Source organism: Miscanthus floridulus, chromosome 3, assembly GCF_019320115.1.
Source record: "Miscanthus floridulus cultivar M001 chromosome 3, ASM1932011v1, whole genome shotgun sequence".
Classification (NCBI taxonomy): Eukaryota; Viridiplantae; Streptophyta; class Magnoliopsida; order Poales; family Poaceae; genus Miscanthus; species Miscanthus floridulus.
In genome coordinates, this window is record NC_089582.1 from 82,374,717 (window position 1) to 82,446,805 (window position 72,089).

The window sequence follows — 72,089 nt, forward strand, 5'->3', positions numbered from 1 at the left end:
TGCTTTGGATGAGAGAACATTTGAGCAAATCAAGAACATTGAGAGAGCTCATGAGTCATGGAAGAAATTGGAGGAATCATTTGAGGGCACTGAAGCCGTGAAGGGTGCAAAGGCATACATTCTCAAAAAAAAAGTTTGCAAGCTTCAAGATGAAGGAGGATGAGAGTGTACCAAAGTTTCATAGGCTTCAAGTGCTTGTCAATGATCTCAAAGCACTTGGAGAAGAGGTGAAGGACATGGACTTCTCCCACAAGTTCTTGAGATGCTTACCTTCAAGATTTAGCATATTGGTCACTATTCTAGTGAGGAGTGGTTTAGACACCATGACACCAAACCAAAGTGTTTGGAGATATAATGACTGATGATACCTATAGAGACGATAATGAGAAGGAAGAAAAGAAGGAGAAGAAAGATGAGAAGAAGGATGACAAGAAGAAGAGTGTGGCATTCAAGGCCACATCATCCAAGGGCAAGGCAAAGCAAGAAACATCAAGTGAAGATGATAGTTCATGGGATGATAATGATGATGAAAAGATGGCTCTCTTTGTTAAAAGATATGGCAAGTTCATGATGAAGAAGGGCTACCATGCTAGAAGAAAGAAGTCTTCATCTAAGAACAAGGAAGAGTCAAGAAGGTGCTTAAATTGTGGAAGCAAAGATCATCTTGTTGCTCAATGTCCATACAATAGTGACAAAGATGATGACAAGAAGAACAAGAAGAAGGACAAGAAGGAAAAGAAAGAGAAGAAGGACAAGATGACCTTCAAGAAGAAGAAGGGTGGTTCATATATGGTCACTTGGGATAGTGATGCTTCTTCAAGTGATGATGATGATAGTGATGATGACAAGACCACCAAGAAGAAGGCACTTGCAAGCATTGCTATCAATGAGAAGCCTTCTCTCTTCGACACTCCATCATGCTTCATGGCTAAGGCCACTAAGGTACAAATTTATGATGATGGAAGTGATGAGGAACATGCAAATGAAAATAAAAATGATAGTGATAGTGATGATGATGAACCTACTAAGGATGAACTATCTGACATGCTAGAAGATGCTAAAGAACACTTTGGCATTAAGAGAAGGGAATGTAAAAGCTTGCATAAGGAACTAAAAGCCCTTAAGCAAGCCTTTGATGAGCTCAATGCATCTCATGAGAGGCTAGAGGAAGCCCATGAGAAGCTTGGCAAGGCTCCCAAAAAGCTTGAAAAGGCTCATTCCTCTTTGCTTGATGAGCAAAATAAAAAGAAGCATGTTGAAACTTGTGATGTAGGCTTAACTTGTAATATAATTGATGAATCATTATCTATGCCTATCACTATTGCTCCCACTAATCCTTCTTGTAGCACTTCTACTTCCACCTCATCTAGTAGTGATGGTTTCAATTGTGATGCCTCACTAATGGTTGAGAATGAGACCCTCAACAAGGAGGTCAATAAGCTCACTCACACCTTGGCTAAGGCCTATGGTGGTGAGGACCGCTTGCTTATGTGCTTGGGGTAGCCAAAGAGCTTCTCTCTATAAAGAGGGATTGGGCTATATCCCCAAGAAAGGCAAGTTGGCCTTTGCTCCTCATAAGACTAGTTTTGTGAAGAACAATGGTCGGTTTTGCACTAGTTACAAGCAAGTTGGCCATAAAGAGCATGAGTACAAGGATAAGAGCAAAAATGCTAATGTATCCTCTATTAAGCTTGATTCTTTCTATATGCTTACCAAGGGTGCAAATGGTGTAAAGGCTAAGTTCATTGGTAAACTATGGATGGGCTCAAAGAAGAAAGTCATTTGGGTGTCAAAGAGCTTAGTCACTAACCTTCAAGGACCAAAGTAAGTTTGAGTACCTAAAAAGAATTGATCTTCTTTTGTAGGTCAATTACAAAGCCAGAGGAAGGCATTGGGTTCTTGATAGTGGGTGCACTCAACACATAACCGGTGATACAAGAATGTTCAACTCAATAACACCAATGGCAATGATAGTTATGATAGTATCATATTTGGTGACAATGGCAAAGGTAAGGTCAAAGGGCTTGGTAAGATTGTAATATCCAATGACATAAGCATTTCCAATGTGTTGCTAGTAGAGAGCTTGAACTTTAATTTGCTATCCGTGGCTCAATTGTGTGATCTTGGATTCAAATGCATATTTGAGGTAGATGATGTAGAGATCATAAGTGTAGATGGATCTAATTTGATCTTCAAAGGCTTTAGATATGAGAATCTATACTTGGTTGATTTCAATGCTAGTAAAGCTAAATTATCTACATGTTTGTTCACTAAGTCTAGCATGGGTTGGTTATGGCATAGAAGGCTTGGTCATGTTGGAATAAAATAATTGAATAGATTGGTTAAGCATGACTTGGTTAGAGGCTTGAAAGATGTTGTGTTTGAGAAGGATAAGCTTTGTAGCTCTTGTTAAGCTGGCAAACAAGTTAGAAACACCCATCCTAAGAAAAACATGATGAGCATTAGTAAAGCATTTGAGTTATTGACATGGATTTATTTGGGCCAACTCAATACACTAGCATTGGTGGTAACAAATATGGCTTTGTGATAGTGGATGATTATACTAGATACACTTGGGTATTCTTTCTAGTAGACAAAAGTGATTTGTTTGCAATATTCAAATCATTTGTCAAGGGCATTCACAATGAGTTTGAAACAACCATTAAGAGAGTTAGAAGTGACAATGGTAGTGAGTTCAAGAATACTAGAATTGATGAGTTGTGTGATGAATTTGGAATTAGACATCAATTCTCGGCCAAGTACACTCCACAATCAAATGGCCTTATTGAGAGGAAGAATAGAACACTCATTGATATGGCAAGGTCTATGCTTAGTGAGTACAATGTGAGTCAATCTTTTTGGGCCGAAGCTATCAACACGGCTTGCTATTGTAGCAACCGTTTCTATTGTCACCCATTGAAAGAGAAGACACCATATGAGCTCTTGAATGGTAGAAAGCCCAACATTGCATATTTTCGGGTCTTTGGTTGCAAATGCTATAGTTTAAAGAAAGACACTAGATTGGGCAAGTTTGATAAGAAATGTGATGAAAGATTCCTACTTGGTTATTCCACTACAAGCAAAGCATATAGAGTTTGAAATTTGGGTAGTGGTACTCTTGAGGAAGTTCATGATATTGAATTTGATGAAACCAAGGGTTCATAAGAAGAGAATGAGAACTTGGAAGATGTTAGAGGCATTCAACTTTCAAATGCCATGAAGAACATGGATGTTGGTGAATTGAGGCCTAGGCAAATGAATGATGATGAAGATGATTAAGTACAAGTGCTCGCTAACTCAAATGTGCAAGATGATAAAAATCAAGCTAGCACAAGTGGATTTTATGATAATGAACAAGATCAAGTGGCTAGTACATCATCTCAACCCAATGATCAAGCAAGTACAAGCAATCAAGTTCTAATGCTCCAACCAACCAATATTGCAAGGGGTCATCCATTGGACACTATAATTGGTGATATTTCTAGAGGTGTACAAACTAGATCAAGATTGGCTTCATTTTGTGAGCATTTCTCATTTGTGTCATCCATTGAATCAAAGAAGATAGATGAAGCATTGAAGGATGTTGATTGGGTGAATGCTATGCATGAAGAATTGAACAACTTTATAAGAAATCAAGTATGAAAATTAGTAGAGAGACCAAAAGGACACAATGTAATTGGAACCAAATAGGTCTTTAGAAACAAGCAAGATCAAGATGGGATAGTAGTAAGGAACAAAGCAAGATTGGAAGCACAAGGCTATACATAAGTTGAAGGTCTTGACTTTGGAGAAATATATGCACCAGTTGCTAAATTGGAAGCAATTAGAATCTTGCTAGCCTATGCTTGTGCCCACAACATCAAGCTCTATCAAATGGATGTTAAGAGTGCATTTCTCAATAGTTACATCAATGAAGAAGTATATGTTGAGCAATCTTTTGGTTTTGAAGATGATAAGAAGCCCGACCATGTGTACAAGTTGAAGAAGGCATTGTATGGCTTGAAGCAAGCACCTAGAGCATGGTATGAGAGATTAAGGGACTTCCTACTCTCTAAAGGATTCATGATGGGCAAGGTTGACACCACTCTCTTCATCAAGAAGATTAGAAAAGATTTGTTTATGTTGTAAATCTATGTTGATGACATCATATTTGGATCAACCAATCAAGAGTTTTGTGATGAGTTTGGAAAGATGATGGCCAATGAGTTTGAGATGTCCATGATTGGAGAGTTGAGTTACTTCCTTGGTCTTCAAATCAAGCAATTGAAGAATGATACTTTTGTGAGTTAAGGCAAGTATATCAAGGACATGATCAAGAAGTTTGGCATGAGTGATAGCAAAGTTATTAGCACACCAATAGGAACAAATGGTAACTTGGATAGTGATGCAAGTGGCAACATGGTGGATCAAAAATTATATCGGTCTATGATTAGAAGCCTACTCTATGTGACCGCATCAAGGCCGGATGTCATGTTTAGTGTATGCATGTGTGCAAGATTTCAAGCCTCACCAAGAGAAAGTCATTTGAAGGCTACAAAGAGAATATTGAGGTACTTAAAGCATACACAAAATGTTGGTTTGTGGTATCCCAAAGGAGCAAAGTTTGAGCTAGTTGGTTACTTTGACTCGGATTATGTAGGATGCAAGGTTGAAAGGAAGAGCACCTCGGGCACATGTTAATTGTTGGGAAGATCACTTGTTTTATGGTCATCAAAGAAACAAAATAGTGTTGCATTATCAACCACCGAAGCCGAATACATATCCAATGGTAGTTGTTGTGCACAAATACTTTGGATGAAGGCCACCTTAAATGACTTTGGAATCAAGTTCAAGAAAGTACCATTGCTATGTGATAATGAGAGTGCAATCAAGTTAAACAACAATTCGGTTCAACATGCAAGAACAAAGCACATTGATGTTCGCCACCATTTCATAAGAGATCACCAACAAAAAGGGGACATTTGCATTGAGAGTGTAGGCACCGAAGATCAACTTGCTGATATATTCACCAAGCCATTGGATGAGAAAAGGTTTTTTAAGCTAAGGAATGAGTTGAACATATTGGATTTCTCAAATATGTGTTTGTGCACCTTCCACTTATTTGGCATGCCTCTCCTTCGAGCAATCCAAGGTAAAAGTTGATTGGCATGGCATACATACTTGCTAAGGACATGTTTAGTGCATCTAGACACCTTTTACATTTAATAGACTTATTCATGAAAATCAAATGAATTTAATGATTGTATGGTACCACTATTGCTTCTATGCTTGATTTGGTCTAGTGGTAGCATATGACATGTTTGTGGGCTTGTAAACCTAGTATTTGATCTAGAAAATGAGCTCTAAGTGTTTAACTCAACATGGTACAAGATAACCCTTATTTGGAGGTGTGAAGAAGCTTGTCCTTGGATCAAACCGAGTTAAATGTCTTTGTCAAGTATTCTAGATTGAATCAAATTTGGGAAAATGATCCTCACCCCCATTGATTGACATTGATACTCTCAACCTATCTATATTTTAAACATTTGTGGCCATTGATGACAAAGGGGAGAAAAACAAAGATAGTGAAAAAGATAATAAAGGGGGAGAATTTGATATAGGGGGAGAGATATAACAAAGGAAGGGGATCAATTAAAATTTTGAGCACACAAGTAGGGGGAGCAAGCTCATGAACTTGTATGGTGCATTTGAATGTGCATTTCATATGTTTGCTTGCATGGCACAAGTTTTAAATTTCAATATCCATGCTTGTGTGGTGTATGCTAGTTGTAGGTTTGAATGATGAAATGAACAACTAGCATGCATAGGTTATCTAGTGATTTCATTTTCAAGTGGTATCAAGCTAACCATGGTGCTAAGGATGCTATATTAGTGCACTCCAATTGGTATCACGCTTCAAAGGTCCATCTTTTATGCCTTAGCATCATTTGATAGACATTGTCTCCTATATTTCCTATCTAAGCATAAGTGCAAGCTACAATCCAAACTCTTAGCACATATGTAGGGGGGCAATTGCTACCATATGAGATTCATGAAACTTGTCCATATCTTTTTACACATGGTAAATATGCTTAGGCAAGCAACATGGATTCAAATAAATTTTAATTCATATCTTTGTGAAAGGGTTGTCATCAATTACCAATAAGGGGAGATTGAAAGCTCTAGTTTGGTTTTGGTAACTTGATGAAACCCTAAGTGCTAACCTAGTTTATCAAAGTGATTATGAGATAGGTAGCACATTCCAAGTGGTGAAGCAAATAAAGATCATAACATGATGATAGTGATGCCATGGTGATGATCAAGTGCTTGGACTTGAAACGAAGAAAGAGAAAAACAAAAGGCTCAAGGCAAAGGTATAAGTGGTAGGAGTCATTTTGTTTCGGTGATCAAGATACTTAGCGAGTGTCATCACATTTAGGTTCGATAACCATACTATTAAGAGGGGTGAAACTCGTATCGAAATACGGTTATCAAAGTGCCACTAGATGCTCTAACTCATTGCATAAGCATTTAGGATCTAGCGGAGTGCTAACACCCTTGAAAATGTTTGTGAATATATGCTAACACATGTGCACAAGGTGATACACTTGGTGGTTGGCTCATTTGAGCAAGGGTTAGAAACTTCACCAGTGGAGTGTCCGCCCATAGAGTACGGATAGTCCAACGGTGCCACCGGCACCCTATACAGAAAAGATAGGGTCTCACAGAGTGGACCGGACGCTGGCCTAAACTGGACTGATGCGTCCGATTAGTAGAAGAAGTGAATACGCTGGCGTCGGTCTTTGACCGAATGTTGGGTCACTACGTGACCGGACGCTGAGTGGGTGCGTACGGTCCGGCTAACGTGGCAATGCATAGAGAAGAGGGCGACTGACAGGACGCTGGGTGAGTCTGGTCAGGGGTGATCGGACACGTCCGGTCATGAATTTCCACCTCTCGAGGCTTACTAGAAATGACCAGATGCTGGGGTCCTATGTCCGGTCACTTTGAGCAGCACGTTCGGTCACTACTTAAATGTACTGATGACCATTGAGATTGGGTGATTAGCGTTTGAAGTCGATGACACATGGCAAGCATCGGGCGACCGGACGCTAGGGTCCAACATCCGGTCGATCTAACCAGAGCATCCAGTCACCTTGAGTAGTGCCTAGTGAAGGGGTACAACGGCTCTATTTTATGGGAGCTCCTATTTAAGCCTCGTGGATGACTCTAGCTCACTCTCTTGGCCATTTGCATTGACATAGGAACCTTGTGAGCTTAGCCAAAGCCCTCCCACTCATCTCCATCATAGATTCAACATCTTTGTGAGATTGGGAGTGAATCCAAGTGCATTGCTTGAGTGTTTGCATCTAGAGGCACTTGGTGTTCGTGTTTCACTGTGGGATTCGCTTGTTACTCTTAGTGGTTGCCGCCACCTAGATGACTTAGAGTAGTGAGGATCGTCGAGCGAAGGTTGGTGATTGTCTCCAGCTCTAATCGTGGTGATTGTGAGGGGTTCTTGACCTTTCCCCGGTGGAGAGCCAAAAGGTACTCTAGTGGATTGCTCGTGGCTTGTGTAATCCTCATCTTGTGTTGGTTGTGCGGCATCCTATTGAGGGTTTGGCGTGTGATGCCAATTTGCGCGTGAACCTCCAAGTGAGTGAATCGCCACAACGAGGACAAGCTTGTCGGTAAGTAAGTGAACCTTGGTAAAAAATCATTGTGTTATCATTTGATTCTGAGGTGATTGGTCTTCATTGGTATTCATTCTTGTGATTGATTGGCTCCTTCTTCGACACGGTGGTATAACCATCTTGCTCACTCTCTTTACATTACCACAAACTAGTTGTCAAGCTCTTTAGTGTAGCTAGTTGTGAGAGCTTGTTAGTTTGATTAGTGTGGCTCTTTAGTTAGCATTTGAGAGTGCACTAACTTAGTGTAGTGATATAGCTATTGTGTGGATAGAAACTAGAATTATAGTAGGTGGCTTGCAATTTTAGTAGGCTAGTGCAATACTTGCTTCGCCTCATAATTATCTAACTGGTTTGCTAAGTGTTGTTGTAGAAATTTTTAATAAGCTATTCATCCCTCCTCTGACCATTAGGACCTTTCACCTACCCACCAGAGACATATCTCATGTTTCATACGGAGACATTACCCATATCCCATACGGAGACATAACCATGTCCTACCTCCGTCTAAATTTAGACATTAACATTATCAGGGTATTCTCATGAGACATCAGCAGAGCTGAGATGCACAAGGTAAAACCTATTTCTTGCGAACGATGAAACCATCATTCGACTTCTACCGAAGTCTAAGCATTACTAAGCATTAGAGGTATCGACATATTCACACAGTATGGTATAACTAAGGATACCTGATTATCAAGGTAATCATGCAGCAACGGTATTCAACCAACTTCTATTTACTTAATGTAAGTGTAATAAAGTTTTGTAAATGCTAGAGAAGGGTGGTATGCATCGGGGCTTGCATGTGTTACAGAGAAGGTTGGTTCCACAGGCGGATCACAAAAGTTAGGCTTGGCACCAACACCACGGTGGATGGACCTTCTCACTCTCGTACACTACACGTAATGAATGATGTATGCTTTAATATGATGGGGTACATGCCATGATGCATGAGGAATGACATACATGTGCATAACAAAACTTTAACAACTTAAGAAAGTTAAGTATAACTTTCCTTCACCAAAGAACTAGGGTTGTTATCATAAAAATATTTAAGTTAACTAATAATTAGAGTAATTACACTAACATGGACCAACAATAGATTAACATTTTCATAACTCATAAACATTATAAAGACTTATAAAACTAAACATCTTATTTAACCCATTTTATTTATTATAAAGACAAGTGGATTACATGCACATCAAGAAAAGAATTAAGTTGCTAAGGAACAATAGGGGTTTGGGTGTTCCAAGGTCCGCAATCAAAGAATAAAACACACCAAAGTTATTTAAGCATTTTCCTAATTTATTTTAGCATTTATTAATTATGGAAAAGGCATTTAAACAAGCTTAAATTAGTTAACCAAGTTAGGATTATCAAAAGAGTACCAAACTTTTTGTGAAGGAAGGAATTAACATGTTAAGCATACAAAAAAGTTTTATGATTAAAGGATAATTATTTTAGCCTATAAAAATCATGGAAGGTTCATTTATTAATTAAAAGAGGTAATTTTGCAACATAACAAAACTACTGAAAATGCCCATATCATACTGTAGATCATATGATAATAAAGCTACATAAAAATTTTCATAATTTTATCAGCTCATATTATTTAGTTATGAATTAAACAAGAATCAGCACATTTAAACATTTTTGAAAAAGATAAAACCGAAATAAACTTTTCTCACTCGTCTGCGACCTACCCACTCTCACTGACCAGCAGGGCCCGGTCAACAGCGCAGCGCGCCCGCGCTGACCGTGGTGGCGCCGCCTTTGACCGGCGGGTACCCGCCGACGGCGAGGTCCCCGGCGACGAGGGATACACTGGCGAACGCCTCTCTCTTCCCCGCATCTCCTCACAGCCTTAGACGAGCATCTAGGGCACCGCGATGAGCACAGCGACGGCCACGGCGGATCGACGGCGCTCCGGTGTGGCGGAACATGCCGTCGGCGAGGTCTCTGACTACGAGAACGGCACCAACAGCTTCAATACGACCTAGAAACTCTAAACGAGGTATCTTCTGGACGAATTATAGCTCGCAACGAGCTCTGCTACATCCATGGCGGCACGGCGGTTCACGACATGACGGCGCGACGGCGAAATCGTTTCTCTGGCTCGCGGATAACCTAATTAGGACGCGGGGTAACTTCAGGGTGCTCACCGTGACTCTAATACGCTCACGGGTAGAGATGGAGACGAGGCGGAGCTCTGTGGTTGGCGTCGGGGACGAAAGCGGCGGCGCGAACCGGCGGCGCGACGTCGTTCCGGCGTGTCCTGTATGCCAAACAAGAAGCTACCGAGCCTATGAGCATCAAGGCATTAAGGTGAAGCCAAAACGAAAGACATGAGGAAGATAGATGCTTCAGAGAAGCCTGGCCACGATGGAAGCGCTCCCGGCGGTCATGGCGAACTGCGTGACAGAAAACAGACGCACAGCGTATTCTGATGGCTAAAGACGATGCAAGCGGGTCAGCGAGGAGTGCAAGGGTGAGGTGGAGCTGCTAGCAAAAGGAATTGGGCGCTGGCAGTTCGATGGCGATGAAGGCGGACCGGGCTCACCGGCGGTGAGCAGAGAAGGGAAAGGGAGAGCGCGACCGGTGGCTTCGCATTTTAACGGCGAGGGGGTCTCCAGGCGTTTCCAGCTCCTGCTCGCACGCGCCACCGAAACAGCTGCATGGCTGCGCACGCGAAAGCGGCAAAGGAGGGCGGCGGCCACCGGCGGCGAAGCAGCTGCGTGGCACTGCTTGCCGACCTACTGTTCATGGCTGATAGACCAACTTCTCCTCTCTTTTTCTCCATGAACCAAACAGAAATTCGATCGATGACCAGAACAAAAGTTGTTCGTCTACACATGCTCTCCAACATCTCTTCAAGGATCGACACAAAAAACTAAATGGTTTTGAAGATTTTGAATCTAGAAAGAGGGAACTTGGAACTGAAACACTGGGTTTAGATTAGGGTTTTAAAAACAGAGTTGATTAGCTATCTTAGGTAAATTAATTAGTGGTCAAACATGGATCAAACATCACAAGCAATTGCATATCATCAGAGTCCACACTTCACACCAATTCATAGTACAAAAGTTGCACAAGTTTTATCCATGAAAATTAGCTTAATAAATCTCCAAAGATTGAGCTTAAGAACTGTTTTTCAGGGACATTCAAATGGCAGTGTGAAATCCAGCACCAAATCCAATCTTTGAGCTCAAATTTAAACATGTTTGACTTAGAAATATTATCATATTTTGATTCCACATCCAAGAGTATACTTTAAACAACAAACCTTACTTTAACAAAATTTTATTTGTTTAAGCAAATTCACATATATAAAATTCACAAAGAACCTTAAATATTATTATTGCTAACATTTCATGTACCATATAAAACACCATATAAGCAACATAGGAATGCTATAATTGAAACTTGAAATGCATAAATGACATGATAATTGGTGATTATGCTCAATGATGCTCATGATCAAAATTTTAGTTGTTTTTTAACATCTAGGATGTTACATCTAGAAGTTGATTTGTTCTAGGATAGAGGGAGTAGTCTGCTGCCTGTTGCTGGCTAGGCGTGTTCTTTTTTTGGAAAACAATTTTTTCTGACGAATCAAACCCATACAAGTCATAACAAAAAAATAAATAAAAGGGTGCGACTCTAACTACTGAACCGCACCACAGTTGTAATAGAGCTGTTCGGCTAATGATTTTTGCGGCTGATAAACCGGCTGAAGCTGATTTGTTGTGAGGAAAAAACACTGTACCATGACTGATAAAGTTCAAGCGAACGGGGTGTAATCTACCAGGAAGATATATGAGATGGATGAAGGAAGGATAACAGAGTGAATTATTAAGATTTTGGTCAGCTAAAGACTACAATATTGACATAACAAAGATTTGCAAATACTTGAAAAACGCATTTGAGCTAACCAACCGTATATAAATATCTATATATATATAAATATCTATATAAATATATAAACGATCAACTAGTAGTTTGTTAGCAGGATTGGTGGGAGAAAATAGGAATAAAAAAGCAGCGGATGGGTCACATCCACGGTGGACGGTGTGGTGTCCAGGACAAGTCAAGCAGCCACACGATCAGGATGTGCAGCCTGTTCGTTTATTGGTTTTAGCTAGAGCTTATCTGTTATGGTATAGTATTTTTCTTTCATAACAAATCAGTCTCTACTATAATTGAAAACTTGAGACTTATCACGGAGGCTTCAATGCTCCCGTCCGTATAAAAGGAAACAAACGCCGTCCGTATCGACGAAAAAAAGAAAACAAAAATTCCCTTCCACGTGAGCACGCCCGACGCCCGCTCGTCCGTCATCGACGAAAAAAAAGGAAGCCCGACGCCTGCCCGTCCATCACGGCAACCAGCAACGGCGATTCCGCAACGTGCCCGTGCTAGCAGTCCACGACGGAGGACGACCGGGATCCTGATCACGGCAACCAGCAACGGCGATTCCGCGACGTACGATCAGCGGCGGCGACACGTCCCTCCATCGTGATCTACATCGAGTGACATCCGCGACGTCAACTCCGAAAGCTCCATGGAGATCATGCGCGTGGCCAGTGCCCCCACCTCCACGGACAAAGCCTGAGACCTCACGCACTTGAAGGTTTGCCTTGCCTTTCTTTTTTTATTTCCGTCCACGACGGAGGACGACCGGGATCCTAATCACGGCAACCAACAACGGCGATTCCACGACGTACGATCAGCGGCGGCGACACGTTCCTCCATCGTCATCTACATTGAGTGTCGTCCGCGACGTCGACTCCGAAAGCTCCACGGAGTCATGCGCGTGGCCAGTGCCCCCACCTCCACGGACAAAGCCTGAGACCTCACGCATTTGAAGGTTTGCCTTGCCTTCCTTTTTTTTATTTTCGTCCACGACGGAGGACGACCGGGATCCTGATCACGGCAACCAGCAACGGCGATTCCGCGACGTACGATCAGTGGCGGCGACACGTCCCTCCATCGTGATCTACATCGAGTGTCGTCCACGACGTCGACTCCGAAAGCTCCGCAGAGATCATGCGCGTGGCCAGTGCCCCCACCTCCACGGACAAAGCCTGAGACCTCACGCACTTGAAGGTTTGCCTTGCCTTCCTTTTTTTTATTTCCGTGAAGGCTAGGGTTTATTTGAATGCCTGCATGCCTGGGCTTAGGTTTGCCTTGCCTTTCTTCAAATCTAGAGCCAGTGACAATGAATTGATTAATGCTTTGCGTAAACTTTGGCACTACATAGTTTCAAAACTTAAAACTTGATGCACCTGTGAAGCCAAGCCATTGTGAAAACATGATTCTGTTTCATGGGTGTACACTAGGAAGCTAAAGCTATAGCTCCAATATGTTTATCTGCACTATCATGTCATCTCATGACTATTGTGTTTGTTTGGTGTGATTGAGCCTCCCAAATCTAATGAATCATAACATCGAATGATTGCTATACCTATATGTGACATTTTATCCTTAACATTGTAGCTTCTGGTTGACAACACCTAATCCTACTTGTCGCCAGAGGTTGTACCTAATCTTGCTTGTCTCCAGGTTCTGGATGCTCGGTGGTGATTGGTTTCACATATGCTAATTTTATACCCTTTCAAATGTAAGGAAATAGTTTAGATAAATGTCTATTACTGCAGGTCTTCCTTCCTATCAACATTACAAATTTTCACTGGTACCTGGCGGCCGTGAATGCAAATGAAGGTGAAATATATGTTTTGGATTCCTTCGGACAAAATATGACAGATTGGAAAGATCTCAGATATACGGTATGGCTTAACAATTGATATACAAACTTCTTTAAAATTCTTCATTATCTCTTTCTTAGTTAACCTTGGTGTTTTGGTCATTCCAGTTAATAGGAATGGAAAGACTAATAAAGCATGCACTGAAATCTAAACTACTAAACCAAACTAAATGGCTACACGGTATCGAAGTGTCATCTTGGTAGATTAAACATAAGATTACTGAACAAATGCAAAAAGATGGGTAAACTATCTTTCCATTTCGTGTATATACAATTGCACAACCAACAACAGTACCTCTAAAACTCATATTTCATTCATTTTTTGGAATATATGCTCAGTTGTAGTTGTGGATTATGGCTGATTAATTATATGGAATATTGGACTGGAACTGCTTTATCTAACCATGTCACCCAGGTAATTCTATAAGAGTTTATTTCTAAACATAATCATTTCTTTTGGATTGGTTAATATATATCAGAACTTGCTCAAATTTTCTAGGAGATATAAGTAACTTCAGGTTCAAACTACCTGCGATCTTGTATAACTCCCCGTTAAATGAAGCAAGAGGGTTACCGGATCATGGGCAACAGTTAGAGACCCACAATGAGCTAGATGGTGATGTCACAGAGCTCGATGAGCTGGATATAATAATGTCGGGTGAAATTAAGTTGACACGTGCAATAAAGTGGAAAAGTAGGGAACAAATATTGGCTGCAATATGCACAAACATCCAATTCATTGCCAGCGACAAAACTTTACTTCAGTAAGTCATTCTATAGTAAACTGTTTTGTTCTAATTTTGATATTTCAGTTATCCGTTCTAGAATTCATACAAAAAGTAATTTGTGGATTAACCTTGTTTTATAGCAAAGAGTGGGTACGAAGTACACGACCGTACCTAATTTCTTTGAATCTTGTCAAGATTAAAAATATTTTAGATGATGATCTAGAGATGGATCATGAATGCTTAAATATGGCTATTCGGATGGCTGCGTGCAACCAACATATGGTTGGTAAGAAACAAAAATTCCACTTCATGGACCTCAAGTTTGCTGTAAGTTGATATATAAATTTATTGTTTATCAAAGACTTACAATAATTGTATAATTAATTAAAATATATTTTTGCACAATCCTCAGGAAATAACTGGGTTTGGACGAGATCCACGATGTTGTGGCAGAATTGACAACGAATACCGTGGGAAATTGAGAAAAGTACTTGAGTGTTGGCCGGACATGGATTACAAAATTAAAGATTGTAACAACGTAAGTTATGTTATGTGTACTACTGTACAAAATTAATTTATTTTGTTTAGCACTTATATTCTCTATGTTTGTTTTTAGATTCTACTATCATATTATCAAAGCGGACTGTACATTTTATTCATAATGGATATGGAAAACAAAACCGTGCACATTATGGACCCCCTTTAAGATGGTCCATGTTTCAAGGGTTATGATCAAGCAATGGCTTATATACCTACGTTCCACACAATGGCTAGAATGTTCAGTCTTGCCATGGGGCTATCAAATTCTAAGTGAAACGGCAATATTTATGACCGGAAGAAAGAATATCCTACATGTGTAACAAAGGTTACACATAATAAATACTGGTAACCAGTTGTAATATATTTCACCTGTTATATCACAAAAAATTTATTTCATTAATTTACATCAAATAAACAACTGATCTTATCCTGGAAACTGGGAGGCTTTCTTGTATACAATTTCATGAAGTTCTGGGACGGCGAAAGATTGCCACCGATCAACAATGTAAGCATATATAGTCTCTAGCTATATATTGTACACTACATAGAAAAACAGTAACTTATTGTTAATCTATATACCATGCACAGCTCTCAACTTCACTGAGGATGGAATTCTTAGCAGACGTTTTGGTGAGTCGTGCAAACGAATGTTCCGACAACATCCCTGAATATCTTCGAGAGATGATTAAGGAGTTAGGCAAAATATAACTTAGATGGTCATAATATTAGAAAATTATACATAGACTCAAGTACAATTGTTTTTACATTAGACTATGCAAAAATAATTTTATTATTTTAAGAGACATTCTCAAGAAAAATCCGTAGCGTTAGCACGGGTATTATACTAGTACTAGTCGAGCTTTCAGTCCATAAACCAACCAGCGAACATGCTGGTGAAACGTCCAATGAACCAGAAGACCACGTGGGAGGCGGTGGTTTAATTTGAGTCCTGTTTCACGTAAGTAAAGGTTTGCTACTGCTGGAAAAACGTGTGGCCCTGAAATTATCGCTTTTGTGTTCAAAACTTCCATGAATATGATTGTTGGACCGGCCGCCCGGATAAATTGGTTTGCCAAACAAAAGATATGAGATATTTCAAATACAATTTTATTTATATAAATATTTATTAATCTGAAACGGATACCAGTAGTTTTAGAGGAGTATGAAGACCGTCGTAGACTAGCACAGTCCATGCGTACTTTTGAACCCGTTCTCTTGTACGTACTCTCTTATAGTTCAAAAATAAATGTATATATATTGTTTTTAGAGAAGTTAAATTCCTTTTAAATCTGATTGCACTTACAGAAATATTATTATTTTTTATCTTGAATATGCTTATTATGCTATTAATCTATTAATACTTATTAAATTTCATAAATATTAGTATATTTGTATGCATATTTTAGTCCGATCAAACTTATAAAAACACAGTTTTTTTAGAACAAGACTAATTATTTTTAGGACGCAGGGAGTATATATAAATAGAAATACTATACAACACACATGTGTTTTAGTGGAAAAAAACACATGGATTTTTTGTGATTGTCTGTGTACGTATGTCTGTACCGGCCCACTTGAAGCTCACATGCCTTCCCAGGGACAGGCGCTGAAAACGCGACGCTCAGGCGCAGCTTCTACTTGTTCTTCCATCCAGCTACTATACGCTCACGGATCTTCTTGCTTTGCGTGTTGGTATGCGAGTGTACACATGCACGTACATAGACGATGCATGTATGTATCGATTTGTCCTCTTAACCTTGCATAGAAAAAAATTGTTTCTTATGATCTGTGGATCTGTGATCTTATAATTTATGATTGTCTGAAGGTAGAAGAAGGCTGGAGATAGAAGGAGAATAGAGGTTGTTGGATTTTAATTCTATAATGCAAAAAAATTCATGTGTTGAAACTACATAAATACATGATTGTTGGGTAGACAGACTCTATATAAATACTATAAGTTGCTCTTTATTAGGCATCCAACAACAATATTATAGGGGCATTAGTGTGCGTGATTCCAATCCAACCCCAAATAAATACTGGTTGCCAGCTGCAACAACACACACGACAGCTCCTTGCGTTGCGAGCATTGACTAAAATTCTGTGTAATCCAATCCAATGGTCGAGTAATTAAATCAATTAATTATAAAATATTAGTACTACTACTAGTAATAGTAAGAGTAAAATACACCGGAGGTTTATTAACTTTTGTTGAGATGTCATCTAGGTCCATCAATTTTAAAACTACATTTTTGAAGAATGAACTTTTAAAATGGTTCACTGCATGTCCATGTCATTTATTTAACCTTAAATCCAACGTACATTTGTAAAAAAACCCTATATTTCTTTATCTTCTAACGTGGTCGCCGTCCGCGCACCTCATCAAGCGGCTGCGCCAGCACGAGCCGCTGCAGCCCCAGTGTGGCCCGGGCACCGAGGCGTACAGGGCCGTGGCCGCGCGGTTCAGATCCTGGCGCCGCAACGGCACTAAGGATGGCGTCTGCAGGTACCTCGTGCTAGTGCCGTACAGGGGCCTCGGGAACAGGATCCTGGCCGCGGCGTCGGCGTTCCTATACGCCGTGCTCACCGACCGCGTCCAGCTCCTCGACGGGAACACGTCGATGGGCGAAATCTTCTCCTGCGAGCCGTTCCCGGGGACCTCGTGGTTGCTGCCGCAGCACTTCCCGATCAGTAAACTCCATAACCTGACGGGCGACGTGCGGGAGAGCTATAGGAACCTGGTGCAGAACGATAGCGCGGCGTCGCTCGTGTCCAGGCTCCCGTACGTGTTCGTGGATCTCGACCATTCCTGCACGTACCACGACAAGCTCTTCTGCTGCGACGACGAGCGGCAGTTCCTCCGCCGCGCACCGTGGCTGTTGATGAGGACGGACGGCTACTTCGTGCCGGCGCTGTTCCTGAACCCGGCGCACCAGGACGAGCTCGACAGGATGTTCCCTCGGAAAGACTCGGTGTTCTACCTGCTGGCGCACTACCTGTTCCACCCGACGAACAAAGTGTGGGGACTGATCACGAGATTCCACAGCTCGTACCTGAGGGACTCAGACGAAAGGCTGGGCATCCAGGTCAGGGTGTTCGACGGGGACACTCCGTTCCAGCACATCTTGGATCAGATCCTCGCCTGCACGTCGCAAGAACATCTGCTCCCCGACGTGGTGACGCAGGAACCGCTCCGTCGGTCGATGGCCGGTGCACGGTCGAAGGCTGTCCTGACGACTTGCCTGAGCTCGTGGTCCTACGAGAACATCCGGTGGAAGTACTGGCAGTCGGCGACGGCCACCGTCGAGGTCGTGAGCGTGTACCAGCAGAGCCACGAGGAGCACCAGCTCTCCGGCTACACGACGCATGACATGAAGGCGGTGGCGGAGATGTACCTCCTGGGCATGACCGACAAGATCGTCACCAGCGGCTGGTCGACGTTCGGCTACGTCGGCCACGGCCTCGGCGGGCTCACGCCGTGGATCATGTTCAGGCCCGAGAACCACACCACGCCGTACCCGCCGTGCCGGCGCGCCAAGTCGATGGAGCCGTGCATGCACGGGCCGCCGTTCTACGACTGCAGGGCGAAGCACGGCGCTGATACGGGAAAGCTGGTGCCGCATGTCCAACACTGTGAAGACATGAGCTTGAGGCTCAAACTTGTTCACCCCGAGTGAAACAGCAATAATGAAAAGGATATTTTTTATGACTCGAATTCGTGTGCTATTTCTGCGGATTTGTTCATTTCCACTAATGTACAGATAGATAGCACCATTGCGTAGAAGCAAGCATCTATGCAGGAGCAAAATCAATCGAACAGTTTGAGGCCACCGCCAGAGTCCACATCTTCGCAGTGTCGCATGAAGGGCAGATGCACCACCGGGTCAAGATCCTGTTTCGCCCCGCAGACGAGCGACGGCGGCGAGTGCAGGCATGGCTCCACCGACGCTGGCCTAACGCAAACCACGGCAACCCTCTGCATAGCGAGGTCCGGCAGCATCAGCAGCCAGGGTCACAGCCCAGCCAGCGAGTGCGCGACGTAGCCGAATGTCAAGAACCCCGTGGTCACCAACCTGTCGCAGTAGCTGAGCAAGAAGATCTCGCCCAAGGCGCACTCGTGCTCCCGCGCCTTTGAGTGCTGGTCCTGGTCGTGGCTCGGCTGGTACACCGTGACAACCTCGCCGGTCGCCGTCGCGTGGCTTGGCTGGTACACCGTGACAACCTCGCCGGTCGCCGTCGCGTTGGTGTAGTACACGCTGTGCAGCTTGTCGTAGTACTCCGGCTTCAGGGAGACCACCAGCACGGCCTTCACCTTGGCCGCCGTGCCGTTGGACGACCGGGCACGAGGTACCTGCAGACGCCGTCCATGGTGCCGTTGCAGCGCCAGGACTTGAGTCGCGCGGCCGCGACCCTGTACGCCTTGGTGCCCAGGCCGCACCGGCGCTGCAGCGCCTTGTGCTGGCGCAGCCGCTTGATGAAGTGCGCGGACGGTGACCGTGTCAGAAGATAAAGAAAGTTAGGAAGATTTCTGTAAATGTACTTTGGATTTAAGGTTAAATAAATAGTATGGACCTGCAGTGAACCATTTTAAAAGTTTATGTACCTAAAAATACAGTTTCAAAATTGATGGATCTAGATGACACCTCAATAAAAGTTAATGAACCTCCGATACATTTTACTTTAGTAATAATAATAATGAATGTGTAGGGGAGAAAGGTAACGTACGTTGCACCACTGGACTGCGGCGCTGATGATGGTGACGGAGATGTTGGCTCTTCGATCGGTCTTGGCTTGTGTACCTATCCCAATCCAGCCAGGGACAGACGCGGGGTAGGCATATAACACCTAAAATACAAGACTCATTTATCCTTAGATAGCGCTACAGATAAAAGATTTAATACCTGTTCAGCATCTTCTCCAGCAGCAAGACCTAAAAGAGAATCATTTCTGAAAATATGTTTTCAGGAGAGAGGATGCTCATATTTAGGTTGTGCCTATCAGACAACCCAAAATAGGTCTCCCATATAGGTACTCTGTTGGAGACTAATTTTGGGTTCCTTGCTATCCATTTTGGGTTTGGGTGTCCATATGGGTTCCTTATTGGAGACAGACTATCTCCGATAGGTGACCTATATGGGCAAACAAACCCAAAATGGGTAGCAGAAAATCTAAAATCAGTTTTCAACAGAATACCTATACGGGAGACCTATTTTGGGTCGTCTGACAGGCACAACTCAAATATGAGTATCCTACCTATTTACAGAAAGGATTCTCTTTTGAGTTCTGTTGTTGGAGATGATGTCGAATGGGTATTGAACCCTTTGACTGTAGCGCTACCCAAACGTTGAATGTGTCTTATATTTTTGGTGTTGTTGTTGCAGATAGTCTAAGACACGCTGCTGCACCATGTGGCAGCACCGCATTAGGTACACCCATTTCTCTCTCTTTTTCTTCTTCTAATGAACACCTTTGGCCACCGGTGGGTCGCTGCTGCTGCTGCGGGTGCGGCAACGGAGGGTCGGCGTCGACGGGTCGCTGCTGCTGCCACCGGTGGCCGCGCTCTTGACGGCGGAGAAGAAGCCGCCGCCGCTGGTGCAACGTGGGCTAGGCGCATCGTGCTACGGTAGGCGCTTCTTGTTCTTGGCGTCGTGGTCGCGGCGTTCCGTCGAGGCCGGCGACAGACGCACGCGCAAAGAGGAGGAAGGTGGCGAAAGAGGTACCTTCGCATGGCGCCGCGCCGGTGGAGGCGGCCGCGGCCGCGGCCGCGGGGGAAGGGACGGGCGCGGGCGCGACACCAGAGCTCGTCGGGGATTGTTTCATGGTCGCGTCGCGTGGCCACGCGGAGCTTCACTGGTGGCCCACGACCATGAAGTAGGGGCGGCGCGGCGTCGCTGCCAGACAGACAGCGCGCGCCGCCGGATGGCCAGGTCATTCTTGGCTGAAACAACCTATAGTACTACTATTACCTGCCTAGGAGTAGTTGCTCCGGACGCGGCGCTAGGCGAGCGGCGTGGCGGTGCCTCCCCGACAACACGATCAGCACCTCACGAAGACCAATGTCGTCCCCTAGAGAGAGAGAGAGGAGGTGCTGAGTTGCTGGCTAGTTGGGGCATGTTTAGTTCCCCTCCAAAACGTCAAAATTTTCAAGATTCCCCGTTACATCGAATCTTTGGACGCATGCATGAAGCATTAAATATAAATAAAAAATAAAACTAATTACACAGTTTAGACGAAATCCACGAGACGAATCTTTTAAGCCTAGTTAGACTATGATTGGACACTAATTGCCAAATAACAACGAAAATGCTACAGTATCGTTTTGCCAAAATTTTCGGCAACTAAACTGGGCCTTGGTGCGTTGCCTCGGGAGTTAAAAACGAAATGCTCCTTGCTTCTCTCTTTTTCCTCGTCTTCTTGCGAGACCGGAGAGAGAGAAAGAGGAGGTGAAAGACAACAAGTGGATGTCCTCTGCAGCTCTCTCAGCCCAGCCCAGCCTAGCTGCGTCCGTTGTCTCAGACGACGGATGCAGGCGGTGGCAGCGTGGATACGTGCGGTGATGAAGAGGTTCGCGTGGAAAAAAAGAAGACCGCAGAAAAAGTCAAATGAGACCAGCATTTGATTTTTTAGAAGTCAAATATTAGAAACTATTGAAGATGAACTTCTTTTTCTCTCCTAAAACCTTTTTAGGAATGAGTAAATATAGACTTTTTATGAGAAATATTTAGGAAACTCTTGAAAATGCTCTGAGAGAAAAACACTATATCATAACAAATAAGCATGACTGATACGCTCAACCAAACAGGATGTAAGCTAGCGGCCCAACTGCTGAACGATGATGATCTTTCTCCATCCAATTCCCATGCATGCATGTGACTAGCGGCATCACTGCCTTTACTCGTATAAACTAGAAAACTAAAGATCACCGGTGGTTATTTTAGTGTTGCGCATATTATGATGTTATCCAGGTAGTTTTTTTTTTAGTTTTTGGTTTAGCTTAGGAATAGGATATATATTAATAGATAATAGATGGCACCCGTGCATTTGTACAGGAGAAATCAAGAGTCACGATTATCATATTCTGTGAAGCGAAAATATTTTCACAAGATATTTGCAGATAACAAACTAATCAGAAGTAACACTAAAACCAAAGCTGTACTCTCATGATTCCATCATATTGATATGTTTATTACCATACCAATACAGCAACACACAGGCGAGTAGCAAGCAAAGTCAGCAGGTGGTTTGATGCGGACTTTGACCAATCATTTGATGCATTTAGCAGCTACTAGCCAACGTACGAAGCTACCTGCAGCTTAGCACAAGTATAGCCTCACTGTAGAAATGTTGTTGATAGCATGAGAACCACATCCAGGGGGCAGGGACTCACCTACATTACGAAAGCCTTTCTTTTTCCGTTAATACAAATAAAAAGAATTCTGGTCCAATTTTGAAAGACGTGAAAGCTTGTTTAGGGTAAGGTAGTGCTAGTGGGAAATCTTATATTGTAATGGCACAACACACATGTTCCTCTCACTTACGTTAATTCCAGGAAAGAAATATTGCATGCTCTAGCAGTTACAGATAATAAGTAAATATATTCTCTATGCAATCATCAAACACTTGCGACGTCTAGATAAAATCAGTTGATTCCCATTACAGTCAATTTGAATCAGATGCTATCTGGGGTCTACACAATCATAATAGTTGTGAATGAAACTAACTCTGTTTTCTACAAACTATCCGTGCCCACCGTTGAGTTGGCCAGTCTAGGATGACCCACATAGATTACTAGCCCAGTATACAATGATTGATATCTAATTCTCTAAAATTAACCACATATTTTAAATGTTGATATACCTATTAGAAAGAAAAGAACAGGTTACGGTATAAGCTTCATAGGGTTCAAATTCATGTTAGAATTGCTCAAGGTGAGCTCTAGAACACACAGGGATACAAGTAGTGTAGTGCTTCTAGGATATTTTGCTGCTGGCCTTACCTTTACATATATATATGAGAATAAAGTTAGTACAAGATGAGCAAGTAGTGTAGTGCTTCTAGGATATTTTGCTGCTGGCCTTACCTTTACATATATATATGAGAATAAAGTTAGTACAAGATGAGCTTGCCATATGGGCTACGGTGAAGACCATGTATTCCAAATTCTACGCCTACAACAGGGCAAGGTACAACATTGCTGTGCATGCTATCTACTCACCACAACAGTTACAAATAGAATAGGTATATGTCAATAACTAATAACTGTATGTAGGTTCTATACACATTCCTAAAAATAAATTGAACGTGGTGTAGTATATCACATATGCACACTCTATTACCTCTGATTTGACAGTACAGTCAACTCCATCAGTGAGGCAGGTGAAAAGTGAAGATGCATCAGACGGGCCTATGCATCGTATAAAAGGTATAATATCAGACAGGCTGCAGATGCCATTTTTTCCCCCTAAACTTAGTTTATTTAGCAGTTTTTTTAAAAGATTTTTGTTATGAACACATTTTTTTATTAATTATATTATAGATAAAAGAGGATAAATACAATCAAAGCATGTCCTTACTCCTGGCAAGGATGCGTCCTGCATAACCTGGCAATTTACTTAACCAAATGTCAAAATATTTGTTTCTCTCAGCTCTTTAGCTTTCTTACTATGGTTAAGTGGCCGAAGCTAAGCTTCCTACTCTTCACATACTCGTGGAAGCTTTCTTCCCTTTGTAGTATGAATGTGTCCTTGCTGGCTGCTTAGGCACGCAGGAGGTCGAAAGTGGTGAATCGGTATCAGAAGCTAGGAGCTTGTGAGCCGGCGTTGCGTCTCCATCTCCAAGCAATGCGGCTCTTCACAAGGCTCGGTGGCCACGACATTCTGTTGAGCAAGGTGCTGCTCCGGTGCTCCCCAGGGCTCAGAACCAAAATTTTATGATATTTGATGAGAGATAAGCTTCAAACCTGATGAAGAACAACAAACTTTGGAACTCTGATGAACCTGCATAGGCCATCTCTTGCCGGGCGTATCCCATCCGAGAGGCCTTGTGCTGCCCACATCGCCACTGTATCGGATCTGCGGCATGCTGCCTCGCCGCCCGCGTTGCGCGGCTATCTCTCCTCTTGCCAGCATTCCATCGAACACATGGTGACCATCATCCATCTTGAGCTCAAAGTCAAAATCTGGTTCGATGTCGCTACCGGCGGCTGATGAGCGCCGTAGGCAGATCCTAGGGAGACGCTGCCATGAGTCGATCCTGCCCCTAGATGCTGCGCGCATGGAGCCTGCTGCCTCGCCAGCTCGCCGGTGGCCTGCTGCGCCAAGGGACTCGCGCCGGTGGGTTGAGCGGCACCGGTCGCGCCGGTGGTTGAGCGCCGAGGGCCTGCCACCAGATCGCCGCCACGCCAGCGCCTCACGCGGTGGCCGGAAGGCTGCCGCACCGAGGGCCAGTCGCCAGCGCTAGCTCGCCATCGTGCCAGTGTGCCGCCGGCTCGCTGGTGTCCGCAATTCCAGCCCGCTTAGGTGGCGCGGCAAGCAGAGGGTGGAGTGGAGAGCGGAGGCCGCAGAGCATGCGAAGAAGCGGAGGGGACGAGCGTCAGCCCTGAAGCTTCGTGAAGGCTCGGGTAGATGAGCAAGCGGGTAGAGGACCCGCACCGATCCACATCGGACGGACTAGATCATGTGATGGTCCGATCCAACGGTTATCGAATTAACGGGCGACGTGGTCCGATCCGCTGCCCGTCTTTTGAAAGCAAGATTCCTGTATAGAGATGGGAGTATTCTACTTGTACTCATATATATACATATCACGGATCTCCCTATGAATAATCATGCCTTGTGTTGTGCAAATCCAGATCCAAAGGTCAAGAATATATATATATATATATATATATATATATATATATATATATATATATATATATATATATATATATATATATATATATATATATATATATATATATAGGGAGAGTATATTCAGTAGCCAGCTACAAAATAAGTTATTTTGTAGTTACCTCCATTTACGATAATTTTATATATTAATTTATGATAATATAAATACATATTTATGATAGTTGGATTACTATAACATATATGGATATTTAACATAACGTTATAGTAAACCACTTAGTAAAGAGTTACTATAATCTCGTAAATTAACATAGTAATTATCGTAACTCAAAGTGCCTACAGAATAAGTTATTTTTTAGCCAGCTACATTGTAGCAGTTTTATATATATATATACACTCTCTCTCTCGAGCAAGGCATCCACTGATGATGGATTATATCTCTACAACAAAAAAAGGTCACTTGTTATCATCAGATTAGACTAATCGGACCGCTTACCCCTAATTACCTCGACCCGCGTGCGGCTTCCCCGCGGGAAAAGAATCTGCCACGCCCACCCACCCCACCACATGCCTCGAACGGCCGCCTCCCCCCATCTCCCACATCGACGATGCCGCCAGCCTCTGCCTCATCGAGCACGGAGCACCCACACGCCTCCCACATCGCCGCCCGCCCCTGCCCCAGACGTCGCGCGACACTCGGCCTCAGGACACCATCGTCGTCGCGCTGCCCCCGCCCGCCCCTGTTGTAGCCATCTCCAGAGCTCCGCACCTCCGCCGGACCATGGCCGGCCGCGGTCCGCTCAGCCTCTGTTACAGCTACGGGGTGATGGCATAAAGAGGAGAAGTCGTCTTATCTACTTGAAGGCGTAATCGGCCATATTATGTAATAGACTCTATGACATGTGGGTCCCGCGGACCTGTTATATACTGTACTGTGGCTTGTAAGACCTTTTCATCGAATATTCAGAAATAGAAAACGTGAAGTAGAGAGGTTCCTCTCGGCTCCGTATCAACTCCGACGATCCATCCTTGTGCGCTCATGTCGTCGGCGATCGCCGTCGGTTACGGGTGTTACAGGTGGTATCAGAGACAGTAGTTCCTCGGATCGCTACCCTACCCTACCCATCCCCAATCCACTAGCCAAATACGCAAGGCGGCGGCGTGACGGGAGCTCGACTTCGTACCGAGCACAAGCGCACGGCGGCGGCGTAAGGCGGCGGCGGTACGGATCTGCTTCACCAGCAGATCTAGGCGCACGGCGGAGGCGCGACGGGGTTGGACGTGTACTCGACGTCCACATCTGCGGCTCATCTTCGACTGGGGTTCGGCATCGACATGGGGTTCGGTGGTGGAACCATAGTGAGCACACCCCTTCTCGCTCACTCTCTCTCTAGCTAGCATCGATTTACGACGGAGGGTTGTAGAGCGCCGGTCTCTGTGTAAAATTCCGTACGCTGTGGTTGATTGCGGAGCGGTGGTGAACGGCGAGGAAGTGTCCTTCGATTTGGGTTGCGGAACAGCGTTTCCGTGTAAAATTCCTCGGTCGAGCCTCACTTCCAGGCGGCGGTGATCGTGTTCGGTGTTGCACGCGGTAGGGGAGGACAGTGGCCGAACCTATTGCTTCACCAATTTTTCAAGTTTTGGTCTCTGTCAGTGATCCACCATGGCACCCTCTAAGCCAGCGCAGCCGTCAGCACAGACGCAGATCTTGCTAGGTCACATGGCGACTCATGCTAGTGAAGAGCAGAGCCGGTGGAAGGACGTGTTGGACCATCTGGATTTGTTGTCCGAGAGAATGAATTCAATGGGGGTCACTCAGCAGGAGGTGAAGAAGCAAATCACTGAAACTAATTTGAAAGTGGATCTCTATACTAATGAACAACGCGAGTTGGCTAAGCAGGTCAAGGCCAATGGGCAGGCGGTGGCCCATCTAACCCTCAGGCAATTTGACACTGAAGCAGCGTACCTCAGTGAAGGATCAGTGCTAGCTGAAGAAGAGGAAGTCATGTTTGAGAATGTATTCGCTAGAGGAAAGAAGACAGCTGAACCATCCAAGCATTTCAAACAGCAAAAGCATCATCCCAGGGAGAGTTTGCCTCATCATACATTGCCTAAGATGCATTTCCCTGCTTTTGATGGATCCCAACCAAAAATTTGGGTGGACAAGTGTCTTAATTATTTTTCTATCTATGCCATCCCTAAAGAATTGTGGGTGGAGGCAGCTACTATGCTCTTGCAAGAGAATGCAACTAAGTGGTGGCAGGCTTACAAGAAGACCCATACCAATGTTTCTTGGAAACAGTTCATCAGAGACATGCAGGAGACATTTGGCATTGATGATCATAGGTCTGCACTGAATGATTTGTTGGACTTAAAACAAACAGCAACTGTGGAGGAATACACCTCTCAATTCAAGTCTCTGCAGTTTGATGTCTCAATGCATGATGGCCACTACAGTCATTATTCTTTACAACTCAGTATGTCAGAGGACTGAGAGATGATATTTGAGCTATGGTGGAACCTCAGGTGCCAGCCACTGTTGAAACAGCTGTCGTAATTGCAAAGATCCAACAAAAGGTTGCAGACAGGCAAAAGCAGAAGTTTTAGAATAGGAATGTTCCGAACAAGCATCCTCAGGTTAGGACAGACAATAAACTAGCAAATCACTATGGGAATCTTTGGAGAGACAAACAACTCAGAGATTATAGGAAGGCTAACAACTTATGTTATGCCTGTGGAGAAAAGTATGAGCCAAGACATGCGGAAATTTGTGGCAAGAGAAACAAACCATAGATCAATGCCTTAGTAGTGAATGACTTGGATAGGCACATTAATGAAGATTTACTAAATGAAATGGCCATTGATGAAGCTCTCACTGAGACTTTTGGATAGCTTTCACTCAATGCATTAGCAGGAACTGAATCGACAGATTCTATCCAATTGAAAGCCACTATGAAAAACAAGACCATGCTTATTTTGGTAGACACAGGGAGCAGTCACTGCTTTGTTAGCTCTCATTTTGTCCAATTAAACAATCTGCCAACTACACCAATCCAGCCACAGCGGATCAAGTTGGCTAATGGGCACTGGATGACCACAACAGCACAAGTGCAAGGATTAGAATGGTATGTGTAGGGCCATACATTTCATACTGATATGATAGTCCTAGATCTGCTACCATATGATGCTATCCTAGGGTATGACTGGCTCAAGGCTCACAGTCTAATGCAATGTGACTGGAACCTGAAAACTATGCAGTTTCAGCACAGGAACAAAGACATTCTTCTTAAAGATATACAGCCTCCACCATTGGCACTTAACACCATTTCAGCTAAGCAAGTGTATAAGTCTACACAAGGCAATGACATTTGGGTATATGTCATGGTGGAACCTGCACCACCTCACTCTGAGTCCTCCAAACAACATGGTACCACGGATGTAGAGTTGCAATTGCTATTACATCAGTATGCGGATGTGTTCCAGGAACCTACTGACTTACCCCCGCATAGAAGCTATGATCATGCTATCTCCTTGTTTCCTGATGCGGTACCAGTGAACTCAAGACCATACCATTATTCTCCTTAGCACAAAAATGAGATAGAGAAGCAAGTGCAGCAACTATTGCAAGCTGGTTTGATCACCCACAGCCATAGTCCCTTTGCCCCCCTATGCTACTAGTGAAGAAAAAGGATGGGACCTGGCGCTTTTGTGTAGATTACAGAAAGTTAAATGCACTAACAATCAAAAATAGGTTTCCCCTGCCCATAGTGGAAGAGATTTTGGATGAGTTGACAGGTGCTAAGTACTTTACCAAATTGGATATGAGATCTAGGTATCACCAGATTAGAATGCTGCCAATTGATGAGTACAAAACTGCTTTCAAGACCCATCAGGGTCACTACCAGTTCAAGGTCATGCCATTTGGCCTGACAAATGCACCTACTACATTTCAATGCATAATGAATCAGCTTCTGCAACCATTCTTAAGACAGTTTGTCTTAGTATTTCTTGATGACATCTTAATCTATAGTGCCACCAAACAAGACCATCTTCTTCACATCCAGCAAGTCTTGGAAACACTGAGAGCTCATAAGTTCTATTTGAAAGCCTCCAAGTGTTCCTTTGCTCAAAGCATTTTAGAGTATTTGGGCCACATCATCTCTGACAAAGGTGTTGCTACTGATCCATCTAAGACAGCTGATATGATGAATTGGCCAACCCCAAGAACTGCAACAGAACTCAGGGCTTTTCTAGGCTTAATAGGCTATTATAGGAAATTTGTGCAAAAGTATGGTCTGATTGCAAAACCATTGACTCAAGTGTTGAGGCACAAAACCTTTCAGTGGACATCTCAAGCTCAGGAAGCTTTTGACAATTTGAAAGTAGCCATGGCAAATACCCCAGTACTTGCATTACCCAATTTCCAAGAGCAGTTTACTGTTGAGACAGATGCATATAGTGATGGAATTGGGGTTGTGTTAATGCAGAAGGGCCAGCCCATAGCTTATTTAAGCAAGGCCTTGGGTGACAAGCACAACAGATTGTCCATCTATGAGAAAGAATTTCTAGCATTGATCATGACAGTTGAGAAATGGAGACCTTATCTTCAAAGGCAGGAATTCCTCATTCTCACTGACCGCAAGTCTCTTTCCTACTTGAATGAGCAGAATCTGCACTCAGATATGCAAAGGAAAGCCATGACTAGATTGATGGGAATGCAATTCAAAATCATATATCGCCAGGGCAAGGAAAATCATGCAGCTGATGCTCTTTCTAGAGTTGCTCATCTCATGGCAGTTCAAGCAGTCTCTACCTTACAACCTCAATGGGTACAAGAGGTATGTAACACTTATGCTACTAATGCCAAGTCCCAACAGCTGTTAGCACAGTTGGCTATAACCAGCCCTGATGAAAATGGATTCAGTTTGGAAAATGGGGTGATCAAGAAACATAACTTGATTTGGGTGGGTCAAAACTTTGCTATGCAAACCAAGTTAATTGCAGCCTTCCACTCTAGTGCCCTAGGAGGCCACTCTGGGGTCAATGCACATATCACAGATTGAAGAAGTTGTTCATTTGGCCTGGTATGAAATGTGATGTGGACAGCTTTGTTAAACAGTGCCAAATCTGTCAACAATCTAAGTATTCACATACACACCCATCAGGCCTATTGCAACCACTTCCTATTCCAGCTGGGGTATGGCAAGATTTGTCAATGGACTTTATAGAGGGGTTACCCAAATCTGAAGGATATTCTGTAATCTTGGTAGTGGTCGATAGGTTGACAAAATTTGCCCATTTTCTTCCTGTCAAGCACCCATACACTGCTGCTACCATTGCACAGCTGTTTCTGGAAAATATTGTGAAGTTGTATGGCCGAGCATTGTGACTGATAGAGACACCATTTTTGTTAGTCACTTCTGGAAGCAACTGTTTAAGCTGTACAAAGTGGATCTGTCACTTTCTACTGCCTACCATCCTCAAAGTGATGGTCAAACTGAAAGAGTAAACCAATGCTTGGAGATGTATCTCAGATGCTCAGTTCAGGATTCCCCTAGCACATGGAAGAGCTGGTTGTCACTGGCCCAACTATGGTACAATTCTTGCTTTCATAGTTCCTTGGGCTGTTCTCCATTCAAAGCATTATATGGATTTGATCCCAACTTGGGCTTGGCTGTATCCACATCTGAGACTGCACCCACAGAGGTATCTGAAGTGGTGGAGGCAAGGGAAGCTCATCTCCAACTCTTGAAGCAAAGACTTGAGCAGGCCCAGAACAGAATGAAAATGCAGGCTGATAGAAACAGGACTGGCAGAGAATTCAGTGTTGGGGATCAAGTACTGCTAAAACTTCAGCCCTACACACAGTCCTCCGTAGCTAGTAGACCTTATCCCAAGCTTGCTTACAAGTTCTTTGGCCCATATAAAGTCACAACAAGGTTTAGTAAGGTGGCTTATAGACTGGAATTGCCTGATTCTAGCAACATTCACCCAGTCCTCCACATATCCCAACTGAAACCATACACCCCCAACTATACACCTGTCTTTTCTACATTGCCCATGCTAACTGATCTGCAGGCTGCTGAAACTGAACCTGAGATGATCTGAGATCGCCGGTTGGTGAAAAAGGGGAACAATGCAATCCCCCAAGTCCTGGTGACATGGTCCGGTCTGCCCAAGTCGACAGCCACCTGGGAAGACTACCATGTGCTGCGAGCAAGGTTTCCACATGCGCCTGCTTGGGGACAAGCAAGATCTCCAGGCGGGGGAGGTGTTACAGCTACGGGGTGATGGCGTAAAGAGGAGAAGTCGTCTTATCTACTTGAAGGCGTAATCGGCCATATTATGTAATAGACTCTATGACATGTGGGTCCCGCGGACCTGTTATATACTGTACTATGGCTTGTAAGACCTTCTCATCGAATATTCAGAAATAGAAAACGTGAAGGAGAGAGGTTCCTCTCGGCTCCTCTCGGCTCCGTATCAACTCCGGCGATCCATCCTGCTCACGTCGTCGGCGATCGCCGTCGGTTACGGGTGTTACAGCCTCAGGGGCCTCGGCGGCCGCCGACGCTCGTCGCCGTCTCTCACGCCAACGCCGCCGTCGCCATCACACCGCTGCGCCAGTGGCACAGGTCTCCGCCGACGCTGCTTGGCGCTGCTGCTGTCGCACGCCACGAGCTCGTGCCTTCGTCGATCCCTTCGCCAGATCTTCATCGGGCCCTTCACCGGCGACGAGCACCCAGCAGGTATGCTCACCGTTCCGCGGCTGGCACCGTGACGTCCCGGCTCCTCCTCCCTGTCTTCTGTCTCAACGCTCAGCTCCTTGCCCCAATCCCCGTGCGAACGGTGTCTCTCTCCTGATACACCTGTCTTCTCTGCCTCAACGCTCAGCTCCTTGCCCCAATCCCAGTGCTAACGGCGTCTCTCTCCTGATAGTCCTGGGCCTGCGACCTGTGACCTTCGGACGTGCTCATTGCTGTAGTTGTGTGAGAGGTGTGGATCGGACGAACTCTGCAATAGGGGAACCGCCATTCTGTTTTTTTTTCCTATAAGGAGCCATCCGGTTGAGAGCCTATATACAGACCATTTTCTTCTCGTGTATTGACTTTATGGCTATACTTTTCATCTTCAGACTGAATCAATATCTCCTTTCAACCTTTGTTGTGTTAGATATATAATTCTGCGGCTGTGAGAACCTACCCAGTGAGTTGTCATAATTTCTGCAGCTTATATGTTTGGAAATCATACTCTATCAGATTAATAATGGTCATCTCTATCATAGCTAGCCATCCAACATTTGAAAATCATACTCTATCAGATTAATAATGGTCATCTCTATCATAGCTATTTAGTCCCTGCAAACACTGGCACTACTACTGGTATGTACTCTGTAGTCCTAACACCTGCACTTGCTGAAACTGTAACAATCCGACAATGGTAAAAACTGAAAGCAGATGCTACTTGTTCTCATTTCTCAAGCAAAACTGAAAACGGATGCTACTGCTATCTCTATTTTTTCTACAGTACAATTGAAAATAGATGCTACTGCTACACTTATTTTTTTTTATCCCTGAGCCAGTATATTTTTGAGTTATGTATAGGGTCAGTGGAGCAGGTTACCATGTGCCTTTGTGCTGTCAGAGTTAGTTGCTTGTTTTCTTAATCTGGATCAGTTCTCATAGTAGAAAAAAATTAATGCTTACGAGTTTGATTTGGCATGCTAGAACCCTGCTTAGGAGTCTGATGTTGACATGCTAGAACCCTCCTGGTTTTAACAGTAGTAGAGATTTTTAGAATGCTCAATCGTTTTGAGTTTCATAATGCATTTCTTGTAGATTTACATTTTGTGAAGCACCAACCTATGCTTACGTACCTTTGAAGCCACTACTCAATAGCAGATAAGTTTGATATATTAGTTGCAGACTATATAAGAAATAATGCCTTAGATAACCTCTCCAGTATTCGTCCTGTCATTCAGAAATTTGGTATATTAGTTGCAGACTATAAGAAATAATGCCTTAGATAAGCTGAGAGTTGTTTAGCCAATTCAATTAATATGTGAATTAGTGAACTTTATATTTATCTGCTTTATTTTTTTGAACGCAATGGCAGGAGCTCTGCCTTTCAATTAAGATAGAGGAAAGAAAGTTTATGTACAATCAACGACTAGCGAGATTAAAGTTTCATCCCCATCTTCCCCCCATACACCTGTGAGCTAAACGTACTCAAGAGCTCTCTTCCTTTGGTGTATGTCTTCCTTTATCCTTGCTGCTACCTGCGTTCCCGTTTGAATCTTCCATTTATCTGCTTTATGAAATCTTCCATTTGTTGCAGCAAGCTGACAACTCTCACATGTATTTCATCATCGGTCAGTTATTTCAGTTGCTCCACCATCTCTCCAGTTACCTAAAACAAATTGTCATTGTCATCATTACACAGTTTAATACACCTCTGATAAGCATCAAGGCTGTCGTGTGCCATCAAGGCGTTTGTTGCCAGCTACAGTCCTACAGATATTGGCACTCCATTTGCAGGTAAATTCTATGACTGCTGGATAATTGGCATGAATTTTTTTTACTTTTGACTTCCTGATATATGCCCAATGATACATACAGCCGAGAAGAGCTTATTTCAGGGACATGATAAAATCTGTGAACTAAATTTTAGAAAAAAAAAAACTTTCCAGATGATTCTTAAATCGAAGCTGATAACTGAACTTCTTTCTGAATCATGTTTGTATGGACAGAGGAGTAGTGCATTCGCAAACATATAAATTGCTCATGAAGCTAAGAAATTAATAAACCAACCTCCACTTAATCATGGTCCACTGAATGCTTAATCCATGGAATGGTAAGCAATTAATTGACAGCAATTTGACTGTGAGCTGTATGTTGATATGAGAAATGGCAGCCATGGCCTTTGATCCGGCAGCTTTGCAATCTTTTTTGTTACTGCAAAATATCAATATCTCTGAATTGCGAGTCAACATAATCTTGTCTTGTGATAATATTGACTTGCTCCTGCTCTGGTACACTATTTTTTTACCCCAAATATATGTGCATTAGTTATTACCATGCATGAAGCTGAGAAGTACTATTCTGGTTCAGAAAAGCAGTAGGTCTAAACTCTATAAAAAAAATCTGATTTTCAGTAGTGGATTCAGAAGTCCATTTACTGGCAGATATAAAACTTGATCTAGAGGACTTCGACTTGTGTGATCTATAGTTTCCTCGAGTTACTTCATTTGCTTTCGCTGCTTCCTGAAAATAGGGTGTAGACATTAATTGAAAACAATACCTACAATTAAAGATAAAATTGCTATTGTGGATTAAGGGCACGTTTGCCTACACAAAAACCAATACTGCTCCGAGAGTTCCTCCCGGCAAGCATATATCAATGGAATTCTGATGCAAACAACTGTGCATAATATTCCCATCGGTCTCTGACTAGCAAAGTGGGGCTCAGGTTAGGTGTGGTGAGTGATTGTATGGCTCCTTATTTACTTGCAGGTCGTGGCATGATTCAGGTCTTTCAGCTCAGGTTTTGAAAAAACTTCTTATTGCAAGGGCCTGGAGATATTCAGAGTGATACTCTGTCAAATCAGAAAATATAACAGTATGCATCTTCTCTCTTGTTACCTTCAAGTTGCTCATGCTATGCTTGTTGTTTTCAGAAGTGGTAGGATGGTAGCTCCTGGCGCATGATCCAGTTTCTTAATTTGTCCCCAGTTGTTGCAGCATTTATTTGAGCAAAATGAGTCATTCTGAGATCTCAGTGTCTCCTTATTGATTTCACTGTGCTCAGCCATTTTAGCATGGTCTAGAGCATTAGTTTTTTTTTCTTTTCCTGCATTTTGCAAAACTTCGTAATTTTGTGTTGTAAACTCAAATATTTTATTCCACAGTGAGCCACTTCCAGATCCTTGCCGTCCCACCCAGTGATAACAAGGATAGAAAAAAAGACGAAAATAAATAGTATATACATGAAAAATATTGTCTACAAGGAGGTCCTCACTCTATGAAAAGGTATTGTCTTCTGTTTTATATAAGTGTTATATTTTCTTCCATTTGTGTCCTTTGTTACTGACATTTGTCGTATCCATCTACATTTCAGGTAATAGAAGTGTGAACAATAGAAGACAAATAGCGTATGATGATCTCGTGGACATGTTACTGATTGGATGTACTCATTATATTATAATATATTTTCAGTAACTATACGTGAATTTATGTTTAATTTGTAACGTGATGGTTATTATTTCTAACATGCCTCTTTTCTTCTATGGTTGATATTTAGGTTTATGTCAAATAAATTGTTAATGAATGGATGAGATTTTACATATGTTCTACACGTGTGGCTATCTGTCATGAGATTCTATCAGCCTGTTCGCTTGCTCGTAAACGATCGTAAATTTCCAGCCAGGAACAGTGTTTTTCTCTCACACCAAACCAGCCAGCAGTAAATAATCCACGATACGATACGGCCTCCCGAACAGGCTGTATGTACACCCGTAGCAACGCACTGGCACTTAACTTGTACAAATCTAAATTATTAAAGCGCAGCAAAGTTTTTGATATAGGAAGAAGGTTCAAACTAGCTAGCGTTCTCTCTTCCAGTTTGTTGGAGGCATGCAAACCGCTACCGTTTTAGGGGGTGTTTTAGGGGGTGTTTAGGACTGCTCCGCTGCCGTTTTTTTTACAGCTCTGCTCCAGCTCTGCGTTGCCAAACACTTTCAGCTACACGAACTCTGCTCCAATAAAAAGGTAGAGTTGAGTGCCAACTCCATGTTTTCTTAAGTTTTATACTCCCACGTGGAGTTGAAAGATAATTACCCACTTGCCACTCGTTAATCACAGGTTCACTCTCGTGTTGACTACTTGACTCCCCTCCGCCATGTGTACTCGCGACTCCTCCCTCTCCCGTGCGTGCTCCAACAAACGGGAAAAGGCAAGATCGTTGACAAGCTAGGCTGCTCATCCTTTTGGCCGTTGAATGGCCTAGCACTGTCAACATTCTTATCTTTTTTAATTACTAGGTAGCGTGTCCGTGTGTTTCTACGGGATAACTAATAATTTATACTAAAGACACACGGATCGCACGATAAGATAACAATACTGTCAGAATTAAACACCAACGTTAAAGTGACATTTAATCCAAAAAACAAAGTTTATGAATTTAACATAGTCACGGAGTGCGCGGCGTCGCAGGCTCACAAACTCTACTTTATAGATCTTTCCATGATGTGGCTAAGATAATATTTTATATTGACAGGAAGAAATCTCCGATATCCAATTCTTTCATTGTAACCCATTTATCTGGACAATGTTTGAGGTGAGGACACGGTTACAGTTTTTACTAGCTTTGCGATATTGTCCGAAGCTATGAGATGATTGATGCCTTGCAATGATCCTTTCATTAATTTAGTTTTCTATCTATGTTTAATTGTTTATTCAATTTATTTTATAGGCACGCCGATAGATAATAGATGACAAAATTCAAGCATCCATAATTTATCTCGTTGACTTTGAGCATGAGTTTTGTTTTTATTTTTTAATTCATATATAGTCCTTTTATTTTTACCGTAGCATTAGTACGGGCATGCATGAAAAACAAAATGTCTTTACACTGCAGAAATCTTTCAATAATATCATGCATAGATTATTCTTGTATTGAATATTATATATATACAATCACCTAAATATTCTAATTAAACTACAAAATTTTAAATTAGGATACGAGGTAAGACATGCAAACAGATATTTTAAAACTACCTATAGAATCCAAAGAACTTAATAAATAAATCCTTCTGGGCCTCGTTTAGATTGCCTCAAAATTCCAAGTTTTTTCACTCTCTCCATCACATTAATTTTTGGACGCATGCATGGAGCATTAAATATAGGTAAAAAAAAACTAATTGCACAGTTTGGTTGTAAATCACGAGACGAATCTTTTGAGCCTAGTTAGTCCATGATCGGACAAAGTTTGTCAAATACAAACGAAACGTGCTACAGTGTCCAGATTACAAAAATTTGCAATCTAAACAAGGCCCTAGAGACAATGCAAATTCTCTCTAATCTTTTATTTGGTGTAGTTAGTGTTATCATAGTACCCACATGTATTCATGGGAAATAAATCGTGGACAAAACGTGAACACTTTTTGGTGCGACATTCCAACATGGGTCCATCGTCCTGCCAATATCCTTAAGGCAGATCACATAAAGGATGAGAGTCCATCTATGAGATTGCTCACAAGAGACCACTTATATCTGATCATGGTAATGTTAAATTGCTTTGTATCAAAAGCATCGGCAATGATAAACGGGGATATAGGTTTTAATATGCATAATAGAGAAAAACTTAACCTTGGCCTTCTCAGTAGCTTTTCTAAACATTTGCAGTGCTAACTTGTTCTTACTCAGATAGTCAAGAGGTGCACCATAAAATTATGCACCACTAAGAAAAGTGTCACCATTGGTTGCCTTGACCTAAAAAATATATCGAAATTAAGAATTACAATACCTAATTCAACATCTTGGAATAGACACTCACGTGGATACCTTATTCTACAATATATGTCTATGTGAAATAGTCCTAAAGCCACACATATTTATACGATGAGTATAACATACTTTGTTTTAAAATTTTATGAGAGATTTTTTAAGACTATATTATCCATGTGACAGGCACTAATATTTACATATATACTCGAACATGTGTGTACATGATTATATAGTGTGCACATGATTATATGGAGATGCAACAGAACTTATTTATGGATTTATTGGCGCATGAAAGAAATGGATATCAGAGAATTCTTTCTGACGATATAAAATATTATCTTAGCCATATCACGAAAAAGTCTATACAGTAGAGTTTGCGAGCCTGCGATGTCGCGCTCTCCGTGACTGTGTTAATTTCATGAATTTTGCTTTTTGAATTAAATGTCACTTTAACGTCGGTATTTAATTTAACAGTATTGTTATCTTATCGTGCAATCCGTGTGTTTTTAGTACAAAAGATTTAGTTGTCCCGTAGAACGCACAGGCACGCTACCTAGTTGAATATAAAAGGAGAGAACTGGCTGCATTCGCACACATAATGTACGTCAGTTAAGGTTTTGTTTGAATTAACTCAGTTCGTGAACTAATAGTAATAACTAAATGTGGCATATATCGAATTCTTTTAGCCACTACTTGTGTGCAGAAGCGAAAACATCCCAACCACGCTTGCCCTAATATGAGTATTTGAAGTAATAAACATTTGAAGAACATCAACGTACCTCCCTTCCAGAGATTAGGTCGAATCCAACCAAGTGTCTCGGAACCCTGCATCTTTTCCTAGACGGGCTTCACTTCGGATGCGTCGATACCAATATCAACGATCTCCAATCAATGGACCAAGTCGTATGGATCCCCATACAATGGCTCAGACATGTAGATTTTGTTCTCCTTGTACTTGAATACACTTGTTCCACTGAAGCTTTAATTGAAATGTTTAGACATGAACAGTGTCTGATCACCGATGTCCCTCACCCTAGACCACTCCGGCGTACGGTCGTGGAGGTTGCACTTGTAGATCACGCTGTTGTAGGTGAAGCTCTGTGTCTCGTGGAACGTGCTCACCATGGCACCCACAATGTGCAGCTCACCGTTTGATTCTAGGTAGCTGCGGTGGCAGAGCCCCGTAGGTGGCGACAGTGATGGCAGCAGCGTCGCGGTTGGAGTAGCATCGATGGTGTTGTTGCTGCAGACGGAGATTTCTCCAGTGCAGTCGATCGCCAAGAACTTATCTTGGCAGTGGACAATGGACCCCACGGAGAACTCTAGTTTAGTGTCGAGCAGCGTCCATGCGTTGTCGACTCCAATCCGGCAGAACACGACCTCCATGGAGCACCCAAGCATGGCCACGGGCACGCACTCGTGGCCGACGACGTCAGGCGGCACCGAGAGCACGATCTCATGGAAGAACACGTCCCTCATGTCTTCTAGCTTGATGGCTCTGCCTACGGAGGACCCAGGCAGTGGACCCTAGATACGCGTTCCGATGAGGACGCCGCCGCGACGTGTTCGCTTGCTGGCGGGAGCTCAATGCGGGGGGGGGGGGGCACAGGCATCGGCGAATGAATTCAGCAGCGTCACGGACGCCGCCTCGTCCATAAGCGCCAGCCACCCACACGAGAAGCCACATGCCACCTTGTCGTGCACGTCGGGCAGCGTTTTGGACAAGACCTTCTCCGGAGCGCAGTAGAAGCCGACGCGGTCCGAGTCGGGGTCAAACGGGAGCAGTAGGAGCGGCCCGAAGGTCACGAACAGGACAACGGCACGCCATGGGGAGCAAGCGGATCGGAAGGACGCTGCGTCGTGGCCTGACGCGAGACGCTGCCCAATGGACTCGAGGAGATCCTCTGTCAGGCCGAATCTCCAGTCAGGGAGAGGTAGGGACCTTCTCTTGGGATTGGGAGGCTAAGCCATGGAAGACAGATGACATCAACTATGGTTCACCTAAAAAATGGTGTCTGGTGTCTACTGTCGCAATGGATCATGGATTGAGGAACGGGGATATGGGTAAAGGATTCAAAATGAACAGACCCAAGGACAATTTCAGCAAGAAACAACAAGTGAGGGCGATGGAACACATGAGCATGAAACCAAATGAAAGGAGGAAAAAACTGTCCATTTTGCAAATGCAAAGAGGAGAAGTAATTAAATGTAGACAGATTTGGCAAGGTTCTCATAAATGCAAAGATGTTCCTTTTGTATTAATTCTCTTTCCTTCTGTATTAGTTCTCTTTCCTTTTGCTCGTTGCTATATATGCTGATGCATGCAAACATGCAATGTGTATATGGATAGCACAATAATTTTCTACTTCCTATTTTGTCGTGATTTCTCTATCACATGACAGGCAATATTCAATCAAGGAGAATGACAAGCGGGAGATGTCGTGGGATCGCAAGCGTGGGCAGACGAACGAATCAAAATAAATATCGCACCAAAAAATATCCACACTTTGTTCTTTTTAGTTGTAGGAGATTCAATTCTTTATTTCCAACAAGAAAATAAAAGAGAAAACCTCTTAAATGAACAATAGTGAACACTAGCGCATGCGTGCTGAGTACTACTTGAATAAACAAACATAAATCGGGGACATAATAGACTATTTGCATAGAAACAACTCATTCCTGCAGCTAGAGCAAGGCTGTGTGCCAAACATTGCCACCTGCTCCACGAACTCCACGGTGTACTCCATGGTGGAGTTGGAGCGCAGTTGCAAAAACGGGAGCAGAGCAGTCCCAAACACCCCCTTATAGTGACCAACGCTATCGGTTCATTGCAGTCACTACATCTATTGCCATTTCAATTGTAGGCCAGACAGAATCGAAAAGAAAGAGAAGCTACAATCAGAACTAAAATCTTGTATTGCAACCCGACAAATAAATTATTGAGTAGAAATCCTAGAATAGAAGGATAGACAAAGATGAGAAAGATACCTTGTCTAAAGAAAACTAAGATGAACTCTGCAGAGCTCCGGATAAAACCTTTTTTATAAATGCAATGCATCAGATCCAAACCAACTAACCTATGCAAACTTGGAAACTACCGATCAGGACCACTAGATGCTGATCCAATGAATAGGGTGAGATGTGAGATTTTTTTGCGCTCAAGCCCCCCACCCGCCATCCTTTTTTTTTTTGCGCTTAAGCCTCCTCACCCTATCCATTAGATCAGCATCCAGTGGTCCTGATTGGTAGTTTCCAAGTTTGCACAGGTTGGTTGGTTTGCACATGATATGTTGCCTTTTATAAAATATGAGATGTAACAGGTCTCTAATTCTAAATCTTGCCGCTAGCAAGTACTTTAGTGCTCAATGTTTCTCTTGTTGCAGACCCGAGAAATACGAGAATAACAAATTGATCTCAAATATGTATTAGACAGAAAAGAAAAGCTAAAGAAGTCATATGTAGAACTGAGAAAAAAAAAAGACAGATGAATTCCGATTGTCCTGTATAAATGAGCATGATGCTAGCAAGTTGAGCTACATTGTATTGTTTTTTAAAAAAATAAAATTTAGGACCCATAAACAAAAAGAAACCATAACAGTAGCTTACCTGTGATTAAAACTAAATACTAGGATACTACTGAAAAGGGTAGTCTGTACCAAGTAAGCTGTGTCGTGAGGCCATGTGCTACTATAACCGTAACTGTGTAATTTGTGGCACAACTTTTTGATACACAAGAAGAATGACAGCTTGACTGTTCATGAAAAAGAATATAAATGTTACTATGATAATTTTCAACTATGGAACAGAAGTATTATAATTATATTGTGAGGGTAGGACACATGTAATTTGTGAGAGTTGGCACAAATCATACTAACCTTGTCCATAATGAAGACGTAGATCTGAACCATAAACTGCTATAGAATAAAGAATGAAGTGAGGAGATTAAGGACAATATAGGATACGGATTAGAAGGTAGAAAATAATCATTACAAAAATAGAAATATTTTGTGAACGATAGGTTAACAACAGTTTTGTCAACAATATAATTTGTCAAAGATGATTTTTTGTGTGGCTATATTTTAACAAATAGAAACAGTGTTGGAACAATAATTCCACGTGGTTTTGACCCTCAATAATTCTATTCTGTACCTATTGATGTAGATCGTAGAATAAAAACGTCATGTCGCAATAGCCGAGTCATCCAAGCTGCTCAATGAAAATTTTAATCCTGATTTCTTGAAAAGTGACATTGGGAACTAAGTAAACTTTTAGGTACAATACATAGATGCCTTTTTTATAAGCATGCTATAAATTCCATTGCTTTCCCTGGGTCCGAACAAAACTATACCATCACATAATACCATTTTATTAAGAAACAATGAGTAGGCAAAGATATATACTGTACAAATGGCGAAAAGACAAATCACAACATGTTCAGGAATAGCTCTGTAGGTTTGGAACTTCAGATCAGGGATGGGTAAGCAAGTTCAGAAGTCAAACAGCAGCGAGGAAAATAATGTGTGTACCTCCATCTCAATGGGTGCTATTATACTTTCTACTGGCTGAAGCCCATCCCACAAAAACTTCCTAATTACTTCATTCATGCTTCTGCGGAGTATATTAAACTGCTGCAGCTCTATTGCAAGGCAGCAATGGCAATATTGAACAGTATGGCCGTATGTTAGATGACGACGTACATAAAGTGAACAAACAAGCACAGATTTCAGCTCCCAACAATTAACAGCTGGCGTGGCCCATTATTGGGGAATTTCCACGCCTTCTAGATACATTAAGAAATGATAGTGTATAAGTTCGGTACCCCAAAATAGACCAACAAACTGCCCGAAAAAAGACGTGGAAATAATGGAGATGAGTATATACCTTTACCAATTCATCATATATGAACTGTGCACACTTAAGACTTGAATCAAGCAATCTGCTAATCTGCCTACGTACAAGGACCTCAAAGTTACCTTAAGTGATTGATTTAAAAAAATTGTTAGCTACATGGTTTAAATGCCAATTGCTATTCCTCAATATTGCACATAAAAAGAGGCAGGCAGATCTTACTTCATGTACAAACACAACACTTCTAGGACCAGTTGCATTTTGGATAGGCATGCAGATATCTTCATCAGTAACAATGTAACATCCTTGCAAGGATCAACCTCCTGTGAAGACATATTTTATAGATTCATGTAACACTTACAGCACATATAATGAAAACCACAATGCAAAATGATGAAAGAGAAAGCAAGCCAGCACATCAAGTGAAAGTACGCGCCTCAAAGCTTTTGAAGATAGACTGAAAATGTAATGGATCCTCACTCCACCAGAAAGTTCAATTGTTGATATGTCTTTATTTTTTCCTTCCACGATTGAGGAGAAAGCTACATCATACAAAAGTTTTCAACAATTTAATGTTTAAAAATAAAAACATGACCCAGGAAAGTAATAGGTAACTCCAGATATTATAGGGGCCTACATATAGTTTCCTTATCAAAAGTGGCCATGGTTCAGTATTTACCTTCAGACTCCCTCCGTTCCAAATTATAAGCCGTTTTAACTTTTTTGGTTCATTCATTTTGCTATGTATCTAGATATATTATTATATTTAGATGCATAGTAAAATAGATGTACTAAAAAAGTCAAAGCGACTTATAATTTGGAACGGAGAGAGTAGTATTTAGCAATAATGTTGAAAAGCTTAGCACTTGACCAGCCTAGAGCCTACAACCATGAAACATATAGATATAGACGGGCCATCAAAAAGAAAGAAAAAGAATAAGAATACTGATGAACTAGACTGGCTTTAACACGCATCAAACACGTTCCCTAGAAAACATGCATCAAACAAGTTCCCTAAAAACACGGACCAAACAAGGGTCAGGTTATACAGTTTATCGCTTTTGTCCAAAAGAAAATAAGAAAATTAATGTGAAACAGACCTTTGAGTCAACAGGAACACAACAACTCCTAAGCGACAACAGTGAGTAGACTGCTTATGCGTGACTTAAGCAAACTGTTTTTATATGTCGGACCACAATCTGAAACCATATAAATGAATTTAGTTTGAAATCATAATACTTATAACCTAGATTACAAAGGACATCTCGATTCAAATCAAAAGGCTAAAAGACAGATCTGTGCACTAGTGGATTAATCATTAGTCGTGGATTAATCCACCAATGACAGGAGAAGACTTGTATGCAGAATACTACATCTTTATTCTTCAATACAAACTAAACCATCTCATTCTTCTCCATCAACTAGCTCACTGGCAGTTGCAGTGGATAGGATCAACCTAACCACAACCACTACATACAGCCGTACAGGAAGCAGACATCCAAGCTATAAATTTCTAGTAGGATTTGCTGAAAAATTGTGTAGATTACAAGAAACCTTTTGCCACTACATGTTCTTAAGGATATCTGACAGAAATTTTGGCCCTAATAAGATTAGATGAAATATTAATGCATATTTGGTAATTCCAGATTCAAGTTTGGAGTATACGGACTGAAACGCAGAAATTCCATGAGGACAAACGTTAGAGCTTCCTATTTGAATGCAGCACAGTCATCAACAGCTACTATTTGCTTACTGGGCCGAATGAGTATAAAGAGAATTGTCATTTGCACAATTCAATTTGACCAAACACAGCTTCAGAAGAGCGAAATTGATTGGTCAATTTGACTGACTACCGCAGCAGTCTGCCTATGCGACGGTTTCACGCTTCCATGAAGTGAAAAGAAAAGGTAAGGTACGGATCGCAACAGGGTTTCGCCTCAGGGAGAAGCGAAAGAGTGGAACCTACCAGCCGAGGATCCGACGAGGAGGATGCCACGCGGCTTGATGTTGTCTGCGACCCATCGGCAGACGGCGACGACGTCCCCGACCTCGGTGGAGCCCGTGAGCGACGCCCGCCCCGTGGACTGGCCGGCGCCGCGCATGTCGAAGGTGACGGCGGTGTACCCCCGCCGCGCGACGCCCTCCGCCATCCCCCGCAGCAGGCCCTGCACGCCGCCGAGGATGGTGTAGGGGTGCACCAGCACCACCGCCATGCCCTACCCCGGCTCCGACTCCGCCCCGAATGGGGGGTGGGGGTGGGGGTGGGGGTGGGGGCTTGAACATGTTATGTTTTTTCCCACGTTGCTAAGGCGGGGGCAGTCCTCCCCTGTCCATTTTTGGGTTGAGCCAGGCACAGTGCCTGGTACGTCGTGGGCTTCGGTGGATCTCGGCCCGAGGGGTGTCGGTTTGTGAGTATAATGAGTCACGTTAAATTCTGCTGCGCACTCTAACAAATAGTATCCGAGATTATGGTGGGGCAGCACAACATATAAGGCGGGGCAATCCTCACATATCAGACTAGTTTTTTGAATTTTTTTGGGTTGAGTTAGGCCCAATGCCTGGGTATGTTATGGGCTCCGGTGGATCTGGACCCGAGGGGCGCCAGCTCGTGGGGGAACACAACATATAAAGTAGGGGCAGTCCTTACCTATTAGACTAGTCTTTTGGGTTGAGTTAGGCTCAATGCCTGGGTATGTTGTGGACTTCGGTGGACCTGAACTCGAGGGACACACTACTAGAAATATCCACTTCTATAACAAAAATATTAATGACAAATCCAAAACCATCATAGAAGAGCACTTTTTATGACGAATATTTCCGTTTCGTCATAGATCGGTGGTGATGACCCTGCAATCCTCCCTTTCTATAATGAAATCAGGCATCGTCACAAAAAACATCATAAAAGAGCACAGGGTTTCATCACAGATCACTCGTGTGACTCATCTGTGACGATCTCCTTTAAAACTGTGGTGAACAGGGTTTCGTCATTGAACTAATTACACATATGTGACGAACAATATTCAATCTATAACGAACGCCTTTGTCATAGATCTCCACACAGTACTTTCTCCATCTGATGTGTACCTATGGGACCTGTAGTTACTCATCCGTGACGCTTGCAATTCGTCATAAAAGTCTCCACTTGATCATATCTCCATGTGATATGTATCTGTGGGACTCTTCTTCATCCGACGTGTACTTGTGGGACCTATAGTTACTCATCCGTGACGCTTACAATTCGTCATAAAAGTCTCCGCTCGGTCCTTTCTCTGTCCGACGTGTACCTGCGGGACCCTTCAGCATCCGACCTATGGGACCCAACGGCTTACGTGTCACGTGTACCTGTGGAACCGTTCTCTATCTCTATCCGACGTATGGGATCCGACGGTTTGCGTGTCACTTGACGCTTGCAATTCATCATAAAAGTCTCCGCTCGGTCCTTCTATGTTCGACCTTGGGACCCGACGGCTTATATGTCACGTGTACCTGTGGGACATTTTTCCATCTCCATCCGACCTGTGGGACCCGATGGTTTACGTGTCACTTGTACCATGTGTGCCGTCGAGGTTTAATTTCTCAATAAAAGATATGATACTTGGGAGTCGAACACAACATCTGGACCAAGGATTGGAGCGTCTTTACCATTACGCTAGACGCCTGGCTGTGTTGACATTTCTTTAGAGTTGATATAGTATCCTATTGGCTGTGTAACAGGTTGACCTAAATTAGATATATCCCTGCAAGTGGAAACAAATCTGTGCCCGCTGGACTTGTGGCAGCGGCGGAGGTGGAGGATCCCCGGTCTGCTGTAGTGGCTCATGCGTCCTTTTGGTGGCATGGTGGGGCTCTCCCAGTGGAGCATGGTGGCATTAGTGTCCGCATGATCAGGTGTGTGCCGCGGTAGAGGCGGCTTCCAGTCGAGCCATGCCAGTTCGTAGAACAAAGGTATGAGTACCTCCTTGTGTGATTATAGGACTCCATTTTCTGTACATGATAAAGTAAAGAACACATAAAGAAAGACTATTTTGTATGAATTTTAATTGAAATCAATGTTTTTATCAAATAAAAATAGAAAACCGGGCTGTCTGATAGTATGATATGAGCAAATGCATAGATTAGTGCTCTCGAACACTGTATGCTTTGTTCTAATGCTAGTTTTGTCATTGTCCACCCAATGGTCGAAACTCTAACGGACTTTGCATACTTTTGTTGTAACAGATGGATAGATCCTAGATTCCTAATGGGATGTAACACCCTAAAATTTGCTCCTTTTGAAATAGATGTAAATTGAGGTAATTTTGAATTTTTGTGCATGAAAACAAAGGGAAATAATAATTTTTCATTAAATTAAAATTCATCATAAGGAGTAGCAACATGGACATATATACATGCTGGTGCATTTGATCTATTGTTATGAGTGGTTAAATCCAAAATTCAAAATGAATTTAAAATGCTTTTGAAATTGGCTTTGAAGTAAAAGAAAATTAGAAAATAAAAGCATTTAAAAAATTGTAAAATTTATTTTTGAAAACTTACCAAAATTTCACATTTTTATTTGAATTGAAAAGTATATTTGAAATAATATTTAAATTTAATTTTGATTCAAGGTTCAAATGAATTCAAAAACCATTTGAAAAAGTATTAGGAAAAACAATTTAGAAAAAAAATTATCAAGACTTGCCTTCTGGCCCACGGATTGCTCCAGCCTCGCCCCTCTCCTTCCCGCCCGAAGGCCTACTCTTCTCCCTCTTCACAGCCCAGCAGCCGCACGGCCCGCTTCCCACTCCCCGTTTCTCCGCTTCGCCGCGCGCCAGCTCTTGGGCCGGCCCAGCAAAACCGCGCTACCGAGCGCCCCGCTCTCTCTCGCTGACGATGCGGCCCCTCCTGTCAGCCATTTCCTCTTCCTTGTGCCATCGCTGAACCGGACTCCACCACCGCCGCCCGACTCCGCTGCGGCCACGCCTTCTGTTGCCTTGCTGTCCAAGCCGCCCCCACCTCATAAATACCTAGCCCCGTGTCTGCCGCCTCCATCCCACACTTCGAAACTACAGCTGCCCTCGCCGAGACGCTGAGTCGCTGCCTAGCCCTAGCCACTGCCATTGCCATCCGCCTCGCCAAGCACCACGCTGCCCTCCATCGCTTCACGCCGAGGTAAACCATCTTGCCGAGTTTGTCGTCGTCTCCTCTAACTTCTCGTGCTCTTGCTTCGTTCAATGGTGGTCCGTAGACCGAGTTCGCCGAGCACCGCTTACATCCGACCATGGCACCACCGTGGACCTCACCGCCGGCCGGCCGGCTCTCTCTCCCTTCCGTTTGATCATAGCCGTCCGATCTGGATCAGACGATCCCAAATAGAAGATACCCCTTCATTAGCATTTTTGCAAAAACCACCTTACAACTATTTAGATCTCAACCCGCAGTCCTTGTATATTTTCTAAAGAGCCCTCGGGTTTTTGTTTATAGAACCTGTAGTCCACTGTGCAAATTCAGAATACATTTTCTTCTTTGGAAAGTGTAGTTTCTTCGGTTTAGATTCAAAATACATTTTCACCTATTTACAGTTTTGCCACTGATCTTGTTTTAGCCATAAAATCTCTGTTTTAACTCTGATTTGATCCGTTCAACTTGCGTTAGGTTCGTAATTCCATAATCTACATGTTCATACTACTATTAAGTAGGTTTTCAACTTTTAAAATTCGAGATTAGATTTAATATATTATTTTAGTAAAGGAAATCTTGTTTAATTCATATATTCTACGTTTTAGCTCTGATTTGACCTGTTCAAGTTGCGCTAGATTCATTACAACGAGATCTATGCGTTAGTAGCAATGTTTATCATGTCACTACCTCTAGAATTTCATGGTTTAAACTCTAACTTGAATAATAATTATGCAACTAGATTTTATAAATAAAATATGATTTGCTTTACTTTAGTTTTATAAATCAAATCTGAATTTGACTTAATTCAATTTATAATATTTATAAAATATCTTATATATATGAGTTTATATAGTTAAAATAAATGGAGCTATAGTTTTCGTCTTCACATATGAAGCAAATCTATCGGTAGTTGTATCTTTTCAACTGTAGCTCCGATTAGAGTGATTTTCGTGTCTGTGTGATTGTAGCGAGACGTAGATTCATTTTATAAACTTTTCATCTTGATTTTATGTTTGGTGTACTATTCTAATTTAGATCTATTGTTTGCTTCGTGTATGATTGCCTAGATGCTTGTGTGGTGCTTTATGATCATGTCCAGTCGATGAGCTTTACGTATTGATCAAGAAGGAGTTCCATTGAAGGTTTAGACTAGAAGAAGGATCTAAGTTTAAGGCAAGTATAGCATGTGATGTTCCTTGTTATCCTATACACCTTTAATTATTTAATTCATACTGTATGTGTCTACCTTGACTACCACTAAGGATTTTCTAGTACTTTGTACCTTGTGCCTTGATACCTATGGGATATTGCATTGGGTAGTATGATGCTAGTGCTCAACTACAACCATGATCTTGTAACTTGACTAATGGTATATGCAATAAACAATAAAAGATGCTTTTTAGCAATATGGAACAAGGGGCTAGAGCATTGGACTATTTTATGGTGCTCTAAATTCTTCTCCCTAAGGACTTATCTATAAGTAATCATCCAAAACTTACAGTACAATTATGAGGGCTACATGGATCTGGCTTTAGCTTAGTATGAGGACCTTTTTAGCTTGTTAGTGGTTACCTTCATTGATGTAAAAATGGCTTGATGAATTGGGTATGGGACAGCCTCTACTCTTATGTGTATAGCCACGATGGAATTGTGCCATTCGACAGGAGGTTCCTATATCTATTTGCCAAGTGAATCTAATGGCCCTAACTTGTTAGACGAACCTTTGAAAGGCTTCATAGTGAACCCTGCCAACCTTCCTTGGTAGTGGGTCAAGAGGCTAATCACCTCGGGCGAAAGGGTAAATCACGACTCATATTGAAAGCGTACAACCTCTACAGAGTGTAAAATTGGTATATCAGCCGTGCTCACGGTCACGAGCGGCCTTGGAACATTTACGGAATAGATGATGAGCACTGATAATAAAGATGTTCACTAATAATTACTGTTTATGCTATTCATTATTCATGTTTACCGGATCATGTGTTTATGGGCTTGTGATAAACTTATGGCTACTCCTATGCTAAAATTGTGACAATTAAAAGCTAATCACAGTTGAATCAATGTCAGCCTTTTGAGCCTCATGAACCCATGTTATATTTGTTGAGTACGACATGTACTTACACTTGCTTTATTTTTTAATTATTTGGATAAAAATCCTGGATGAGTACCAGATTGCTAGAGTTTGGAGAAATTAGGCTTGTGATCAACTAGTCAGTTGTCCCTGTGGAATTAGAATCTTTATCCGAAGATCAGAGTTGTCTTTCCGCTGTTTGCTGTCTAAGGTTATATCCTTTATACTAAGTACGTTATATTTCGAGCATTGTCTATTGATATTACCCTTATTTGTAGCTATATATGAGATTTGACTTCCTAGGCTCACATATGGTGCGTATCTGGTTTTGTTCTTAAAACCGAGTGCTACATGGGAGACCATTCTCGCCGACGTTCATCATAGGAGTTGAAGAGTTCATGGATATGGTTAAACAAAAATACTCAGAGCAAAACATCCCTTGCCCATGTACACATTGTCTTAACCAGGTGGTTAAAACTTAGCAGGAGGTGAAGGACGACTTACTTATAAACATAATGTCACCCACATACACCACATGGATTTATCATGGGGAGAGGGAAGAGGTACTGACATTATACAGCCATAAGATGTGCATGGATCTCATCATGATGGTTGGATTACGGAGGAGGAGGAGCAGGAGGACAGTGACAATAACATATTACCAGATTTTGATGATTTAGTTCAAAACCTATTAACATCTAAAGAGTGAGCTGGAAGAGTCCCAAAGTTTAAAAAAGTGTTGGATGAGTTGAAGCAACCAGTTTCTTCTAGATCTACCTTCTCAAGATTCTCCTTCCTTGTCAGGTTGCTCTATGTCAAGTCCCACTATTGAGTTAGCAACAACTATTTTGATGCACTATTGGTATTGCTGTCAGATGCATTCTCTAGTAGCAACGTACCAAAATCATGTGAGGAGGCCCACAAATATATTTGAGAATTGGGACAAGGTTATGAAAGTATCCATGTGTGCAAGAACAACTATGTGTTATTTTGGGGTGATCATGAGGAATTGCAAGCATGCCCAAAATGCAAAGAGTCTAGATGGGAGGATGCAGATGGTAGCAGGCGGGTTCCTCATAAGGTTTTGAGGCATTTTCCTCTAATACCAAGGTTGTAGAGGATCTTTGCTGCTCGAGGAACAACAGCGGACACCGAATGGCACGAGACTAAGCGAGAGAAGAATTCTGGTGAAATGAGCCATCCAGCAGACGAGGAGGCATGGCATGACTTTAATAGAAAGCACCCAACTTTTGCAATGATCCAAGGAACTTGAGGCTTGCCATCGCCACAGATGGTTTCAATCCATTTGGCAACTTTAGCTTGACATATAGTATGTGGCCTGTTCTTGTAACGCCTCTAAACCTACCACCATGGGAATATGTGAACCCATCTGATTGCTTTATGTCTCTACTAATCCTGGGCCCAACCTCTCTAGGAAAGGATTTTGATGTATTCTTGGAGCCTCTTATAGAAGAACTGAAAGAACTATGGAAGGGTGTCAACACTTTTCATGTACTACATCATGATAATAAGAAAGGCTTCACTCTACGTGCTGTCGTGCTTTGTTGCATACATGATTTTCCAGCATTGAGCGCCTTGTCAGGCTAAACTACAAAAGGTTATTATGCTTGTATTTATTGTGACAAAAATCTATTGTTAAGGAGCCTAAGAAAGAAGCTAGGCTACCTTAGACACCGTCGTTACCTTCCTAGGGATCACCCTTGGAGGAAGAGCTTGGATTTTGATAAAAAAACTAAGGACCGAGATGCGCCAGAAAAGTTCACCTTACAAGAGGTCCTTGAGGAACTTGAGAAGGTGAAAATGTCTGCCCAAGTAAGCACGGTGGAAAAAGGAAATGAAATCATGGAGAACATCCAGTGATTTATAATAAAAAATCTGCTTGGTGGGGGCTGCCGTATTGGAAGGACCTGTCGTTGCCACACAATCTTGATGTCATGCACATTGAGAAGAACATATGTGAAAATATTCTTTGGACATTGCTGAAAGTGGAGAGCAAGACAAAGGACACAACGAACACTAGGCTAGATTTGTATGATATGAAGATAAGGCCTCAATATCACGACATGCAACAAGGCACCTCGCTTAAATTCCTGGAAGGTCACTATGTCATGACGGAAAAACATAGAGCAGAATTTTGCAAGTTCCTTAAAGGTGTCAAGTTTACAATTAGTTATGCAACCAACCTAGCAAAATCCATAAGTGCAGATGGTACCAAGGAGTTGGCAAGCTAAAAATGCATACTTGCCATGTCCTTCTTCAGAGGATCATACCTGTAGGCTTAAGAGGTTTTGTTCCCAAAGATGTATATGATGCTATTTTAGAACTTGGGAACTTCTTTAGGAAACTATGCAGTAGAACTCTGAGGAAAGAAGTCATGGAAAAGCTGAAACGGGACATCCCACTCATCTGATGCAAGCTTGAGAAGATTTTTCCATCGGCCTTTTTCGATGTTATGGTGCACTTGGCTGTCCATCTACCTGACGAGGCACTTCTTAGAGGGCCCATACAGTATGGATGGATGTACCCAATAGAATGGTGACTGGGCACGTTGAAGAATTTATTAAGTAATAGGGCCAGGTTTGAAGGATCAATTGCGGAGGCTTACTTAGAAAGTGAGACGTTGGCATTTTGGGAGAGGTTCATGGATGATGTGAAAACAGGATATAACCGAGATGACAATATGTCACATGATGGGTCAGCACTTGGTGAGACCTCTGTTTTCATGCATGGTGTCAAGCCCATTGGCCAGATTAGGGTAAAGGACATCAAGGATAAAGCCAAAATCAATAAGCTAGCTTGGTATGTGCTTAATAACTATGACGAGGTTGGACCATATGTGCAGTAAGTATGATTTTTATATGCTGATTTGTTGTTTCCTATATTACGTACAAAATGTTACCAGTAATAATGCTTATATGTGCTACAGAATATACAAACAAATTTTAGAGGAACAAGGGGCAAGTGATGATGTTGATAGTAGGCTAGCAGCAGAGTTTCCAGCATGGTTTAAGTCTCATGTACATGATTAGCATATTTTAGTTCTGTTAGGCCGATCATTGGTAGAATTATACGACAACTTAGTGGTGACAGTGGTTTCATGTTTGTGTGCAGATTGAGGAGCTGCGTAGAGAGAAACCAACAGAGGTTAGTGAAGGTTTGTATGCACTATCTGTGGTCCTGATACCCGAGTCTGGGTCTGTGTAGCTTTCAGTATTAATGGAGTCAGGTATAGCACTGTTGACCGCGAGAAATCCCTACGTACATAGAATAGTGGTGTCATTACCGTCGTCACAAATGAAGGCCAATCAATGGAATTTTATGGTGTCCTTAGAGAAGTTATTCAGTTGATGTATAACTCTAGCGTACAAAGCCATAGGATGGTGGTTGTTCTGCGCTATGACTGGTATAATCTAGATGGCACTATGAAGTCTGCAGGCATTGACGATGAAGGACATTATAGATCCATCAATGTTAAATCATTCTAATACAAGGATGACCCTTTCATTCTTGTGACATAGGCAAGGAAGAGTTTTTATCTATAGGACGCCTCCTTGGGCAAAGATTGGTGGGTCGTGCGAAAGTTCGAACATAGGTATATGTATGATGTGAATGAAATAGAGCATGTAGTTTACCAAGATGTTCACTGTTCTGACAACGAGCATGAAGTCCTACTGGGTGATGGTGATCAGGTTATGCACGAAGCTAGTCATGGTGGAGAAGGCACTGTCATTCAAGCCAATTTAGAAGACCTTCTAAGAGATAAGAGGGAAGCAGTTGGCATACTTGAAGGCAGCGAGGATGAAGATGATACTAGAAACTAGTATTGCAATGACGACAGTAACTGTGGTGGTAGAGATCACATGTCTAGAGATGATGATGACTTGTAGAAGATTTCATGTATAATCTTTGGGAGAACATGTATTCTAAAAATGCACTTTGCTTTGGATTTCTGGCTTTGTATTCTGAACATGTTCGGTATGCTCAGTTGTTATAAACTTGTGCTTCAGCGAACACATAGGCTTTGTCCACCTAGGTTAGTACTGCACTATGTAGACTGTTTATTATGTACATAACTATTCCATTCAACTACAACTAGTACTTGTTATAGGTTCATATACACTGCATAAGCCATTGACATAAAGCATTCCTTTCACATAGCATGCTTCAACCACTATGACAAGATCATTAATTAGTTTGACCAGCATGCCAAGTACATATACTAATACGTGTCTGGTTTACCAAACCGAGGCACAAAGCAACCCTTGCATGGTTGCCAATAGTGAATTGGATGCAGGAGGAAGGCCTCTATAGTTTTTTCACTCAAAAAACATAGTCACAACAGTCCAGGGGCAGACTAAAGAGTGAAGAGGAGTTGCTTTCGTAAGCAATTTCTCTTGGTTGGTTTTGCAGAGGCATGCAGCAGCTAGCTAGAGATGGCTACACTTTTTATTATCCGACGAGAGATCAAATGGATAGCAGCGGCCTTTCTGGCATGTGCAGTAAAAAAATGCAATAGCTATGCCTCCTCCATTGTGCATTAGATTGAGGCGACACTTGTTCAGATGAACTCCTCGCTGCATGGTTCTTGCAAATTCAACAAATTTTATCGAAGACATGAGTTGGGTTCACCATAGATCAAAGCCACTCATGACTACTACCACTACCAATATGTTTTTTGTTCACCAAACCGAGGCACAAAGGTATTCTTGCGCGGTTGGCAAGAGTGAGAAGTGTTCAGCCTAGTCAGATGGACGATGCTCAGACCATCAAGTGCGCACGAAGATAATGGTAAATGTTACTTTGTGAACCAAAATGTTTGCACAAATTCACAGTGCCATCTGACCATAAGAGGAGAGCAATGCCATCCCACTACTTAAAGGCATCCAGCTATTACCTAGACATACTAGTTCTAGCTACAGATGATTAACATGACTTCACACGAGGCAGCATACTAGACCTCTCTGCCATGGCGAACCAGCATGATAATACCAAATGTATGGCCATCGGACTTTCTATCTAGGCAAGACTTGTTCAGATGATCACCTTGCAGCATGGTTGTCGCAAGTTCAATAAATTTTATTAGATACATGCAAACAAGACGAGTTGGGTTCACCATAGATACGTGCGTAGTAGAATTTCAATACCTATGGTAACTCTGTTCTGCATTTAGGATAGGCTTGCTCCTCTCAAAGAAACCTTGCACGGTTGTCAAGAGCAAAGTGACAAGTTGGGTTCAACACAGATCGAAGCCACTCATGACTACTACTACCACTACTAATACGTGTTTGGTTCACCAAACCAAGGCACAAAGATAATGGTAAACGATACTTTGTGAACCAAAATGTTTGCACAAATGTGCACATTACATGCATAATAAGAGGATATCATTGCTACTAGATAGAAAGATAACAGCAAACCAGACTTTTTATATATGTGGATTGCAGCAACGATATGAGTTCAACCTACATAACCATGCCTTCATCTGCCATAATAATAAGAGGAGAGCAGTGCCATCCCACTACTCAAAGTCATCCAACTACTATCTAGACATACTATTTCTAACTACAGATGATTAACATGACTTCATACTAATTCTAACGGCACCTAGCAGCAAACTAGTCCTAACTACATATGTTGATGTGACTTGATACTACTAATGAGGAGTGCCATCCCACACCTCTACACAAGTCATGCAACAAGGGCACCAATAGGTGCGAACAAAATCCAACACCTACAAGGTAAACTAGCCTTGGTTGAAGCTAGCAAACCTCTCCGCCACGGCAAACTAGCGCGGCCGGATGATCCCTTCATGGCATCCAGCCCTGGTTCCTTGCTAGGGCGCAATGGCGAGCAATGTTCTTGTCGTTGGTGTAGATGATGTCTTAGGGGGCGTGTGCCCTCGCTAGCACATGTGCCCTAGCATCGGCCTCGATTCAACCACGAGCCTAACGGTTGGGGTATATGGGGCACCCTAGGCCACCATACGGGCTGACGTGCAAGAATAGATTTAGGCCTGGGAGAATAGGCGTTGTGTAGCCGTGTAGACGATCATCATCTGAGTCTATCATGACATAGCCCAGAGAGCCATCGGACTCAACCTCAGCATCACCCAAGATGTTGGCCACTGCCTTGGCCTTGGCCAAGATGTTAGCCTCATCATTGGCCTCGATGGATGGCGAGGGGGACCGCAATGGTGCAGGTGACCTGCCCATGTGAGGAGCGGATCTGGCGACAGCGAGCAGACCTGGCGATGGCAAGCGGGACCACACCAGGGCCGGCAGTGGTGAGAGAACCACTGGTGCCGGTGGCGTCAGCGTCGTCACCGAGGGCGATGGGGAGAGCAGTAGCCTAGGAGATGGCATGAGTCTCGGTGATGGGAATGCCAATCTATGGGGACTGGACGTCGCCGCCACCTCTGCCGACACCAACCTGGGGTGCGCCATCGACCCCGCGTCTACCGAACCACTGGAGGAAGCGAGGACTGCAGCTAGGCCACCAACGGCCTTCATGGCAACCGAAGGGGTGGTGGAGGTGGGTGGCGAGGAGAGGGCTTTTGCACAATGGAAGGTGGAATGGTAAGCAATATGAATTGGGGCGAGACCAGGCTTTATGTATACACAGGGATGCTATGGCTTCTAAGGCAAGAAACTCCGTAAAGATTTATTTATACATAGGGATGCTAAGGCTTCTAAGGCAAGATACTCCATGAAGATTTATCTTTCCTAGAGGTGGGTGCCGTCGTGCTCCCTCAGGAATCGCAACCGTATTACACCGGTGGTTGCAAAAATAGAGCACATCTCCTCCATTTATGCTGATGAGACAGCCTGAGTCTCGGCACGATGACATCAATTGTGCGGTTGATGGACTTTCTGGCATGCATAGTAAAATTTCATAGTTTGTGATTGACTACACTCACTCGTCATTTCATCCAATATTATTATTACTAGTAGTAGGGGCGTGGTCACATGATCGTGTTCCCCTTGGCTTTTAATTTAATAATTGCTAAAAGAAAGTAATGTTTTTCATAATCTATGACATAGGGCTAGGAGTACATTTGCACAAATGCGTACAACACGTATACTATCCGACGCATTCAAATATAAGGCAACAAGACTTTCTTGCATGTGCAGTAGAATTTTCAACACTTATGGCTTATCTATTCTGCATTAGGCTAGGCTTGCTCCTCTCAAAGGGGTGTTTAAATCCAAGGGCTAAAGTTTAAGGATGTCACATCAGGTGTCACATGAGGGTGTCACATAGGAGTGTTTGGATAGTAATAATAAAACAAATTACACAAGTCCTTAGTAATCCGCAAGACGAATTTATTAAGCCTAATTAATCCATCATTAGCACATGTTAACTGTAGCACCACATTGTCAAATCATGGACTAATTAGGCTTAAAAATTCATCTCACAAATTAGTCTCAATCTGTGCATTTAGTTTCATAATTAGTCTATATTTAATACTCTATGCATGTGTCCAAACATCCAATATGATAAGGACTAAAGTTTAGGAGGGAGAAACAAACAAGGCCTTAACCTTGCGCGGTTGCCGAGAGTGAAGTGAATGCAGGAAGAAAGCTGGACATGAGTGAAATTTTAAGAGATTTTGACCACCATGACACGGTTGAGACTTAAAAGCCTAGTGTAGTTGTGATAGGTCTTTTCACTCCTATCCAAATAGTCACAATAGTCGAGGGGTAGACAGAAAAGTGAAGAGGAGTTGCTTTGGGAAGCAATTTCTCTTTTGAAGAGACATGCAACGGCTAGCTAGATGGGTACACTTACTGATGAGGACATGACCTCCTTACATATGACCATGCTTGGAGAACCATATGGAGACCAAGGAGATTAGCGAGGTTGTCCTAACCAAGAAGGAGGCCCGAAGCTCATCCGGTTTGAGTCACCAAGGTGGAGACCCAAATCAAGTTTGAGCCCATCTCGGATTCTAGGACCAGTCTATCTTAAAACTGGTCACACGGGCATGTACGGGTTCCGTTTTTGACAATCCACATATGGATGGAAAGCTAATTAGATAAAGAAGCTAATGCAAGTGGTCTCACATCAAAAGCCCTTCAGAATCAATAGGAATCATCAAAACAAGTCAGCATCTAGAATCTATCAGGGTGCTGCGACACCATCTTTTGGTCCGTTGGACCATGTATCGTGTTTGGGCCCATTAGGGGGCGCATCTAGGGGGGTGATGCCCAAGACTATAATTAGCAGCCATCACTCTCCTTAGGGTTTGGGTTTTGTTTAGTTCTTGATTTCCTCATGAAATAGATGTCGTTTTGCTGCAACTGTGCTGCCAAGGCTGCTTGCTGTGAACCAGGGCCCTAGTTCTTGATCTTTTTGCCTGTGGCGATTAGTCCTTTCGAATAAAGACTTGAACTCCTTCTTGTTTTCATAAGCCTCATATTTATTTGCAATTTCAGATTGTGTTTATCCTATTTTTGCATGTGTTCTCGATTCGCTTGTAGGAAAGCCTTCTCGGCGAGGTCAATCACATTCGCGTGGTTGATAACCAACGGAGCAGTGGTGTAACGGTTGTAGGGGTCCAAATTAGTCTTGGTTCGAAGCCTAGATTGTAAACATAGAGTCTCCACCAATCAACGCTATCATACCTTTCAGAAGATCGGGCCTTGTCTACATCAAGTGGTATCAGAGACCTTATTGCCCGTTAGGTATAACTTTGTTTTCCCCTTTAGATTGTTACTGTTTTTGCATTACCTATAGTCCACACAAAGCCAAAAAAATACACCGCCACATATTCCCTATCTTATAGCCTCATTGTGCCATGCAATTTCGTCTCTGTTTCGCGTTGTTGAGTTCATGTCCTAGGGCAAGTTCTGGTTGCTGGTTTTAGATCATTTTTAGTCTAGTTTGTGTTTTTCCCTTTGTTTTTCATTATAATCCGTGAACACCTTCAAGTCTTGCTGTGTTTCCTTTGTATCCATCAAACCCTAGTTCACGCCATCTAATTTGTTACACTTGTCTTCACTGTTTGCATCTATTCATAGCTGCCACAACAACTTTGCGCGCATTGTTCCCGTTTTGTCCTCTAATTCGGAGTCAGATCTTAAAACTGGTCTAGTTTTTGCATACGAACTCGGATGTTGACGTTCCATATATCAAAATCGATTAGAAAAAAAAATCAAATCCGACCGTCCCTTGATTTTCTAGGTTTGGAAAATTTTATTTTGGCAAAAAAACTGATCACAAGATCCTCTTTTCGTGGTCACAAGCTTTTTTGTCAATTTTGAGCACGTCTTCTAAATTTTCCACAGGCCACGCCTTTCACTTGTTTAAGCTCATATTTTCTATGGTCACTTCTTTTGTGCTCCTAAGTAAAAAAATATCAAAAAATAAAAAGAAAAAGTCAAAGAATCCCAAAAAACAACGATAGCCCAAAAATAGAGAAAAAAGAGAGGAGCAAAAGTGGAACAATATCTAGAGGAGCACATACAGAGCGTCATTTGAGCTGTGTTTGCGTGTGCTGATTTCTGCCTTGTTCCTAATCATATTTCTGCTGTTCACATCACTTGATACATCTGGTACTTGGAACATGAGTAGGCCAGCAACTAAGACAAGTACTCAGGATACTTATTCAGCTTTGCTATTCAGTTACGAATATTGCTATTCCTTGCTACTATATTATGCCTGTCCAAGCTCCACTTTCTTCTAACCATAGGTTTGCCTTGCAACTGTTACACTCAAGGTACAATGATATCATAGTCACTGACCGATTGCACCGCCTGTTGCTTTGGTAAGAACACTTGTAACACCGTGGTAAGATGCTTGAGAGTGTGTGACTTTACTCCTTGACCACATCCTATAGTAGCTGATAGGAAAATACATACTTGTGTGTTTTCTTGTTTGATTCTAACAATGATAGGTTGTTCGTATCCACCGACTTATGATGGTATAGGTGCTGATGAGTACATGGAGTGGGAAATTGCCATAGATAACATATTTGCTACTCGCTTTATGTGTCCAAGGAGGAAGGTAAAAAATACAGGTAGTGTTTTGCGATATTCTGCTTTATCTTGGTGGGAGTCTTTAGATCCTTCTGATAAACCTCAAACTTGGAATGATATGAAACTCCTTATGCAAGAAACCTTTGTTAATCCACCTCCTATTTTAACTTTGTATGCTGAGGTGCACCATTTAGAGGAAGAGTCTGTTGTTATTCCTCTTGCTATGACTAACCTTCTACAGGATAATGTACATAAGCGAGAGGATGACATGAAAGAAAATGAGAAGCTCACAACCTCATATGCAAATTCAGAACCATCACTTCACAATGCACCTATTACTCATGCTGAGAACACAGGTAATGCCTAGGGTGCTACACTAACGAAAGGTGAGAATTGTTTTCATGTACTAAATTTTTCTACAAACCATGCTATCATAGAGCAATTGTTAGTGGAACCCTCTCTTGATTTATCTTTGTCCCATGATAATTTACTTGATGTTCCTTGTGATAAAGATGAATTGGTTGATGATGCTTCAAATTTACATGTTTTGGAACCAATCACTTGTGCTGAAAATAAACATGTTATTCATATTGCTACTAAAACTGATGAGCTCAAATCATTGTCTTCTTTATATACTTTGGGTTACATTGAATTTGATGTTTTGTGTAACCTAGATTGTTTGGAGGAGAGCCTTTTTAAATATGCTGATTTGCCTTAGTTTTCTAGACATACATATCATGTTTTTGGTAAATATAACAACCAAAGGCAATATTTAATACAACGAGTTTACATTTGTACAAATCTGAATTCTCCTTTTGTTGTGCAAAGTAATGATCAACTAGAGGATAGTAAAATCAACACTGTTGTTATGCTATATTCCTCTAGTTTTGCTTTTCGAACACAAGTGAAATCCAAAGAAAGGGAGCATATGTTTCTTGTTAGTACTAATCTTTTGTAGGATAGTATTGGCAAAGATTGTGTGTATTTCAATCAAGCATACTGCATGTTTGTAGGACAAGATATGCTACAAACCTATACATGTGGTCATATTCTTTCTCACAATATTGTCCATTCCCATTATTTTGGAAACCTTGTTTGTCCTCATGTTGTGCAGGATCAACTTCAAACAAAATCGACGCCGAGGATGGCTTTTCATCAAGAAAGGGAGGATGATGAGGACATGACCTCCATACATATGTCCATGCTTGGAGAACCATATAGAGACCATGGAGATCAACGAGGTTGTCCTAACCGAGAAGGAGGCCTAAAGCTCATCTGGTTCGAGTCACCAAGGTGGAGGCCCAAATCAAATTTGAGCCCATCTTAGGTTCTAGGACTAGTCTGTCTTAAAACTTGTCACATGGGCACATACGGGCTCCGTTTTTGATGATCCATATATGGATGGAAAGCTAATTAGATAAGGAAGCCAATGCAAGTGGCCTCATGTCAAAAGACCTTTGGAATCAATAGGAATCATCGAAACAAGTCAGCGTCCAGAATCTACCAGGGTTCTACGACACCGTCTTTTGGTCCGTTGGACCATGTATCATGTTTGGGCCCATTAGGGGACACATCCAGGGGGTGACGCCCAAGACTATAATTAGTCGCTGTCGCTCTCCTTAGGGTTTGGGTTTTGTTTAGTTCTTGATTTCCTCATGAAACAGACGTTGTTTTGCTGCAACTATGCCACCAAGGCTGCTTGCTGTGAACTAGGGCCCTAGTTCTTGATCTTGTTCGCCTGTGGTGATTAGTCCTTTTGAATAAAGACTTGAACTCCTTTTTTTCATAAGCCTCATATTTATTTGCAATTTCAAATTATGTTCATCCTATTCTTGCTTGTGTTCTCGATTGGCTTGTAGGAAAGCCTTCTCGGTGAGGTCAATCGTGTTTGCTTGGTTGATAGCCAACGGAGCTATGGTGTAATGGTTGCGGGGGTCCAAATTAGTCTTGGTTCGAAGCCTAGATCATGAACATCGAGTCTACACCAATCGACACTATCATACCTTTTGGAAGATTGGGCCTTGTCTACATCACTTACTATCCGACGAAAGATCCAATGGATAGTGAGGGACTTTCTGGCGTGTGCAGTAAAAATGCAACATCTATGCCTCCTCCGTTGTGCATTAGATTGAGCCAAGACTTATTCAGATGAACTCCTCACTGCATGGCTATTACAAGTTCAACAATTTTTATCAGACACATGCAAATAAGACGTGTTGGGTTCACGACGAATCAAAGCCACTCATTTTGAGCATGATCAAAGCGACTCATGACTACTACCACTACTGATACATGTTTGGTTCACCAAACTAAGGCACAAAGCAACCATTGCATGGTTGGCAAGAGTGAGATGTGTCTGGCCCGGTCAGATTTACAATGCTCGGACTATCACATGTTCAATGAGATAATGTTTAATGTTCCTTTGTGAACAAAAATGTTTGCACAAATGCGTACGACACGAATACTATCCGACACGTTCAAATATATGGTGGCATGACTTTCTGGTTGTCGAGACTTGCTCCTCTCAAAGAAACCTTGCGCGGTTGCCGAGAGCGAAGTGAATGCAGGATGAAAACTAGACAGGAGTGAATTGACCACCATGACACGGTTGAGACTTGAAAGCCTGGTGCGGTGGTGATAGGTCTTTTCACCCCTCGTGGGCTGTCGCACTGTTGACACCTATGGTGGCACACAGAAACAAAATCCATAAGCGCACGGATATTGAAGTAGTTTTCACCCATAGTATTATCGAGTATCGTATCCATAGGGAAACGTGTGTATGTCATCTAAACACTAGTTTGTCCAGGGATAGCAATCAAGGTTTAAGATATGAGTAGAAAGGATTCCTATGGTTATAACCCTATGCAAAGCAAGGCTTATGATTCCAATGTTCACTTCGGGACACTGCTTAGACAGTAAAGCATCACGAATAGATAACTCTACTGATGCGACTATGGTCCTACTAATTTAAGAACCTACTCAATTCGGTGTGGACTACATAGGATAGACGATGTTGTCACCTCCCGCTGCTACCACACAACCAAGAAGCAGGGAGCAAACACAGGTAGTCGATAGCATAAGCACCATGCTTATGCTAACGATTACTACTCTAATCCGGCTAGCAAGAACTAGAGTACTCAAAAGAACTGTGAACCCATGAACAAAAGAGTACAAAACTTACTTTAAACAGAAATAAATTACTAGAAGTATCTCAGATGTAGAATTGGAGAAAACTAGATCCACCAAAGTACAAGCCGTAGAGGTAGCACTGACAAGCCGGTACTTCCTCCAAACTCTTCCCTCACTCTCTAACTTAATATTTTTATTTACAAGACCAGATCCTATAGAGGACTAATCTTCTCTTGATGTCCTGATCCTAAGATAAGGATATGAATTAGGGTTTCATGATGCTCCAGGGAGGGGGATAGGGGCCGCTATATATGGGGGCGCCTGGCGGCACCCTCCCCCTCTTAGTTAGCCTCATTGGTACTAAACTTTCCACCATATCTCATTAAAATGCACATGGCCTTTATGGGCCAAATTCTGAATTGGGCCCAATTAATCTCGCAGCTCATGATGTGGAGTTTTTCTTTTATTTGTGAAATTTATATCTTTTCATTCTGAGCTCCAAATATAGCAAATAATATATCCATTTCGATCAGCTCGACGATCTCTTCGCAATGGTGCACTCCAATTCACCATTTGAGATAATTTTGTTCTGTGAAAAATTAAATATCCTGCGAGACAAGTGAGAGCACCAAAACTTGAGGAACTTGTTAGAATCAAACCCTATAACTATGTTTGGTGATGGAATTAAGTATATATGCAGGTTATGTTGATAGTTTATAATTGGTGTTAAGGACCGTCAACAAGCTCCCCCACACTTAACCTTTGCTAGTCCCTAAGCAAAGCCAAACTCAGTAATGGATCAGGAGTTGCTACAATGCTTTCACGCCTCAAAAGTACACATGCATTCAAACAAGAATTCTCCTCCGGATTAGAATAAACTGATCTTACTTTCAAACTTTTCCATATTACCTTCAACCATGGTGCTTCTTAGCCTTCACTTGGGTCTTGAGCAATTGAAAGACAGAACGATCAAGTCAATCACTATGTCACAAGTTCTTTGTTTCACCATAGTTCTGGAGTTTTTGTAAGTTTTCAAAATAAAACTCAGAGATTCCATTGTACGACACTCTCAAGTCTCTCAATATATGTGGTATTTGTGGATCCTTACCAAGGCAATCATGATGTTATGCCTTTCTCTTCCTACCACTAAAGCTTTATGTGGAGTTCATCGATAGGGAGAAAGCTAGAGCATACTTGCAGTGCATATATTGTAAAGTCAAACAATGGATCCAAAGAGAGTTGAGTCATACAATCAAATCAAGATGTGCATGTGTGTGGATGTATGGTGGATATATTTGGTGGCTAACCTAATTCTACTTTGCTCCTTGAAAACTTATCTATTTTCAAACTTGGAAACATTTTTGCAAGAGAACAGGGGCTATCTTATTTATCTCTTTTTAGGCGAGCATCTGAGTACCCATTGTTTTCAATATCTCAGACACTTTTTAATTTTTCAACTCTTTTTTTATGAATAACTTTTGCATAGCTCCGTGTCTCTTTTCTACAACAAAACTTTGAGAGATAGCTTACAAGAACTTGGAGCATTGATTTGGCGGATGGAAAACCTAACAAGCATGTTTTTGTGTTCACTCTCAGTGTAGGAGTAAAACATTTTGGGTGGATCTAGATGGAAGGCATGTTTTTGTGCCTACCTCTAAGGTAGGAGTAGTGCATATGTGGGTGGTGTGTACATGATCTTGATTTTAAGAGCATGACAAACCTCTCATAAGGGTCAACAAAACTTGACAAAACTCAATGCAATGCAAGCAGCATATATGTGGAAGTTTTCCTAATCTAAATAACATGTATGGCTCTGGCAGATATTCAAGCTTTGTCATACTACTCATCATATAGCATTTTTGTATTTTTTAAAAGATAAATCTCTAGAACTTTAGTGTCACTTGGAACAAGATAAACAACAGCTCAGACCTTCTCATATCATATCCGTCAATTACCTACACTTATATAAGCATATGCTACCCACGAGTTTCAAGTTCAGAGTAAATCCTTATATCAAAACAATCTTATCCAAAACTCGAGAGAATTCATGGCTGAAACTAGGTACTTGAAAGGAATTACAATAGAGCAACTATTCATCATTTTCATTTTAGGAGATTGTCCTCATAGTCCTTATTATTTATTTGGCTCTTAAAAGAAATTAAAGTAAACTAGACACACTTTAGACATTATTAATATAAATAACTATAACTATTTATTTTGTTTTTAGTTTTTTATAAAGCAATCCAAATATAATAAAACAAAGGAAGAGAAATACTTAGCTGGATACACAGGGGTGCCTCTCCTCTAAGCTGGTTGTTGCCGTGGTTCCTTCATCATTTGTTGATGTTGTGCTCTGCTTGGGAGGTTTGGCTCCCCCACACTTGAATTCTATTACCTTGCATAAACAACATATGAAAACAAGCACCAACAAAAGACTAGAGAGATCTTGGCAATACTTTAGCAGGTAAACATGGTTTTAAGTTTTTTTCACAGAGTAAAGAGGAAGAGATGAATTATTTAAATTCTATAAAGTTAATTATATCCAACTCTTCTTCTGACAATTGTGTGTCATGGAAAACTTTTAAACACTGACCATTTACCATGAAAAGCATACCTTCATCATTTTGAAGTGTGACTGCTCCATGAGACGATGTGCTAATTACCTTGTAAGGTCCTTCCCATTTGCTTCGTAGTTGTAGGATCTCTGGTACGTCTAGAGAGGGTGAATAGGCCTATAAAAATTCAACTCAAACCGAAGTCAAATTCACCTGTGGCACTGCCGCTATGTGAGTGTGGCACTGCCGCACCAAACAGCAGCACTGCCTCACCTGTAGGAAATATTAGTTCACAGTTCAAAATCTACCCAACGAAATTTAGATCGGGTAAATTTCTTAGCTTCCTGCAGGTTAGTAGATCACAGATCGACAGCTAAAAGTGGTGGGAACACCACACACAAGTAGATCGGCCACGAACCCAAGAAATCACCTCAACAACAACAAGAACACAAGTGTAGCAACACAAGCACAAGATGTCACAAGGATTTATCCCATGGTTTAGCTCGCCACCAAGGCTTGCCTAAGTCCATGTTGTTGAGGTATACCACCATGGCTTAGGGTTTTAGAACCCTATCTTGTTCTCAAGTGAAGAGAGTGAACTCTTGAGATGAGGAGTGATTTTACTCACTGCAAGAGGTGGTTATAAAACTCCCGGGGCTGCCACAAACTTGGCTAGCTCAACGGGCGACGAACTTGGCTAGCTCACCAGGCGACGCTCTAGCCGTTTAGGAGCCAAGCTCCAAGTGTAACAAACACAACCGCCAGCCAAAACATGAACCAAATGCTCTTTAGGCTTTGGGAATCAGTGGAGCTGCTCTCTAATCACTTTTGGCACCTTTTTCTCTCAAGGATTGATGGGGAAGTCAAAGGGAAAGCTTGAGAGCTTGAAGGGAACTAATGGAGGAGAGAGAGGAGATGAGCACCTACTGATTTTCATCAGTCTAAACCATTGGGGAAGAAAAGAGAGACATTATGGAGGACAAGGAAAAGTATAAATACCCTCCTACCTCCCAATGGTTACTTAAGTGCGGTAGTGCCGCGGTGCGGCAGTGCCTCTCTCTAGGTGCGGCACTGCCGCACCCAGCAAGACATCACGGGTGAAGGAGTTGTTAAGTTGGCTATCTTGGCTGAGGTGTGAGGATGTTTTGTGTAAAGATTGAGCATTTGGTTGCACACTTTTAACCAGTTGTAGTGTCCCCCTTTATAGTATGGCTTTTCCCATACTCAATTTCAAAAGACAAAAGAATTTAAAACTCCTTTGAGTGCGATAACGTCCTTATTTGTAATTGGAGGCTCCTCCTTTCCATGTGACATCCTCTATAATGGATTTCATGCTTGTCATCTTAATAAATCTCATTAGTTCTCTAATTAGTTGGTAATTAACACCAAAACCCATATTTGGGATTGATTGCACTTACAATCTCCCCCTTTTTGGTGATTGATGACAACCCAATTAGAGCTTACAAAAGATATGAACTAAATAACTGAGATTTTTTTGAGCCATGGGTATAGAGCCTCCCCTAAATATGTAAATAGAAAATTGAATTCTTAACTTGGCATAAGAGGCCAAGATTCACACTTTAGTGAAGTGAAAATTGGGGCTCCCCCTACATCCATGCCTTTGTGGGGTGCTTCACACAGTGTCAAGAAAATATATACACGATGCATATGACAGATCATGCACACATGTGCTTGTTGCTACAGCTGAGTATGGCACTGCCGCACTAGGAGTGTGGCACTACCACACCTGACTGTATGAGCAAGACAGAGTCAAGCACCACACAGCTAGCTCAGATAAAAAAGAAGATATGCAACCTAGCACAATAAGATGACTTCTAATCCACACAAACGATACATGTCCATATCCGATACACAAAGAGTCAAATAGTAGCATTATTTTGCAATTTAGAGTTTTGAGCGACTCTCAAACTTTCCACCTAGCGAAGACTAACACTCATCGAATAGGACATAAAGCGCAACTACTGACCATGGCATCAAAAAGTTGTTGTGCCCTCTAATTTTCTCCCCCTTTGGCATAAAGCACCAAAAAGAGAGGAAAAGAAGAAAGATCAACACATACTCGTCATCTCCCTGGATGTCTGTCCAATCAATATCATCACCTCCTGCTACCCTAGCACCTCCTGTAGCAGTCCCAACACCACCATCACCATCATCGTCGTCGGAGTCAATACGTGCATGGCCCTGACGGTGAGTTGTGGTGGTGTAGCGAGTGGAACAAGTGGAATGCCTTGGCTCCTGTCTCTAATGATATCCCTCTAGGGTCTCATCCCAATCTGCTACTCGTCCCTATTGCTCCTCCTCGTCATCATCCTCATCATCTGAACCTATGTCAGAGAGACTCGGAAGGTCATACTATGGAGGAGATGGAATAGGAGGAAGTGGTGGAAGGTCCTGTCCACACTGCTGACGCTGCTCAAGCTATGTCTCATATGCTCTATCAGCTGCATAGGTGCACTTGCCAAAGATTGCCTTCAACCACTTGCCAAACTTCATCATCATGCCTCCTCTATGAGACCTAGAGTGGGAAGACTTAGGGATATCTACATGAGCATGGGAGCTCCCTGCTCCCTGAGTAGCTACAACTGGCTAGGTTTTCTCAATTTTGTAGATGGTGTGCATCCCATCCTTCATAAAATAAAATCCAGTGACCCTCTCAATCATGAACATGAGGTAAGGGGCATAGGGCAACCCCCCTCCCATCCTCTACTACAAATCTCAACTCAGTCCATATGAATCTAGGGACATTGAACCTGTCCCCACCTAGAGCAAGTCTAGCCAACATATTTCTCACATAGCCATTAATATCTGAGGCTACTCTATCCTTTGGGTTGATGGTGTTCCTGATGAGGTTGTTAAGGATGTAATAGAAGCTGTGTAGACCACTCCTCTTGCCATCTGCAATCCTTCTATCTCTCCACTTCTCAGCTCGAGGCTCATCATGAATGTAAGTGTAACCTCTGTGCTCCTCCCCAAAGCTAAGAATCTGGCTAAAAGTGACAAAGTCGACTTGGTAGTGCCGACCATCAGTCATCTAGTGAACTCATCAGAGGTCTGGTCATAGAAGTATGTGGCATGAAACTATGCAAGGACCTCCTCATTCTAGTTATACTAGAAACCCATGATGTTTGAAAGCTAGAACCTGTCATAAATTTTGATTACTTTGTCAAACTCAGGCTCCTCCTCCTGCATCTCATCCCAATCAATATATTACATCTTGATGATCTTGGTTTTCTTGGATGCAAGAATGGTAGTGGCATAAAAGTTGGAATGACCATTCTAGAATCTGTAATCAATGCCCAAATTCTTACACACTGCATAGGGATTGATCCCCTTGCCTCTTACACCAGCTTCCAACTCTTGGAATAGTTGACAACTGCATGCTGGCGGGAGTCATCTAGAGGTCTCATGATGATCTCACCCTCAAAATCTCTCATGTATCTGTCATCAAACTTAGAGAGATGTTGTGGGGTGTTAGGAATGGCATCAGTGGTACGACCTATCATCTCCAGCCTCTCCTCATCATCAATGTATTACTTGCGCCTCCCCCTATCACCAAGTCCCCTTGGAGCTGCACTACTACCTGCTGCTGTTGACCTCCCTCGACCATGGCGAGGTGGATCCTTGTCTCTTTGCTCATTCATCTTCCTCTTCCCTCTTTGGTCACTATCTCCATGCTCCATCTATGCATAGAATGAACTAGGTAAGAAATTGTACAAATGGGACATAGAAAATCACTTGAAGAATAGTCTTGATAAGAAAAAGGACTTAGATCATGAACTTGAGAGACACTATGGACAGTACTGCCCAGGCAGTGCGACACTACCACACCCTAAGAGCGGCACTGCCGCACTCAGTATCTCCACAAGCTCTTGACCTCCTTCTTCTTAGCAAATCCATTTTTCAAATGTCTTCCCACATCACCAAACAATTTTTAGAGCATAGTTCATGATAAAAACACATGATGTCATGTAATAGATGGGAATAGTGATAACATTTTGAGTGGGAGAGAGCATGTGGTGAATAAATCCAACCAATACATGGATTCATCTAGGAAAGTCACAATCAGATGTAGTCTCAAACTATGGGGTGCGGTACCGCCACACCTTGCCATGGCCCTACCGCACGTGTCGTGCACCACCCTCAAATGAATCGATCTATTGATTAAATTTGTCCATCAAATCTAGCTCCTACTCATTCATAGTACCACTAAGAACCCGAATCCATCATAGAAACACTCACATTGCATAGATCGAGTAGGTTTAGGGTTCTACCTTCTCAAATGAGGATTAGAGAGGAGAGGGAAGAAACGGCAGTAGCAGCCGTCAGCGACATTGAGGGAGGGCTAGCAGCTATCGTGGCACTATCGGAGACCATCAACGTGTGGCCAAGCGACAGCGATGGTGCAGGCGCGAGAGAAGAGAGAGGCATGGGCATCAGGGGGAAGAGAGAGGGAAAGAAGTTACTGTGGGCCTAAGGATAAGAGGAAGAATAAATGAGCCCTATAGTAAAACTATTTGGGCCAAATTTCAATTGATATTCAAAGTGCGGCACTACCGCATGCCTAGCCCGGCACTGCCGACTCTCAAAAATAGTGGGAGTTAGCCATAATCTATATGACTCTCTCTATATAAGATATGGACACATATCACCTATATACCATGACCAGAAACAAATAATCAATACAGATCATGATAATGATACATAAGTTGCCTTATATAAATCATTTTCATGCACAATATGAAAATTTCAACTCTTTTGCCTAGATACTAGTGTATCAAATAGAGGCATGCTAAAATTCAAACCACGTTATGAGAATCAAGTATATTTAGCTCACTACGCAAAGCACAAAACCTTGACTCGTTGAGGGGCTTTGTGAAGATATCGGCTAGTTGCTTTTCGGTGCTCACATGGCGAATTTCGATATCTCCTTTGGTTTCGTGGTCTCTCAAGAAATGATGATGGATGTCTATGTGCTTGGTTCTAGAGTGGCTTACGAGATTATTTGCAAGCTTAATGGCACTCTCATTATCACATAATAATGGGATTTTGGTAAATTGATATCTGAAATCATGAAGAGTTTGCCTCATCCAAAGTAGTTGGGCACAACATGCACCGGCCGCAATGTACTCGACCTCAGTAGTGGAAAGGGCTACACAATTTTGCTTTTTAGAACTCTAAGACACTAGGTATCATCCAAGGAATTGACATGTCCCCGAAGCGTTTTTTTGATCTACTTTGCAACCGACATAATCAGAATCCGAATACCCAAGTAGATCAAACTTAGAGCCCTTAGGATACCACAAACCAAGGTTAGGAGTGTGTACTAAATATCTCAAGATTCTCTTAATGGCCACCAAGTGACACTTTTTTGGGTTAGCTTGAAATCTAGCACACATGCACACACTAAGCATAATATCGAGCCTAGATGCGCACAAATAAAGTAGAGAGCTAACCATGGAACGATATACCTTGGTATCCATGGCTTTCCCTTCAATGTTGAGATCAAGATGTCCATTGGTTGGCATGGGAGTTTTGATAGGCTTGGCATTCACCATGTCAAACTTCTTGAGCATATCATGGGTGTACTTTGTTTGACTAATAAAAGTTCCATCCTTCACTTGCTTGATTTGAAATCTAAGGAAGAACTTTAACTCACCCATCATGGACATCTCAAATCTCTTTGTCATGATCCTACTAAATTCCTCACAAAGAGTATGATTAGTACTGCAAATATTATGTCATCGACATATATTTGGCACACAAATATATCTTTACCAACTTTGTGAGTGAAAAGGGTAGGGTTGGCTTTGCCTATTTCAAAGCCTTGTTTAAGCAAGAATTCCTTAAGGCATTCATACCTTGCTCTTGGTGCTTGCTTAAGCCCATAGAGCGCCTTTTGGAGTTTGTAGACATGGTTGGGGAACTTGAGATCTTCAAAACCTAGTTTTTGCTCAACATAGACAAGTTCTTGAATGGGGCCATTGAGGATGCACTCTTCACGTCCATTTGATATAGCTTGTAATTGTCATGAGCGGCATAGGCTAGAAGCATTCGGATTTCTTCAAGTCTTGCCACCGGTGCATATGTTTCCTCAAAGTCCAAGCCCTCTACTTGAGTGAAACCTTAAGCAACCAATCTTGCCTTGTTTCTTGTCACCAATCCATTCTCATTTTGCTTGTCATGGAAGACCCACTTGGTGCCAATGATATTGGCGTTGGGTCTCTCCACCAAGGTCCACACTTGATTTCTTTTTGAATTTGTTGAGCTCATCTTGCATGGACATCACCCAATCTGGATCACCAAGTGCTTGCTCAACCTTAAGAGGTTCCAAAGAGGAAACAAACAAGTAATATTGGCAAAAGTTTGCTAAATGTGAATGAGTTGTTAGCCCCTTTTGAAGACTCCCAAGGATGTTGTCAACGGGATGATCCCGTTGTATTGTTTGCCTTAGCCTTGGATGATCCATGGCCTCTTGTCCATCTTCTAGATCTTCATTATCTTCTTGCTTGAATATGGGTTGTAGGTTCTGTCCTTGAATTGGAGTTGGACTTGTTGCTGCTGTTAGAGGGACTGCGGCACTGCCGCTCTTATGTGCGGCACTACCACTCTACTAATTTGTAGCAGGGGTCTGCTCCCCCTCAGCATTAGGTACGTCAGTGGAACTTTGTTCATCAACAGCTCGAGGAACCTCCACTTTAGTGACTTCATCTTCTTGTGGTCTTATATCACCAATAGCCAATTGCTTGATTGCTTCACATAGTGGATCCTCCATTCCTACAACACTTGAATCAACTTGCTCCACTTGAGAGCCATTAGATTCATCAAAGTCATGTCTACCGCTATTTCAACTCTCCCAGAGGTTTTGTTGAAAACACGATAGGCATGCTCATTTGATCCATAACCAAGAAGAAAACCTTCATCAACTTTAGGTGCAAACTTAGAGGTTTTGGATTTCTTATTAAGTATGAAACACTTGCACCCAAACACTCTAAAGTAGGACACCTTTGGTTTGTTACCGGTTAGAAGCTCATATGAAGTTTTCTTCAACTTCTTATGTAGGTAGAGGCGGTTGATGGCATGGCAAGCGGTGTTGATGGCTTCGCACCAAAAGAGGTCTGGCGTCTTGTACTCATCTAGCATTGTCCTTGCCATATCAATTAGTGTATGATTCTTTCTCTCTACTACACTATTTTGTTGAGGGGTGTATGGAGTTGAGAACTCATGCTTGATGCCTTCTTCATCAAGAAACTCCTC

The 72,089-nt window shown here is 42.3% G+C and overlaps 1 protein-coding gene, 1 long non-coding RNA gene and 1 pseudogene across 2 annotated transcripts; all 3 read left to right on the top strand.

The window, feature by feature from the left end:
- The first annotated feature begins 9,863 nt into the window (after positions 1-9,863).
- On the top strand, positions 9,864-15,054 carry LOC136543940 (uncharacterized; annotated as a pseudogene).
- Positions 15,055-17,062: 2,008 nt separating this feature from the next.
- On the top strand, positions 17,063-18,389 carry LOC136546000 (galactoside 2-alpha-L-fucosyltransferase-like; the record flags this gene model as incomplete). Its single annotated transcript, XM_066537984.1, has 1 exon — positions 17,063-18,389. A coding segment is annotated over one exon (1,317 nt), but the record flags the coding sequence as incomplete, so codon positions are not given.
- Positions 18,390-30,984: 12,595 nt separating this feature from the next.
- LOC136546001 (uncharacterized) lies at positions 30,985-34,888 on the top strand. The gene is made up of 5 exons (XR_010781206.1): positions 30,985-31,299; positions 32,993-33,087; positions 34,063-34,168; positions 34,458-34,578; positions 34,667-34,888. It is a non-coding gene; the product is annotated as an uncharacterized lncRNA (long non-coding RNA).
- The last annotated feature ends 37,201 nt before the right edge of the window (positions 34,889-72,089 follow it).